At 44.6% G+C, this 72,089-nt stretch overlaps 1 protein-coding gene across 1 annotated transcript; it reads right to left on the reverse strand.

Moving 5' to 3' along the window:
* Positions 1-32,233: 32,233 nt before the first annotated feature.
* Positions 32,234-44,257, reverse strand: LOC139265208 (terminal nucleotidyltransferase 5C-like). The gene is made up of 2 exons (XM_070882132.1): positions 43,979-44,257; positions 32,234-33,499 (listed from the first exon to the last, which is right to left on the reverse strand). The coding sequence occupies exon 2, from the start codon at positions 33,474-33,476 to the stop codon at positions 32,301-32,303; it is 1,176 nt and encodes a 391-aa protein (XP_070738233.1). The 5' UTR covers positions 33,477-33,499; positions 43,979-44,257; the 3' UTR covers positions 32,234-32,300.
* Positions 44,258-72,089: the final 27,832 nt, after the last annotated feature.

Raw genomic sequence — 72,089 nt, forward strand, 5'->3', positions numbered from 1 at the left:
GCCATCCTCACCGGCCGTCCGGACACGCCATGGCGTACCATCTTGCCGTCCGGTGGAGGCGGGGGTCCCCGATGGAGGGCACTCTACGCAGGGGTCCTCCCACTATTCGTCGGGGACTTGGCCTGGAGGGTGGTGCACGGAGCAGTGCCGTGCAACAAATTTTTAAGCCGGTTCACGGACTCCCAGGCCGCCTGCAATTTCTGCGGTCTGGAGGAGTCCGTGTTCCATGTTTTTATTGAGTGCACGAGGTTGCAGCCCCTGTTCCATTATTTGAAGGGGCTGCTCCTGAAATTCTGGCTGCACTTCAGTCCCACTCTCCTGATCTTTGGGCACCCTGTGCGGAGGGGAGCGGGTAGGTCCGAAGGCCTCCTCGTAGGACTGCTCCTGGGCATGGCCAAGGGTGCCATCAGCCGGTCCAGGCAGCGGGCGGTCGAGGGGGTCGTTCAACCTGACTGCCTGCCTCTCTTCCGCTCTTACATCCGGTCCAGGGTGTCCTTGGAGATGGAGCACGCGGTGTCCACCGGCACGCTCGCGGCTTTCCGCGAGAGGTGGGCACCGGAGGGACTGGAGTGCATCATCACGCCCGGCAACCAAGTTTTAATTTGATTTCACGTTTTGAAGTTTAATTTGTTTTAATTGCCGGTGCTTTTAGTGGGCACTGGAAAATTGTGATTTTAGTGCCCAAAAAAAAAAACACAAAAAAAAAACCAAAAAAAGGAAAAAAAGGGCCTTGTAAATGTCTGGTGTGTCACCCAGGTCGGGTGGCACGGTTTAATGTTTTATGTTTTGTAGGTAGACTCTAAAAGAGTTTCATGCACAAGGACCCCCAGGTCCCTCAGCACTGCAGCATGTTGTAATTTCTCCCCATTCAAATAATATTCCCTTTTACTGTTTTTTTTTCCAAGGTCGGTGACCTCACATTTTCCGACATTGTATTCCATCTACCAAACCTTAGCCCATTCGTTTAACCTATCTAACTCTCATGCAGCCTCTCTGTGTCCTCTACACAACCCGCTTTCCTACTAATCTTTGTGCCATCTGCAAATTTTGTTACACTACACTCTGTCCCCTCTTCCAGGTCATCGATATATATTGTAAACTGTTGTGGTCCCAGCACCGATCCCTGTGGCACACCACTAACCATTGATTTCCAACCCGAGAAGGACCCATTTATCCCGACTCTCTGCTTTCTGTTAGCCAGCCAATTCTCGATCCATGCTAATACATTTCCTCTGACTCCGCGAACCTTTATTTTCTGCAGTAACCTTTTGTGTGGCACCTCATCGAATGCCTTTTGGAAATCTAAATACACCACATCCATCGGTACACCTCTATCCACCATGCTCATTATATCCTCAAAGAATTACAGTAAATTAGTTAAACATGATTTCCCCTTCATGAATCCATGTTGCGTCTGCTTGATTGTACTATTCCTATCTAGATGTCTCGTTATTTCTTCCTTAATGATAGCTTCAAGCATTTTCCCCACTACAGATGTTAAACTAACCGGCCTATAGTTACCTGCCTTTTGTCTGCCCCCTTTTTTAAACAGAGGCGTTACATTAGCTGCTTTCCAATCCGCTGGTACCTCCCCAGAGTCCAGAGAATTTTGGTAGATTATAACGAATGCATCTGCTATAACTTCCGCCATCTCTTTTAATACCCTGGGATTCATTTCATCAGGACCAGGGGACTTGTCTACCTTGAGTCCCATTAGCCTATCCAGCACTACCCTCCTCGTGATAGTGATTATCTCAAGGTTCTCCTTTCCCACATTCCCGTCACCAACAATTTTTGCCATGGTTTTTGTGTCTTCCACTATGAAGATCGAAGCAAAATAATTGTTTAAGGTCTCAGCCATTTCCACATTTCCCATTATGAAATCCCCCTTCTCATCTTCTAAGGGATCAACATTTACTTTAGTCACTCTTTTCCGTTTTATATATCGGTAAAAGCTTTTACTATTTGTTTTTATGTTTTGTGCAAGTTTACTTTTGTAATCTATCTTTCCTTTCTTTATTGCTTTCTTAGTCATTCTTTGCTGTCGTTTAACATTTTCCCAATCTTCTCATTTCCCACTAACCTTGGCCACCTTATATTCATTGGTTTTTAATTTGATACTCTCCTTTATTTCCTTGGTTATCCACAGCTAGTTATCCCTTCTCTTACCGCCCTTCTTTTTCACTGGAATATATTTTTGTTGAGCGCCATGAAATAGCTCCTTAAAAGTCCTCCACTGTTCCTCAATTGTGCCACCGTTTAGTCTGTGTTTCCAGTCTTCTTTAGCCAACTCTGCCCTCATCCCATTGTAGTCCCCTTTGTTAAAGCATAGTATGCTCGTTTGAGACACTACTTCCTCACCCTCAATCTGTATTACAAATTCAACTATACTGTGATCACTCATTCCGAGAGGATCTTTTACTAGGAGATCGTTTATTATTTCTGTCTCATTACACAGGACCAGATCTAAGATAGCTTGCTCCCTTGTAGGTTCTGTAACATACTGTTCTAAGAAACAATCCTGTATGCATTCTATGAATTCCTCCTCAAGGCTACCCCGTGCGATTTGATTTGACCAATCGATAAAATCCCCCATGATTACTGCCGTTCCTTTTTCACATTCCCTTGATTATTGTCCGCCCCACCCTGAAGTTATTATTTGGGGGCCTATAAACTACGCCCACCAGTGACTTTTTCCCCTTACTATCTCAAATCTCCACCCACAATGATTCAACATTTTGTTCATTAGAGCCAATATCGTCTCTCACAACTGCCCTGATATCATCCTTTATTAACAGAGCTACCCCACCTCCTTTACCTTCTTATCCATCTGCAGAATTGTCAGATACCCCTGTGTGTTTAATTCCCAGTCTTGGCCCCCCTGCAATCACGTTTCTGTAATGGCCACCAAATCATACCCATTTGTAATGATTTGTGCCGTCAACTCATTTACTTTATTTCGAATGTTGTGTGCATTTAGGTAGAGTGTTTTAATACTAGTTTTTAAACCATGATTTTTAGTTTTGACCCCTCCTGCAGCCCCTTTATATTCATACATATTGTCCCTTTCTATCAGCTTGTGGTTTACACTTACCCCAATGCTCCTCTGCTCTGTTGCCTCCTGCCTTTTGCATTCTTTCTTGGGGTCCTGTTCATCTGAGCTCTCACCCACTCTAACTAGCTCAGAGAACTCTCCTGGGTTCGGAATATTCCTTGCATTGAGGCACCGAGCTTTCATGCTTGCCTTTTTATTACACTTTGACCCTTTAGAATTTTGCTGGACAGTGGCCCTTTTTGTTTTTTGCCTTGGTTTCTCTGCCCTCCACTTTTACTCATCTCCTTTCTGTCTTTTGCTTTTGTCTCCATTTTGTTTCCCTCTGGCTCTGTGCATTGTTTCCCATCCCCCTGCCATATTAGTTTAACTCCTCCCCAACAGCACGAGCAAACACTCCCCCTAGGGCATTGGTTCCGGTCCTGCCCAGGTGTAGACCATCCGGTTTGTACTGGTCCCACCTCCCCCAGAACCGGTTCCAATGCCCCAGGAATTTGAATCCCTCCCTGCTGCACCACTGCTCAAGCCACGTATTCATCTGAGCTATCCTGCGATTCCTACTCTGACTAGCTCGTGGCACTGGTAGCAATCCCGAGATTACTACTTTTGAGGTACTACGTTTTAATTTAGCTCCTAGCTCCTTAAATTCGTCTCGTAGGACCTCATCCCTTTTTTTACCTATGTTGTTGGTACTAATGTGCACCACGACAACTGGCTGTTCTCCCTCCCTTTTCAGAATGTCCTGCACTTGCTTCGAGACATCCTTGACCCTTGCACCAGGGAGGCAACATACCATCCTGGAGTCTCGGTTGCGGCCGCAGAAACGCCTATCTATTCCCCTTACAATTGAATCCCCTATCACTATCGCTCTCCCACTCTTTTTCCTGCTCTCCTGTGCAACAGAGCCAGTCATGGTGCCATGAACTTGGCTGCTGCTGTCCTCCCCTGATGAGTCATCCCCCTCAAAGTACTCAAAGTACTCAAAGCGGTGTATCTGTTTTGCAGGGGGATGACCGCAGGCGACTCCTGCACTACCTTCCTTGCACTGCTCTTCCTGCTGGTCTTCCATTCCCTAGCTGGCTGTGGACTCTTCACCTGCGGTAACACTAACTTGCTACACGTGCTACTCACGTCATTCTCAGCATCGTTCATGCTCCAGATTAAATCCACCCTCAGCTCCGCAACGTGGACCGTCAGGAGCTGGAGGCGGATACACTTCCAGCACACATAGTCGTCAGGGACACCGGAAGTGTCCCTGAGTTCCCACATGATACAGGAGGAGCATATCACGTGACCGAACTCTCCTGCCATGACTTATCCCTTAGATACACTTAAATTGGCAACAACAATGCTAAAGTTTACTCACTGTTATAGAAGAGAAAAAAGAAAAACTACTCACCAATCATCAGCCAATCACTTACCCTCTTGGCTGTGACGTCACCTTTCTGTTTCTTTCTACTTCTTTTTTGCCTTCTCCCTGCAGCTGCACAAGCCTCTCGCCGACCCCGGATTCGCGCCTCAGCGACGCACCTCCCGACTGCTGATCTCGCGGCCTTTATAGGCCTCTCGCCGACCCCGAACATATACAAAGGAGATCATTCCAGTGCTGGGCAGCGCTACAGTAGTCGTGACCCACAAAGATTCGGAGAACAGATTGCCACTCTGGATTATCCCAGAGGACGGTCCCGCACTACTGGGGAGGAGTTGGCTTGCTGTCGTGAACTGGAAATGGGGCGATGTCAATGCAATTTATTCTGTGGAGCAAGTATCATGCTCACAGTTCCTGGACAAATTTGACTCATTATTTCAACCCGGCATTGGCACTTTCATGGGGACCAAGGTACTGATTCACATAAACCTGGACGCCAGGCCAGTACACCACAAGGCCAGAGCAGTGCCGTACGTGATGCGGGAAAAGATAGAAGGCGAATTGGACCGCCTGCTGAGGGAAGGCATCAGCTCGCCAGTCGAATTCAGTGACTGGGCGAGCCCGATTGTGCCGGTGCTCAAGACGGCTGGGTCGGTCAGGATATGTGGTGATTACAAGGCCACCATCAATCGGGTGTCACTCCAAGACCAGTACCCGCTACTGAGAGTGGAGGACCTCTTTGCGACGCTATCCGGTGGCAAACTTATTTCAAATTTGGACCTGAGCTCAGCTTACATGACCCAGGAGCTGGCGAGTGAGTCTAAGAAACTGACCACCATCACGACACACAAGGGGTTGTTTGAGTACAACAGATGTCCGTTCGGGATTCGCTCAGCCGCCGCGGTCTTTCAGCGAAATATGGAAAGGCTCCTCAAGTCGATTCCAGGGACGGTGCTTTTTCAAGACGACATCCTCATCACGGGTTGCGATACTGAAGAACACCTCCACAACCTGGAGGAGGTGCTCTGCAGACTGGACCGGGTAGAGCTGCGACTGAAAAAGGCGAAGTGCATCTTCCTAGCTCCAGAGGTAGAATTCCTGGGGAGGAGGGTAGCAGCAGACAGGATCAGACCTACTGCGTCCAAAACGGAAGCGATCCAGAGAGCACCCAGACCCCGTAACACGACGGAGCTGTGATCGTTCCTGGGGCTCCTGAACTATTTTGATAACTTTCTTCCCAAATTGAGCACGCTGTTAGAGCCGCTACACGTGCTCATACGCAAGGTTGCAGTTGGGTCTGGAGGGACAGCCAGGAAAGTGCTTTTGAAAGAGCACGCAATTTGTTATGCTGCAACAATCTGTTAGCGCTATATGACCCATGTAAGAAACTTGTTTTAACGTGTGATGCGTCGTCCTATGGTGTCGAGTTGTGTTGCAGCATGTTAATGCCAAGGGTCAGTTACAGCCGGTAGCTTATGCTTCCAGAAGTCTGTCCCAGGCAGAAAGGGGCTCCGGGATGGTAGAAAAGGTAGCGCTTGCATGTGTATATGCAGTAAAGAAAATGCACCAGTACCTGTTTGGCAAGAAATTTGAGCTGGAGACAGATCACAAACCCCTAACGTCACTTTTGGCTGACAACAAGGCCATAAATGCAAATGCATCGGCCCGCATGCAGAGGTGGGCACTCACGTTAGCTGCCTATGACTATACAATTTGGCACAGACCGGGCACTGAAAACTGCGCCGATGCACTCAGCAGGCTCTCACTAGCCAACACCGAGGGGGCAACCGAGCATGCTGCTGAGATGGTCATGGCTGTTGAAGCTTTCGAAAGCGAAGGCTCACCCGTGACAGCCTGTCAGATCAAAGTCTGGACAAATAGAGACCTGCTACTGTCTTTAGTCAAGAAATGTGTTCTGAATGGGGACTGGGCAGCCACGTGCGGGGCATGCCCTGAGGAATTTAAACCATTTCACAGACGCAAGGATGAACTCTCGATTCAGGCCGTTTGTCTACTATGTGGAAACCGAATAGTCATGCCCCACATGGGCAGAGAGGTGTTCATCCGAGAACTCCGCAATGAGCACCCGGGCATTGTCATGATGAAGGTAATTGCCAGGTCATATGTTTGGTGGCCAGGGGTAGATGCAGACCTGGAACTTTGTGTTCGCAGGTGCAACATGTGTGCCCAGCTGGGCAACGCACCCAGGGAAGCCCCCCTTAGTCTCTGGTCCTGGCCCGCCAAGCCATGGTCATGCATCCATGTGGACTACGCAGGTCCTTTCATGGGAAAAATTTTTTTGGTTGTAGTAGATGCCTATTCCAAATGGATCGAGTGTGACATTCTTAATTCAAGCACATCCTCTGCCACGGTAGCAAGTCTACGGGCAATGTTCGCCACCCATGGTCTACCTGACGTCTTGATCAGTGACAATGCCCCGTTCTTTATAAGCATTGAATTCCTGGACTTCATGGCAAGAAATGGCATCAACCAAGCCGGCCTCAAGCGGCCAGGTGGAACGAGGAGTGCAGATAATCAAGAGGGGATGCTCAGAATCCAAGGGGGTTCCCTATAAAGCAGCTTATCACGCCTCCTGTTGACCAATAGATACCGACCACACTCACTCACAGGGGTTCCACCCGCAGAGCTGCTAATGAAAAGGACGCTCAAAAACCAGGTAATCCCTTATACACCCCACCATGAAAGAAATTGTTGAGAGCAGGCGCCAGTGACAATGTGACTACCATGACGAGAATGCGAGGGCGCGATGTATTGATGTCAATGACCCTGTCTTTGTCCTCAACTACGCTGCAGGGCCCAAATGGCTCGCAGGCACTGTGATTGCCAAAGAGGGGAATAGGATTCTGCTAGTTAAAATTACCAATGGACAAATCTGCTGCAAACATGTGAATCAAATAAAAAGGAGGTTCAGCAACCCCATAGAAGAAGCAGAGGAAGAATACGATGTAGAGTTCACTCCACCACAGAACACCAGAACCAAGTGGAGGAGAGCCCAGTCACTGTGGGCAGTCCGGAGAGGACTGAGGCACCGCAAACATAGAAACATAGAAACATAGAAAATAGGTGCAGGAGCAGGCCATTCAGTCCTTCTAGCCTGCACCGCCATTCAATGAGTTCATGGCTGAACATGAAACTTTAGTACCCCCTTCCTGCTTTCTCGCCATACCCCTTGATCCCCCGAGTAGTAAGGACTTCATCTAACTCCCTTTTGAATATATTTAGTGAATTGGCCTCAACTACTTTCACAGGTTCACCACTCTCTGGGTGAAGAAGTTTCTCCTCATCTCGGTCCTAAATGGCTTACCCCTTATCCTTAGACTGTGACCCCTGGTTCTGGACTTCCCCAACATTGGGAACATTCTTCCTGCATCCAACCTGTCCAAACCCGTCAGAATTTTAAACGTTTCTATGAGGTCCCCTCTCACTCTTCTGAACTCCAGTGAATACAAGCCCAGTTGATCCAGTCTTTCTTGATAGGTCAGTCCCACCATCCCGGGAATCAGTCTGGTGAATCTTCGCTGCACTCCCTCAATAACAAGAATGTCTTTCCTCAAGTTAGGGGACCAAAACTGTACACAGTACTCCAGGTGTGGCCTCACCAAGGCCCTGTACAACTGCAGCAACACCTCCCTGCCCCTGTACTCAAATCCCCTCGTTATGAAGGCCAACATGCCATTTGCTTTCTTAACCGCCTGCTGTACCTGCATGCCAACCTTCAATGACTGATGTACCATGACACCCAGGTCTCTTTGCACCTGCCCTTTTCCTAATCTGTCACCATTCAGATAATAGTCTGTCTCTCTGTTTTTACCACCAAAGTGGATAACCTCACATTTATCCACATTATACTTCATCTGCCATGCATTTGCCCACTCACCTAACCTATCCAAGTCGCTCTGCAGCCTCATAGAATCCTCCTCGCAGCTCACACTGCCACCCAACTTAGTGTCATCCGCAAATTTGGAGATAGTACATTTAATCCCCTCGTCTAAATCATTAATGTACAGTGTAAACAGCTGGGGCCCCAGCACAGAATCTTGCGGTACCCCACTAGTCACTGCCTGCCATTCTGAAAAGTCCCCATTTACTCCTACTCTTTGCTTCCTGTCTGACAACCAGTTCTCAATCCACATCAGCACACTACCCCCAATCCCATGTGCTTAAACTTTGCACATTAATCTCTTGTGTGGGACCTTGTCGAAAGCCTTCTGAAAGTCCAAATACACCACATCAACTGGTTCTCCTTTGTCCACTTTCCTGGAAACATCCTCAAAAAATTCCAGAATAATTGTCAAGCATGATTTCCCTTTCACAAATCCATGCTGACTTGGACCTATCATGTCACCATTTTCCAAATGCGCTGCTATGACATCCTTAATAATTGATTCCATCATTTTACCCACTACTGAGGTCAGGCTGACCGGTCTATAATTCCCTGCTTTCTCTCTCCCTCCTTTTTTAAAAAGTGGGGTTACATTGGCTACCCTCCACTCCATAGGAACTGATCCAGAGTCAATGGAATGTTGGAAAATGACTGTCAATGCATCCGCTATTTCCAAGGCCACCTCCTTAAGTACTTTGGGAGGCAGTCCATCAGGCCCTGGGGATTTATCGGCCTTCAATCCCATCAATTTCCCCAACACAATTTCCCGACTAATAAAGATTTCCCTCAGTTCCTCCTCCTTACTGGACCCTCTGACCCCTTTTGTATCCGGAAGGTTGTTTGTGTCCTCCTTAGTGAATACTGAACCAAAGTACTTGTTCAATTGGTCTGCCATTTCTTTGTTCCCCGTTATAACTTCCCCTGATTCTGACTGCAGGGGACCTACGTTTGTCTTTACTAACCTTTTTCTCTTTACATACCTATAGAAACTTTTGCAATCCGCCTTAATGTTCCCTGCAAGCTTCTTCTCGTACTCCATTTTCCCTGCCCTAATCAAACCCTTTGTCCTCCTCTGCTGAGTTCTAAATTTCTCCCAGTCCCCAGGTTCGCTGCTATTTTTGGCCAATTTGTATGCCACTTCCTTGGCTTTAATACTATCCCTGATTTCCCTAGATAGCCACGGTTGAGCCACCTTCCCTTTTTTATTTTTACGCCAGACAGGAATGTACAATTGTTGTAATTCATCCATGCGGTCTCTAAATGTCTGCCATTGCCCATCAACAGTCAACCCCTTAAGTATCATTCGCCAATCTATCCTAGCCAATTCACGCCTCATACCTTCAAAGTTACCCTTCTTTAAGTTCTGGACCATGGCCTCTGAATTAACTGTTTCATTCTCCATCCTAATGCAGAATTCCACCATAATATGGTCACTCTTCCCCAAGGGGCCTCGCACAATGAGATTGCTAATTAATCCTCTCTCATTACACAACACCCAGTCTAAGATGGCCTCCCCCTAGTTGGTTCCTCGACATATTGGTCTCGAAAACCATCCCTTATGCACTCCAGGAAATCCTCCTCCACCGTATTGCTTCCAGTTTGGCTAGCCCAATCTATGTGCATATTAAAGTCACCCATTATAACTGCTGTACCTTTATTGCATGCACCCCTAATTTCCTGTTTGATGCCCTCCCCAACATCACTACTACTGTTTGGAGGTCTGTACACAACTCCCACTAACGTTTTTTGCCCTTTGGTGTTCTGCAGCTCTACCCATATAGATTCCACATCATCCAAGCTAATGTCTTCCCTAACTATTGCATTAATCTCCTCTTTAACCAGAAATGCTACCCCACCTCCTTTTCCTTTTATTCTAACCTTCCTGAATGTTGAATAACCCTGGATGTTGAGTTCCCAGCCCTGATCATCCTGGAGCCACGTCTCCGTAATCCCAATCACATCATATTTGTTAACATCTATTTGCACAGTTAATTCATCCACCTTATTGCGGATACTTCTTGCATTAAGACACAAAGCCTTCAGGCTTGTTTTTTTAACACCCTTTATCCTTTTAGAATTTTGCTGTACAGTGGCCCTTTTTGTTCTTTGCCTTGGGTTTCTCTGCCCTCCACTTTTCTTCATCTCCTTTCTGTCTTTTGCTTTTGCCTCCTTTTTGTCTCCCTCTGTCTCCCTGCATTGGTTCCCATCCCCCTGCCATATTAGTTTAACTCCTCCCCAACAGCACTAGCAAACACTCCCCCTAGGACATTGGTTCCGGTCCTGCCCAGGTGCAGACCGTCCGGTTTGTACTGGTCCCACCTCCCCCAGAACCGGTTCCAATGCCCCAGGAATTTGAATCCCTCCCTGCTGCATCACTGCTCAAGCCACGTATTCATCTGTGCTCTCCTGCGATTCCTACTCTGACTAGTACGTGGCACTGGTAGCAATCCCGAGATTACTACTTTTGAGGTCCTACTTTTTAATTTAGCTCCTAGCTCCTTAAATTCGTTTCGTAGGACCTCATCCCTTTTTTTACCTATGTCGTTGGTACCAATGTGCACCACGACAATTGGCTGTTCTCCCTCCAATTTCAGAATGTCCTGCACCCGCTCCGAGACATCCTTGACCCTTGCACCAGGGAGGCAACATACCATGGAGTCTCGGTTGCGGCCGCAGAAACGCCTATCTATTCCCCTCACCATTGAATCCCCTATCACTATCGCGCTCCCACTCTTTTTCCTGCCCTCCTGTGCAGCAGAGCCAGCCATGGTGCCATGAACTTGGCTGCTGCTGCCCTCCCCTGATGAGTCATCCCCCCCCAATAGTACTCAAAGCGGTGTATCTGTTTTGCAGGGGGATGACCACAGGGGACCCCTGCACTACCTTTCTTGCACTGCTCTTCCTGCTGGTCTTCCATTCCCTATCTGGCTGTGGACCCTTCTCCTGCGGTAAGACCAACTCACTACACGTGATACTCACGTCATTCTCAGCATCGTGGATGCTCCAGAGTGAATCCACCCTCAGCTCCAATTCTGCAACGTGGACCGTCAGGAGCTCGAGGCGGATACACTTCCCACACACGTAGTCCCCAGGGACACCGGAAGTGTCCCCGAGTTCCCAAATGGTACAGGAGGAGCATATCACTTGACCGACCTCTCCTGCCATGCCTTAACCCTTAGATACCCTTAAATTGGTAATAACAATGTTACAGTTTACTTACTGATATAAAAAATAAAAAGAAAAGCTACTCACCAATCACCAGCCAATCACTTACCCCATTGGCTGTGACGTCACTTTTTAATTCCTTTCTACTTCTATTTTGCTTTCTCTCCCGCTGTAGCTGCACAAGTACGCCTTTACAGGCCGCTCCGAAGCTGCTCCCACCTCTCGCCAACTGCCGCTGACCCTCGAGCTCCCGCTGGGCCTTTTAAAGGCCGCTCCGACGCTGCTCCCACCTCTCGCCAACTGCCGCTGGTACTCGAGCTCCCGCTGGGCCTTTTAAAGGCCGCTCCGACGCTGCTCCCACCTCTCGCCAACTGCCGCTGACTCTCGAGCTCCCGCTAGGCCTTTTATAGGCCGCTCCGACGCTGCTCCCACCTCTCGCCAACTGCCGCTGGTACTCGAGCTCCCGCTGGGCCTTTTAAAGGCCGCTCCGACGCTGCTCCCACCTCTCGCCAACTGCCGCTGGTACTCGAGCTCCCGCTGGGCCTTTTAAAGGCTGCTCCGACGCTGCTCCCACCTCTCGCCAACTGCCGCTGGTACTTGAGCTCCCGCTGGGCCTTTTAAAGGCCGCTCCGACGCTGCTCCCACATCTCGCCAACTGCCGCTGGTACTCGAACAGCAGACACTCAGGCCAGCGCCCAACAACCGGAGCCCCAACTCAGGTGCACTATAAGGGAGCGTAAACCACCAGAGAGACTTAACCTGTGATCCCAATAAGACTTTGGGGGGGACGTGATGTCATGTATTCAACTGTCATTGTAACTCATGTATAAACTGACCTAAGTTGTACACCGTGAGAACACTGACCGCTAGGTGGTGAACTTGTGGGAGACACTCCTAACCTGGACTTTCAGACACCTGCTTAATGTATCTGTCTTTCTCATTTGTGAACAATGCACAGCAATAACATTTCCTAGCTGCCACTGTAATGTTCTCGTGATGCTGACCTTTTAGTATTGTTTTCCAATTTCCTCTCTTTTACTTTTATTTTATGATTTCTAGTTTTCCCTTTTTGATTTTTACTGCTTACTGGTGTCCATGTTTACATTTGCTTCCTTCATGTGCTCTTTTTCAAAGTGTTCTTCCTTCTGGAATCCATTTTAATACTGGGCTGCCTTGATGGACCCTTTTATTCGTTGATACACACGCATGCTCTCTTATAGCTTAACTCCTCTCCCTTACCCCCTTATAACATTAAAAACATCAGGCATTGCATGTTTTTCCTGCCTGTGCTTTAGTTAAAAAAAAGATTTATCGACATTCCCTTGTGTTTATCATGATACTGAACTTAAACACTGTTCCCGAAGCTCTACAGAATGGAACTCTCTCACGGTGAGCAATTTCACCACTTTGGCATCAATTTCATTTTAATATCATTTCAATATAGATCGCCCACAATGACGACAATCAACCAACTTTCGGTTTATCGACCTTTGGCCCAACCTCCGTGTCTGGGAATCCATATGTCCTTAGATCTTTTTAAACCTAGTCGCTGTAGGAACACAAGGCGGCAAAGTGATTTTAGTCTTAATTTGGAGAAATGCCATTTCAATATTCACACAATTTAAATTTTATATTTAATTTAATGGGCTCTTTTTCCTTAAGAAACTTCACGCAGAAATCATGGCTTTGTCAAGAAAACAATCATTTATTATGTACTAGAAAAAAAATCGACATTAGAATTAAGCACCGCCTTTGGTTCATGCACGATTTAGAATTGCGTTAACAACAATAATAAAATAAACTACTGACTCCCCAAAATGTTTACCATTTTGGAAAACAAAGATCTATCTTGTCGAGGTCTTCTACATCTCTAGATTTTAGACCCTAATGTCTGGAATTCTCTCGCTACATCTCTCCTCCTTTAATGCGTTTCTTCAAATCTACCTCATCGACCAAGCTTTTGGTCATCTGTCCTCGGTGTGGCTTGGTGTCAGATTTTGTCCAGTAATACGCCTATGAATCGCCTTGGGACACTTTACGACATTAAAGGCGCTATATAAATCCAAGTTGTTGTTGTTGATGATGATGGACATGGCTTGTGATGTAGCACATGGGTTTCTCTGGTGGTCATGTCAGCCATTCCAGAAGCAATACGTAAGCCTGCATCCAGGTAGAAAGTGAGCCATGTGGAACAAAGCAATGAGGTCCAGGGTTTTTAAGAGTGCTTTATTTTTGAACCACATCTCAGGGCCGATTGCTTGCCAACAGTCAGCTTCTTCAAATACAACCCCAGGATTGATTGACAATCCATTTGTTTTAGTATCTTTAACGTCGCCAAGTTAAACAGGTCTTCAGCTGGTCTGGAGCCAGTTTCTGCAAGTTGCTATGGTGATCTGCCTATCTTTTGGTGTCGTTAACAAGGTGTAATTCAACAGTGGTACTTTTTGGTTCAGCCTGTCTGGAGCTGAATTTATTCTTTTCTATAAAACTTTTATCATATGCATTTTTACTACATGACAAAAACCTTTCAGGGGAACAGTCAAGCTGACCAACGGGAAGTTTTATTAGCATTTATGTTCTATTTCATTGCTTATTTTTTTGACCATTCCTTGTGATTGTTCTGGCCCATCATGCTCCATGTATGTGATAGTGTTCTGTGAGTCCTGGGTATTGGATTCCCCTGCAGTAAGGTGCAAGGATTAAAAATAAGTATATTTGACTTATACATTCTATGAAGATGTGAAAGCACTCGGTAAATCATAAAGTACTGCAGTGTTATATATCCTAGGAACTATGGGGTGGATCTTAACTGCAACAGTGTCGCCAGCCTGTTTTACATCACTCTCTCCCGATTTTTATTTCCACTGAGGTTTGCATTTGTACACCACGAAATGGATCTCAATCATCCGCAACTGAGATACAACATGATTGGTAGCAAAAATATAATTACTCAAAAGGTCAAAAATTATTTCCTGCTCCAATGGAACATCGAGTGATTTCTGACAAGTATACAAACAGAGTAATGCACTCAAATTGCATCTTCTTAAGTAATGTTTAGTGCTAAATGTTATGTATTCAACCAGCATTGTAACCCATGTATAATCTGACCTAAGTTGTACACTGTGAGAACAATGACCACTAGGTGGGAGACACTCCTAACCTGGACCTTCAGGTATAAAAGGGGAAGCTCCGCCCATCGTCATCACTTGAGTGCTAAGGAATAAAGGACAGGTCACAGACTGACCTTCTCTCAAGCATGGGCCTCGTGTGCATTTATACTGTATAGTAAGGACGTATCAATGGCGACGAGAAACTGGGATTTAAACCACGCGAGCATGGCCACTAGCAGAACAGACGAGAGGTACTGTGTTAAAGAATGGTTGGGACAGAGATTCAACATTGTTAAAGCAGCACACAGTTCTCCAGGCAGACAAGGGCAACCGGGCATGCCCCAACATGTAGTCGAACCCAGAGGGGGAGTTCGACAGAGACAATGGCAAGCTGAACGGCGATTCACACCATTGCAAGGGACAATGCGGCCAGTAATGGAGCCATCAACACCTGTTAATAGCGCATTCAAGGACAGTCACAGGGGCAGTCAGGGACGATCAACTGGCAAGGGACTTTTTGTTTCAAACAACAGCTCATGTTGGAGGTGTGGAGGAACACACTCAGCCGGAGTTTGCAGAGATGAGCAAAATACCTGCAGAAATTGCAGAAGTGAACGCTGGGGGAAATCGCTGGAAGCTGAAGTTCAGCGAGTTCATGTGGAGCACGTATACAGTTCATACACCAGGACGCCACCGATAATGATGAACGTGCTCCTCAATGGCATCCCAGTATCAATGGAGCTAGACACGAGGGCCAGCCAGTCCGTGATGGGTGTCAAACAGTTCGAAAAGTTGTGGGCGTCAAAGGCCAGGAGGCCAAGATTATCGCCGATTGACGCACAGCTACGAACTTATACAAAGCAGATCATTCCGGTGCTAGGCAGCGCCACGGTAGTCGTGACCCACAAAGATTCGGAGAACAGGTTGCCACTCTGGATTGTCCTAGAGGACAGTCCCGCACTACAGGGGAGGAGTTGGCTTGCTGTTATGAACTGGAAATGGGGCGATGTCAATGCAATTTCCTCTGTGGAGCGAGTATCATGCTCACAGATCCTGGACAAATTTGACTCATTATTTCAACCCGGCATCGGCACTTTCATGGGGACCAAGGTACTGATTCACATAAACCCGGACACCAGGCCAGTACACCACAAGGCCAGAGCGGTGCCGTACGTGATGCGGGAAAAGATAGAAGGCGAATTGCTAGGGAAGGCATCATCTCGCCAGTCGAATTCAGTGACTGGGCGAGCCCGATTGTGCTGGTGCTCAAGGCGGATGGGTCGATCAGGATATGTGGTGATTACAAGGCCACCATCAATCGGGTGTCACTCCAAGACCAGTATCCATTACCGAGAGCGGAGGACCTCTTTGCGACGCTATCCGGTGGCAAACTTTTTTCAAAATTGGACCTGACCTCAGCTTACATGACCCAGGAGCTGGCGAGTGAGTCAAAGAAGCTGACCACCATCATGACACACAAGGAGTTGTTTGAGTACAACAGATGTCCGTTCGGGATTCGCTCGGCCGCCACGATCTTCCAACGAAATATGGAAAGCCTCCTCAAGTCGATTCCAGGGACGGTGGTTTTTCAGGACGACATCCTCATCACGGGTACCAATCCTGAAGAACACCTCCACAGTCTGGACCGGGTAGGGCTGCGACTGAGAAAGGCAAAGTGCGTCTTCCTAGCTCCAGAGGTAGAATTCCTGGGGATGAGGGTAGCAGCAGACGGGATCAGCCCTACTGCATCCAAGACGGAAGCGATCCAGAGAGCACCCAGACCCCGCAACACGACGGAGCTGCATTCGTTCTTGGGGCTCCTGAACTATTTTGGTAACTTTCTTCCCAAATTGAGCACGCTGCTAGAGCCGCTACACATGCTCCTACGCAAAGGTCGAGAATGGGTCTGGGGGGACAGCCAGGAAAGGGCTTATAATAGAGCACGCAATTTGTTATGTTCCAACACTCTGTTAACACGATACAACCCATGTAAGAAACTTGTGTTAACGTGCGATATGTCATCCTATGATGTCGGGTGTGTGTTGCAGCATGTCAATGTCAAGGGTCAGTTACAGCCGGTAGCTTATGCCTCCAGGAGTCTGTCCCAGGCAGAAAGGGGTTACAGGATGGTAGAAAAAGAGGTGCTCGCATGTGTATATGCTGTAAAGAAAATGCACCAGTACCTGTTTGACAGGAAATTTGAGCTGGAGATAGATCACAAACCCCTAACGTCCCTTTTGGCCGACAACAAGGCCACAATTGCAAACGCATCGGCTCGCATACAGAGGCGGGCACTCACGTTAGCTGCCTATGACTATACAATTCGGCACAGACCGGGCTTCGAAAACTGCACCAATGCACTCAGCAGACTCCCACTAGCCACTATTGAGGGGGCTACCGAGCATGCTGCTGAGATGATCATGGCTGTTGAAGCTTTCGGAAGCGAAGGCTCACCCGTGACAGCCCGTCAGATTAAAGTCTGGACAAATAGAGACCTGTTATTGTCTCTAGTCAAGAAATGTGTCCTGAATGGGGACTGGGCAGCCACGTATAGGGCATGCCCTGAGGAATTTAAACCAGTTCACAGGCGCAGGGATGAACTCTCGATTCAGGCCGATTGCCTACTGTGGGGAAACCGCGTAGTCATGCCCCAGATGGGCAGAGAGGTGTTCATCAGAGAACTCCACAATGAGCACCCGGGCATTGTCATGATGAAGGCAATTGCCAGGTCACACGTTTGGTGGCCAGGGATAGACGCAGATCTGGAACTTTGTGTTCGCAGGTATAACACGTGTGCCCAGCTGGACAATGTGCCCCGGGAAGCCCCCTTAGCCCCTGGCCATGGCTCGCCAAGCCTTGGTCATGCATCCATGTGGACTACGCAGGTCCTTTCATGGGAAAAATGTTTTTGGTTGTAGTAGACACTTACTCCAAATGGATCGAGTGTGTCATTTTAAATTCAAGCACAGCCTCTGCCACGGTAGAAAGTCTACGGGCAATGTTCGCCGCCCACAGTCTTCCGGACGTCTTGGTCAGCAACAATGGCCCGTGCTTCACAAGCACTGAATTCCAGGACTTCATGGCAGGCAATGGAATTAACCATGTTGGAACGGCACCGTTCAAGCCAGCCTCAAACGGCCAGGCAGAACAAGCAGTGCAGATAATCAAACAGGGGATGCTCAGAATCCAAGGGGGTTTCCTACAAACCCGCCTATCACGCCTCCTATTGGCCTATAGATCCCGACCACAGTCGCTCACAGGGGTTCCACCCGCAGAGCTGCTAATGAAAAGGACGCTCAAAACTCGGCTATCCCTTATACACCCCACCATGAAAGAAATAGTCGAGAGCAGGCGCCAGCCACAATATGACTACCAAGACAGGAATGCGAGTTCGCGCTGTATTGATGTAAATGATCCTGTTTTTGTCCTCAACTACGCTGCAGGGCCCAAATGGCTCGCAGGCACTGTGATTGCCAAAGAGGGAAATAGGATTCTGGTAGTTAAACTTACCAATGGACAAATCTGCCGCAAACACGTGGATCAAACAAAAAGGAGGTTCAGCAACCCCATAGAAGAAGCAGAGGAAGAACACAATGTAGAGTTCACTCCACCACAGGTGACCGAACACCAGAACCAAAGGGAGGAGAGCCCAGTCACTGTGGGCAGTCTGGATAGGCCTGAGGCACCACAAACAGCAGACACTCAGGCCAGCACCCAACAACCGGAGCCCCAACTCAGGCGCTCTACAAGAGAGCGTAAACCACCAGAAAGACTCAACCTGTGATCCCCATAAGACTTTGGGGGGGAGGTGATGTCATGTATTCAACCAGCATGTAACCCATGTATAAACTGACCTAAGTTGTACACTGTGAGAACAATGACCACTAGGTGGGAGACACTTCTAACCTGGACCTTCAGGTATAAAAGGTGAAGCTCCACCCACCTTCATCACTTGAGTGCTAAGGAATAAAGGACAGGTCACAGACTGACCTTTTCTCAAGCATGGGCCTCGTGTGCATTTATACTGTATAGTAAGGACGTATCACTAAATGTTGGCACTTTGTTTTTCTGCTTCTGAACTCTGAACTTCTCATTACGTTTGTGCCACTTATTCATGGGAAATAAGGTTGGTTTTCATGTTCATTTATAGATTCAATTTGCACATTAAGCTCCAATGCACTATATCGATATAAACAGCGCAGTAATGGACTCGATCTTTCTCATTTGAAAGCTTATCTGATTAAAGGAAATACAAAGTAATTGCTTTCACAAGACTACAAAATGTGCTCTTTTGCACTTCTCTCCTTTGGAAAGCAAGCCGTATAAATTGATGGACATGAAATATCATCATTTCTATCCTGTGAAAGTTGTCTCAAATTCTCATTTGAGATAGAAAGTTGTCAGTTGAAATGTTACTCCTCCCTCCTTCTCCAACCCAGGGAGCTAGTGGTTCCTTGGGCAGAAGCAGCCTACCACTACTTCACACAAGTGGTCATTCTTCATGTGTGAGCCTCGGCAGTAAGTTACAGGAACTCTTCAATAATGGGAAACATTGTAGTCCAGCCTGAGTTTTGTCCTCATCTGGAAGGGACGATATCCTCTGTTGTAGTGAAATTGTACCCTCGTTTATAAGAAACATGTCTATGGTTTTGCTACACTTCGTGCACAGAGGAAATCCTCCTCCTCGGTATCGGTATGCAGACGTTCAACAAAGATCACACGGTAGCATTCATGAATGGGAATCCAAACTGTTTTTTTCAAACAGACACCAGCAGGATGGGAGATCTCTTCGATGTTTTTGACACTTCATCAAAAGAGGAAGACCATCACCATCCACGGCAGTGACGACGTGCTGTGCTCTGGGATCAGCAGATGCACAGGGGCACATGGGGAGGGTTACAGCGGGAGGTGCACAGGGGGGAGGGGCATGGGGGAAGGGGCACAGGGGGAGGGACACAGGGAGGGGCACGGGGGAGGGACACGGGGAGGGGCACAGGAGGGAGGGGCACAAGGGGGAAGGGCACGGGCGGAGGGGCACAGGGGGAGGGGCATGGGGAGGTGGCACAGGGGAAGCACAGGTGGAGGGGCACAGGGGGAGGGGCACATGAAGGGGGCACAGTGGTAGGGACACAGGGGGAGGGGCACAGGGGGGAGGGGCACAGAGGGGAGGGACAGGTGGGAGAGCACGGGGGGGGGCACAGAGGGGAGGGGCACGGGGGAGAGGGGCACGGGGGAGGGGCACCGGAGGAGGTGCACTGGAGGAGGTGCACAGGAGGAGGGGGACAGAGGGGAGGGGCACGGGAGGAGGTACACGGAAGAGGTGACAGGAGGCATTACCAACATGATAGGATATAGAGACAGAGGCTCAGCTTCCTTGACCTCTTGGAAGAGCAGTGCCTCCGCAGGCTGAGGTTGTCACGTCAGGTGATTGCTGATATCTGCAGCCTCCTTTAGGAAGACCTGCTCCCTGCTGGACCCGGCGGCCATGCATTATCAGTGGCTGAGGAAGTCACCACCACCCTCAATTTGTTTGCCTCTGTTTCTTTCCAAGGGCACTACTGGAGACATCTCGAGAGTCTCACAGTTTGCTGCACATAAGGCAGGTGATGATGGATTGTTTGTCAGGGCTGGGAGTTATGTAAACCTCCTCTGTGATTGCAATAGCCAGAATGAGCGGGCACTCAGATTTGCCTCTCTGGCTTTCCACAAGGTGCCATCGACTGCACACACATGGCAATCCGAGCACCTCAGCTAGCAGGAGGTTTAATAAACTGCAAGGGATTTTTAACCATCAATGCGCAGCTGGTGTGTAACCACAAGAAGAGGTTCCTGTAGGTCTGCACCAGATTCCCTGGGAGCTGTCACGATGCCTTCATAATGCATCAGTCTATCATTCCAGACCTACTTTTTCCAGGAAGCAGTCTTAAGGGTTGGCTCGTAGGAGTCATGGGGTACCCCCTTTAAACATGTCTCATGACACCTGTGAGGAACCCCACCAATGAGGCGCAGGAGCACTGCACCCAGGTGTGTCACCAAGCAAGCCATCGGAACATTGAAGATGAGCTTCAGGTGCCTCAATACGTCTGGAGGTGCCCTTCAGTACTCACCAGCGGGGTTCTCCAGAATAACACTGGTGTGCTGTGTCCTGCATGACATTGCACAGCAGAGAGATTTGGAGTTGGAGGAGGATGAAAGGGCTCATCACTCATCTTCGGATGAGGAGAACATTGAAGAGGAGAAGGAGGAGGAATGTGAAGCTGGGGTACCCATCACCAGACTAGCCATGTACATTGCTGCCCAGGTTGCCAGGGATGCCCTAATAGCTCGAAGGTTCAGCTAGTGGTGACTCACACAAGAAAACATCACAAGTGTGATCCGCTCCTACTACCAGCACCATCCCCACTTCCTTTACATTAAACAGCCTTTCAACCACACATCCACCCATTGCACATCCGCCATTGCATATCCACCATTGCATATCCACCCAATGGGTTCCATCGTGTTTTGCCATTCATCATAAAACAAACGAAAGGGAAAGTTGACACCCAGGACATAATAATGGGCAAGATGTGGAATTGGTTCTAAGCAATAAATGCTATGTGTTGTTGTAAGAAAAAGAAACGTACATAATAGTTTGTCAAACACCCATGTGCACACCCTTGGTAAATTACAATCTTACACTTCCTACCGCTTCTATGTGGTGCATCTTGTGTGGCTTCAGCAGAGGTAGAGGCAGGCTGCTCAGATCCCTACCCTGACTGCTCAGATGATTTTGGCCTACACCCTCTGGGTTTTGAAGGCCCTGAGGGCACTGCTAAAGACTGCTCCAACTTGGCCATCAGGAGATGAGATAACATGTAGGGTACTGGCTGAGGGGGAGGGGCGGACAACGGGTGAGAAGTGGGAGCGCTTTGAGTGGAGTTCCCCCTTCCATGTTCCCTTTCACCATCATCTGTCTCCTGGCCCAGTGTCACATCATTCCTACCACCCTGCTACAGACCAGCTTGGTGAAGATCAGTGACGTGTAGCAATGCCACAGATAAGGCATTTATCATCCTGATTGAGGCGGCAGACATGATGACATCCAACGTCTGCATGGCTGTGGTCATGGCCTGCATGGACTCATTTGAGGGCCTTGCTTGCAGGTCCATGAAGTCAGACTTTCTCCATGGTAGACATTCTCGCAGTTCCCTGCACCACCAATCTACTAGTGATTGAGTTGGACTCCTCCATCCTCTCAGCTATTGTGGAGAGTGTGTGTGACACGTCTGTCAATACCTGGCTAAGTTACTGATGCACCTTTAGCATTCTCCTTCTCAATGATATCCCCCAGGGTTCAGTTTCTGTGTTCAGCTGAGCAGAGCTTGGAGAGGATTGCGCCCCCCCCCCCACCGACACAGACTCTCCACCGCTGTCCCTGCCTCCAGAGTATGCTCATGCTCACCTGTGAGGTGTGAGTCACCAGATGAAAACCCAAGTAACTGTCTAAATGGACCGACCGAAGAACAAGTATTTGCACTGGTGCATGGCTGTACACCCTCAGAAGGGATGAGGTTCTCAGAGGAATCAGCCTCATGGATGTCCTGCGACTCTTGTTGTATGTGTGAACACCCTGGAAGACAAAAAAGGGATATAATTTGGTCGTGGCAAAGTAACAATCTTGGCAATCACCATACTCAGTCTTCTCATAGTTCAGTTGTTGATGAAATAAAGTCAGCATATGTGTGTCAGCGATATTTTTAATTCTGTCAGCAGCTATCTGCAAGCTCCCTGTCTCTCCATCTCCAACTGAGAGGGATGCAGATGTGCCATTTATCTCCAGGGTGTCCTCCTCTGCATCTGTGAGCTCGACTATTTGTGGCAGCCCACCTCTAGTCCTGGCCCTCTCCCTTGCATTTTGTGCTCTCTTCGCCTACAAGGGGCGATAACTAAACTTGTGAGGTCTGGTATTCACCGGATGGATGCAGTGTATTCAGTGAGGTGAGACAAATGCATCACTTTGCATAAGGATTACAGTGAGTGTAAACGGTGGATGGACAAATGGGGAGGTGATGAAGTGCTTAGCAAGTCAAATTAAAAGGTGGGGGCGGGCTTAATGCACAGGATATAGTTGAATCACCAAATGTATTCCCTTTTCTTGATAGGTCAATAAACTGCTTCCTACACTGCATCCAAGACTGCATCAAGCTCAACGCTCCTGCTGCTCGCCTCCTCAGCTACCTCCAACTATACCTTCTGGTAAGAGCCTTAGGTTTGTTCCCCCCATTGCTGGGAAAAATATGTCCCTCCTGCTCCTGACTGCATGCAGCAGTAATTCCAGCATTATTTAAACCTGGGTGCTGCCCTTGCTCCCTGTGCATCCATCGTAATTGGCTCCTCCAATTTCCATTTCTACATTATACAGGTACTTTTAAATAGAGTTGAGATTGTATCTTGTGGGTGCGCAGCACACCCACTGCACAGCTTGGCGATGCAAAACCCTGAAGTCAAAATTAATTGGCTCAGTCAAGCTGAATCCGATGCGCTGTCTTGACTGCCGGGTGTCGCCCATGCAATTCACCCCCTCTCGGAAGCCACTTGCACTTTAATATCAAGGCCTTGATCTTTTCCTTTCCCCATCATTAACCACTGCCTGGCTTGCTGCCATTAGGATGCTCCATTCCTTTTGCTGAGGTGATGATACATACTGAGCCAATGTCAATGCAGCTCCATTATTGGCCAACATTTATGTTTCCCCACTCCTTTCCTTTAGCTGTGAATGGGTATAGTTCAGGCCATTGCCTTCCTCACCACTATCTTCTTCTTAGGCGGTCCCTTGTATCACGGATGACTTGCTTCCCGACCAAAAAAGGATGAGTTCACAGGTGCTTCAATGAGGGACCTAATATTCCAGGTCCCGATCTACATGTTGAAGGGGTGGAAGATGCCTGTGCGTGGATTTTTTTAATGTGTGGTGACCGTTGCACACCAGCCACCACACGGGCTTGACAGAGCTAGGTCTTGGTCCACAAGCGACTGGAGATTAGCTTTGCTGCACAGACCTAGTGCGCACACATATTGCAGTGTGGGCCACCTCTATATTCATCACTACAAAGCTCGGATTAAACCACATCTGTCGTACTATGTTCAGTTCGAGGCACCACATCTCAGAATGGATATATTGGCCTTGGAGAGATTGCAGTGCAGATTCACCAAAATGATACCAGGGCTCTAAGGGTTAAATTATGAGGACATGTTGCAAGGCAAGGTTTGTATTCCTCTGAGTATAGAAGACTAAGGGCTGATCTAGTTGAGATGTATAAGATGGTTAAAGGATTTGAGAGACATAGAGAGAAACTATTTCCTCTGGTGCGGGAGGCCAGATCAAGTCCGGATCAATCTTAAAATTAGAACTACGTCGTTCAGAGGTGCTGTTAGGAAGCACATCTTCACACAACGGGTATTGGAAATCTGGAACTCTCTCCCCCAAAAAGCTGTTGAGTCTAGATCAATTGAAAATGTCAAAACTGGGATTGATAAGATTTTTGTTCGGCAAAGGTGTTAGGAAGCATTTCTTCACACAATGGATGTGTGAAGGTATTAGGGGAAATGGAACCAAGGCAGGTAAATGGAGTTGAGGTACAGATCAGCCATGATCTAACTGAATCATGGAACAGGTCCAAAGGCAGAATGGCCTCCTCCTATTCCTATAATCAATGCTACTTCATGGCCATCTTATGGTAGAAGTGGCCTGATCAATGTTTCGCACCTCAGCCTGATTAATGATAGAGTATTCAGCAACAGTGAAGCCATCCGAACAGCAGCTCAGTTGAGAACCAGTGAAAGTCGCCCAGTGAGGTCAGGCAAGGAGCCTATCCATTGAGACTGACATTTCAACTCCAAACCTATCGATTCAACGCCAAACCTATCGTTGAGACCACCACGTTACAGAGTTTATTATCAACAAGGTAGTTTGAAATGAAGTCTGAGGATCCGACACAAAATAGCCTGTAGAATGAGATAGACTATTTTGCAATATTTAATCATGTTCCAGAACAAGAATGTTGGAGTGATTGCAAACATTTATTTGAAACCTCATTTGAAATTTCCACTATTTACTGAACACTGTAAACAAGTACATAATCACCAAAAACAGAACAAAGCAAAACGGATTTGTACAGTGAGTGCAGACATAAAACAATAAAGGCAGAATGCAACAGCAACAACCAGATAGAACAATCTTCCATTCACATCTTACATCATATGTCCTTTGAAGTTATCTTTTAATTAATGAAGGTCCAGATTTAATTATTTCCAAGGTACACAGAAGCTTTAGGTGGATCTTCTAGTTTATTTGTTTTTGTTTTAAAGCCTATCTTTAGGCCTGCTTTATACATGGATCCATTGTATTACAGTTACAGTTAAACAAAGAATATTTGTTGAACAGACCCTACAAGTGACTAGTGCACTGAATATTTCCATTGATACTTGAGGATTGCGTGGGTGTGCCATGAGGTTCTTACAACTCTGACGCATTGCTACAGGTGAATGGAAAAGAACTGCACAAACTTGGGTTTATTTATTCTTCCCTCCAGTATGATCTCCCTAAAACAAATTATTTGCCTTGACTCTCTATCTCAATGTGCTGGCAACTGCATGTTAGGAATATATAAAATTACCAGGGATAACGCACTGGACAATTTTAAAATACTCTGTGGTATAAGTAGAAAAATATTGGCACAGTATCTCAGCTGGTGATGTAATTTTATTCAATTCACAGTTTGCAAAACCATTCTTTTTTGCAATGCAGACACATGTAGTGCATTCAGTTTCCATTACACTGAAATTTACAGTATTCAATAGATTTCAAGTCATCAGACACAAATCAAGGTGCACACACTAGTTTGTAAATTCTGATCAGATTACAACAAAGTGGAGAATACAACACGTACAACAGCTTCAATAACAGCAATGAAGAAAGCTGGAATCAGTGGCACAGGACTGTTAAAAGACAGAGGTCCTGACCGGATAGAAATTATGCTCAGTTTTGTTTATGTACTCGTGGAGAATCAGGGTTAAATGTAGTCTCTTAAAACTACTTCAGGCAAAATATATAGCTTTATATTTGTATTTGACTATGTACATATGTATTTTGTGATTTATACAATATAGGAACACCAAAAACAAGAGGCCTTTGAAATTACACTTTATAAATATTAGTGTATGAGCGTTTAATGCGTTTGAGTGAAATTCCTTTTGCTCACTCTTTTAAATGAGGTGTTAGCACATATGTTAATATTTACACAGTGTAATTTATAGGTCCATACTTTTAAATACACTAAAAATAGTCTATAGAAAACATAGTTTTGCTGCCGTATCTCTTAGTATAGTGCATCCAGTCTCTTGTTTGCATTGAAAGAAAGAACTTGCATTTAATAGCGCCTTTCACAACCTCAGGATGTCCCGAAGCGCCTTACAGCCAGTGAAGTACTTTTGAAGCGTGGTCACTGCAGTAATGTAGGAAAAGCGGCAGTCAATTTGTGCACAGCAAGGGCCCTCAAACATCAATGAGATAATGACCAGATAATCTGTTTTAGTGATGTTGGTTGAGGGATAAATATTGGCCTCGACACCAGGAGACTCCATTGCTCTTCTTCGAATAGTGTCATGGGATCTTTTAGATCCACCTGAGAGGGGAGCCGGGCTACGGTTTAACGTTTCATACGAAGGACAGCACCTCTGACAGTGCAGCACTCCCTCAGTACTGCACTGGAGTGTCAGCCTAGATTATGTGACTAATTCTCGAGAGTGGGACTTGAATCCATGGCCTTCTGTCTTAGAGGCGAGAGTGCTACCATTGAGTAAAGGCTGAAACCATGACACTGGAATATCTTGTGACTATTTTTGCATGGTTAGTGGTATTTCACAAGGTTCATTTGTTTTGAACTAATTTTGCTATACAAATTTTCAATTTTAGAAAGCAAAAATTGAAAATGAGATTGAGAACTAACCAGAATGTTTGTTTTTCTTAATTTACCCATTGAGCTACTATTGATTGTAAAAATATCCTCTCCAGTCCTGAGAAAACAGAAAATCATGTGCCAGGTAATTTGATAAAGATGATTTGTTTAATAAAATCATTGCAATTAGATGGTATTATTGATTCCTGGGTTGTGTATTAAACCCGTTTTTACTGTGTTTCTGACACTGATTGAAGATTTGCTAGATTTAGCATGCTGAACAACTTCTTAAAACAAAAGTGTTCTAGGTTTCATATACATTTTTTGGAAAGTGAGGCCTCTCTTCCTCTGAACAAAATGACTACTTTATGACTGAAATAGCAGCTCATCACCTGACAAAGAGGTGTTAATGTTTTCTAATATCTATGGCCTTGAAATTACATAGAATTACATAGAATATACAACACAGAAACAGGCCATTCGGCCCAACCAGTCCATGTCGGAGTTTATGCTCCACTCCAACCTCCTCCCACCTTTCCTCATCTAACTCTGTCAGCATTACCCGATATTCCTTTCTTCCTCATATGCTTATCTAGCCTCCTCTTAAATGCATCTATGCTACTCACTTCAACCACTCCCTGCGGTAGCGAGTTCCACACTCTCACCACTCTCTGGGTAAAGAAGTTCCTTCTGAATCACCTATTTGATTTTTTAAATTCCCTATTTGATATCTTGTTCCTCTTGGGAAAGGCCTGGACTGTAAGCTAGAACCCAATCTGCTGAGATTCCACTTTGTTTAGCCCAGTTGGAGGCAGATCTTCCTACATGAAGGGAATGTATGGCAGGGGAGTTATTGGTATTCCGAGGAAATTCTGCCTTTACGCCTAAAAGGACTTTAGTAGAAGCCATGTCAGTTAACACATGGCATCTTTGAAGTCTTCTGAAGGTCCCAATCCTTTGCTAGCCTAAGGTAATCAATCCTAGAGGGGATTAAGTCACTACGCAGTCGTTGAGTATATTCAAGGCTGAGATAGATAGGTTTTTGTACTCTCGGGAATCAAGGGATATGGGGATCGGGCGAGAAAGTGGAGTTGAGGTCGAAGATCAGCCATGATCTTAGTGAATGGCGGAGCAGGCTCGAAGGGCCGTATGTCTGACTCCTGCTCCTAATTCTTATGTAATTACCTTCTTTAATCAGAATGGCTTCAGTGGAAGCCAAAGGATGAAAATAAGTGGTTTACTTTAGTCCATTAGGGCCTCAAGGGGACTCCGCTCTATCTTACAATGGTGGAATTTTTTTGAACTGAGGTGGCCGCCATTGATGCACCTTTGCAGGCACACCCGGCTATGTAAATAACTCCGTCCCCAAGGACAGGGTTTCCAGCCTTGGATGAGGATTGTCAAAGCCAGGTCCCAGGAATTTCCAAGCTTCCATGCTATATAAGTATAACAAAAGAATATCTCCTCTTTTTTATAATCAGTACGCTTACCTGCATCGCTATCAGGTACTTTCCTTGGACTAGATTTGGCTGTTAGAAAGACAGGATTCAGTTGTAATACACTGTGGCAATGCACTGCTCAATGGTAATTTCTCAAGTTGAGTATCAAAGCTGGAGCTGACATCTCTAGAAGTATTGCCATCATTTGACCACTTGCTTTATATTTTTCCAACTTCAGATGCAGTATCCGAAATCTGACAGATTCTTTCTGAATGTTATATTTGATAGAACGTTACGTTTGATTTCCTCGGTAAGAGGCACTAATAAATTGAGATTCCTCGCAGAAGGCGCTTTGCTCTCTTAAAAAAAGATACCCTACAAAAGACTCTCTTTACAACATTTTTTGCATGACTCCCAAGACAGTCTCATAAAGAGAGTCTACTGTACTAGTTGAAAAATTGGTTTGACCAGCATGAGATATTTCAGTTGATTTGGATGGAATAGTGTGCATATGTCTTAAAAAATAAATACTATGTTTTGCCAAGAACACTGCTTTCTTATTTTGGAATACTGCAAAATACACACTCTCTCCAATCAATGGTAGAAAATGACTGAAGATCACTAATAATTTCTAGGCTAGAAACAACACAGATACCCAACCATAGTTAAGGACCATTAATTACCCTAACCAACAGGACCATTAACAAGCAGAAACTCCTTGTTCCCAAAATGATTTGATTTCCAAATATCAAGACCAAACATATTCTTGAAAAGGAAAAAGTTGTAGGGCAATGGGGAAAGATCAGGGAGTGGGACTAATTGGACAGTTGTTTCAAAGAGCCAACACAGGCACGATGAGCCGAATGGCCTCCTTCTGTGCTATTTGATTCCATGATTTGCTAATGGAATTTTTTACTGAACTAATAGATTAGTTTGCAAAGCCAATGCAATGTTAGTGCTCTTGTTAATTTATTTCTGCATTGCTTCCCTGAACACAGCAACCAATTTTATGATAGGATACTTGACAAGATAAGGATATGATAATAGACTTGATATATCCGGTCCCTTTATTAATTATCAAGACTTTATGACATGTAAAGTGGAAAAATGCAGGTTACAGCAATGTATAAAAAGCAGCATCAAAAAACTAAAATGTGTAACCAAAACAAAGGAAACTGAAAACTTTTCAGGGTTGTGGGGGAGTGGGAATAATTGGAAAGCTCTTTCAAAGAGCCAGCACAGGCACGATGGGAAAAATGGCCACTTTCTGTGCTTTAAGATTTGATGTTTGATTCTAAGCCAAGTGAAGAATAATTTATTTTCTCAACTCTTTTTTATTATCTTACATTTTTTATATTGCTGCTTTCTTTTCTACACAGTATGTTGCTATGGCAATTAATAGAACCATAACTGAAGCTTTGCTAACAAAAAACTGAACTGTTTTCAAAGTTTGGTTAAAGTGCCATCCAAAACAGGAAGAAAACATTGTTGAATGAGCCCCTGATTGAAAGTTTCTCAAACATGAATAGACTATTCTGATTTGTTACCCCGACTGAAATACTCCTTACGTCATCATCATAGGCAGTCCCTTGGAATCCACTGTTAAAATGAGTCCTTAGGTGACTGAAAAGTCCAATACGAGAGCCACAGTCCCTGTCACAGGTGGGACAGACAGTCATTGCGGGTAAGGGAGGGTGGGACTGGTTTGCCGCATGCTCTTTCCGCTGCCTGCGCTTGATTTCTGCATGCTCTTGGCGATGAGACTCGAGGTGCTCAGCGCTCTCCCGGATGCACTTCCTCCACTTAGGGCGGTTGAAGACCAGGCCCTCAAATCTGCCACCAAGCTCATGGTCTACAGGGCTGTAGTAATACTCGTCCTCCTGTATGGCTCAGAGACATGGACCATGTACAGTAGACACTTCAAGTCACTGGAGAAATACCACCAACGATGTCTCCTACAAATCCCCTGGGAGGATTGATGCACCAACACTCCTTACAAGGGGCCCAAATTTGGCCAGGAGTTGCTCTGTTTTTTTTGGAGCAACTTGATTTTTCTGGAGTATCTTAAAAATCCGAATTCTGCACATTTAATTTGCGCCAGTGTAAGTGAGTTAGTTAGGATTTTTTTTAGTTTTGCTTTTTTTCAAAAGGGGGCATTACCACCCACCTATGGCCTGTTTTGGCCATTCAAGCCAGTTTGGACAGCTAATACTTGCTCCAAACTAACTTAGGCCAGCATATTTGGCCACTTGTGGCCCGCACTGAAAACCCTTGCGGAGAGTTAAGAAATCAGCGCAGATAAGTACATTCTAAAGCACCAAGCACTAAACAAAGCACAAAAATAAGCATTCAATAACAAATAAAAAATACAAGGAAGCTGAGAGGACCTGGACCTAGCACCAAGGGTTACAAAGCACTAAACAAAGCACAAAAAGTAATAAGCAATGAATTAACAAATAATAAATAGAAGGAACCCTGTACCTAAAGCACCAAGACCAAAGTAATAAGCAATCAATCAATAACAAATAAAAAATAGAAGAAACATATAAAAATAAAATTTAAAAACACATTTTTAGTTTAAAAACTAAGGTAAGTTTATTTTAAACCAAAATTACAACACTTAAAAAACAATTTTTTTTTTCTAAAATATTTCATTAACTTTAATTTCAATTAATGTTAAATATGTGAGGTGTTTTTTTTATTTTTTATGTTGTGTTTGGGGGGTTTCTCATTGATACTAATAGGACCTCGGAGTTATGGAGCTCCTATTACTATGAATGAGAATACTTTACCTTGATTGGGTGTGCAGGCCAACGTGAGTCCAGCTCTGGCTTCAGTTACGTACCTACAAAATGTAAAGAGGTCTAAACCCGGAATCGCTGATGGGCACCCGAGCAAAAGGTAGGTGCGCATCTTTTTTCTTCTTTTCAGGCGACCGCCCGTGGGAAGCCCAGAACCGGGATTTCAGGCCCATGTTTCAAAAAACAAAGGCAAATAAAAATGCAATATGTTAATGAATAAAGTTTAGCATTTTTTCGCAGAATAAGAGTTATACAATTTTATAAGATTGAAATGTTTTCTTTATCCATAATTAAAAATATTAGAATGCCCATTGTACGATTACTATGATCATACTGCGATATTAGGGAAGAATGTTGTTTGCATTTAGAGTGATCTATATTTTTGACACTTAGAATTTCCAAATATATGCAAGTGAATGGCACCAGTTCCTTAGAGATGAATGCACATGTTCTTTCTTATTTGCAGTTTTACTGGGACTGTGTGTTGTCGAGTATAACACAGTGGTGATGTGTGTGTCATTCCTTGGGAAAGTTTCAATCGGTAACTTCTCTTGCAGTTGGCTGACCAAATCCATTTCCCTGGAGTTGACAAATAGGTTTCTGAGGGATAGAGCAGGAATATCAAAGACTGTGGCTGTGAATGATGTAAGGCAATCCAGTCTTAAAAGTATAATGTAGCCTGTCGAAATTATATTGTGCCCCATGTTACTGACACAGGCCTGATGTGTTAAATGGCCTCTTTCTGTGCTGTAGGATTTTAGGATTCTTTGATATGGGCCATTACTTAACTGAATGCACTATTTTCAATCCCAGTCCAAGTGATAACTAAATGGCACATCCTGGAATAATTATTTCAAAGCGGAAAGCTTTAATGACCTATCTACATAGCTTAGGCACTTGTGTGATGCATTATTTACAAACAATCTTTGGTCAATAAATGTTTTCTTGGTCACATAATCATTTCAAGTTCAGGAAATGTTTTCTATGTGCACTTTGAGTTGCAAATTACTGTTACGTAACCAAAACAATTCAAGTACACAGTGGTTATTTTCTATGCAATCAGTATTCCTGATAGCACATTAACTTTGCCATCTACGCTTTCATTAAGAAAGGTGCTTTTACTCCTAACTGCAATCGCCAAAGCATGGATATGCAGGACTGTCATTCACATGATCTAACGTCACCTAGTAATATATCTTTCTACATCTGCATTGGTTCAACAGTTTACTTTTAGAGCAAATCCCTACCATTACACTCCAGATAGATGTGTCTGTGCTTATTCAGTTGTGAGATCAGTCTTCACTGAATAAGCACATATGTTTATTATGTGACGCACCTACCGTTTGGTCATCTATTTGCAGGTCAGTTTAAACATGGGTTACCCGACAATTGGTATAAATCTGACCTCACAGGCAACCAGCAGCACACTCAATGGGTTACAACATGCCCCTTTCATTAGATCTCTGGGGACCTGAAATCTCGGGTCTTGTTTAAAGTCTGGCATTTGCATTCAGCGAAACACTAAACCAGACCAGTCTGCATATTGATGTGTAGTGGATAGTGCTGATACACAAGCTGTGGCTGTCCATGTGCTATGTAGTAATTGCTAAAGCTCCGGTCACTGACATAAGGGGCAGGTTGATAGTAGCAGGTGACATTGGCAGCGTTTGGAATGATATTCTGTTCGCCAAGTACTCTCAGAGCAAGAAGGGTGATCATGTTCAATGTCTGCCTTCTCTCGTGTCCCATCAAACAGACTGTGCTTTCATTCACAACTCGACGCAGAGTCATCAAGTAATCATACTTGCTCTTCTCTTCCCCAATGAAATGGTTCCGTAGGTAGGATTCAATCTTCCTCTGCTGTTCAGACACATCTGGGAAGTCAATGAAAAACCTTGAGCACATGTAGCGCTCTAAGTTTTTGATCTCTGCATCAGATGTTGGTTTAAATTCTCGAACCAAGAGATTGCTATATTTGAGCAATCCACCACCGCGAATTTCTTCAGGGTTCCTTGTGGCAATCAGTTTGTACCTCAGATGATCCATTGCTTCTTCAAAATCTCCATACATGCTCTCTGCTATAACAGTCGGATGGGATTCCTTTGTCATTGCGTCCTCTGGACAACTGAAAAGAGGTAACAGTGAGTCCAGAATTATTTGGAAAGAGTCTACACTAAATTCAAACTGTCGCCGTAGTGAATTAACAAACTTTAGCTCAACATTTTTCCCACTGTTGTTAGACAAGGAGATGAGACTCCACCGATCGTGATCATTGGAAACTTTAACCATTTTCTGAACGTAAGCCTCTTTCAAAGTAAGTCCTGTGATCTTTTCTTTATTCACACCTTGTGGTAGAAAGTCCAGAAGACAATCCAAAACCACTCTCTTTATCACCTGAAACTCTTCCTCTCCAGGCAACTCTACTCTAAAGATTATGTCAAGATCTTTGTAGCTTGTTCCATTTTGCTTCACAAGGATGTGACTTGCTGTTGAGCCATTGAGACGAACGTCGTGGACTGTAATCCCATTCTCTTCCAGGCGATCCTTCACAACATAAATTATGTCTTTTGGCTTTATTTCCAGGGTGGGGAAGTTGCCTCTTCCATGAATAGGTATCACTTCTGTTAAGACTTGATCCAAGCTCTGAACCTGTTCCCAATTAAGGTTGTTGAATCTGCAGTCAAGACTTTCATCCATGATACGGCTTGGCAAGTCTTTATCTGCAAACACAAATTGAAAATAATAAAATTGCAGTTACAAGTGAAAAATTAAACAAGGTAACATTTCATGTGAGTTTTTGTCCATTCTAACCTTACTATGGATACACACAGAATGTGAATGTGATCATTTTTGCCTATTCATTTCAGTATCAAAAACTCTTAAGCTGAAGTTAAAATGAATCTATCTCTTCATGACTTTCAACAACAATTTGCATCCTAGGATTAACTGATTGCAGGAACCTTCGAATATGTCCAAGCATGTTTTCACAGTAGTGTGTCCAAATCCTTGTTTTAATTGGATTTACTCCTGGAAGTCTTTGAAACCCCATACATGACACTCATTTACATAGCATGATTTTAGTCTTACACTGGCATGGATGCAAATATCCAAAAGTGGAAAGAAAAGGCTACTAGGCCATTGGTTTTAAAACTTCTCTGTGTGGGAGAAGATCCTGCAAATTTGCACCCACTGCTGAGGACCCCTGTCCTAACTACTGAAAAACAGCAGCCTAGTTGAAAGCAGTGCTATCATTGCAGGAATTGTATTTTATTCGCACAACAGCAACCAAGATAAAATGCTAATAGATTAACAAAAACAAAAATCTGCTGACTTTATGAACCCTCTGGCATCCTCTCAAACATCTTCTAAGATCCAGTGAGCCTAATTTGAAAACTTCTAACCAACAAATTAAGGTACATTATGTGATTCTGCAAAGAGCAAAATTCACAAGAGACCCCCTCTCCACCTGTGTTTGGGCTCATTCGAAAAGAAATTTAATTTGGGATTATCTATTGAAAAGTTTGGAACTCTAAAGTGCTTATGGAAGAAACTATGAACTTTAATAGAATTATGAACTTTTACAAGACAAATTCAAGCCTGTGGGCGGACCTAGGGAACAAAAGAAGCCCACTTGATTATTGGAACTGTCTGGATGTGAGGACTGAGGTAACCTGTCTGGAAGAATGAGTATTTGGAAATCTTCCTCCACAAGAGACATTACCATCACAGTATCACCCAGAGATAGCTCCCCATCAACATGGGTCTGGACAAACCATTTTCAGCATATACACCACAAAGAGGCCCAATCCAGCCTGTATGCGAAAGACTAAGCACAAAAGGACATTGCAATTACCAAACTAATATTTCCATCAGGAAACAGTTTTTCAAAGATCAACCCACCCAAGAGATATCAACTTTAACGAGCCCGACAAAATATTACAAAGAAGAACCAAGCCCGCCAAAATTATACAAAGGATTGTGAACAGATTGGGCGGCAAGATTAGAACACTGAAATCGTATAACTGCCCTTGTTTTTAACAGAGGTTAGTGGGGGAGAGAGGTCGTCGCTACTACCTCATCAAGACAAGAAGAGAAACCAACACGACAGTTGTAAAACTAACTTTTCCAGCCTCAAAGTCTTGAAGTCCTGAAGGAGGGAAGAACATCACCATTTACCATTAACTATCAAAAGGATTGGTAAGCATACGTCCCTGCCGCCCTGGAGTCTAACCTAGCTAGAATTAGGTATTGGGAGGTGGGAGATATAATTTTACTGCAACCCCCTTTGAATGTGTAGTGTATGGTATTTTATTAGAGTGATTATAAATTTGACCTTGAACCTTTCCTTGTACTGTTCTTTATTAGAGTGATTTTAAGTTTGACCTTGTACCTTTTCTTGTATTGTTCTTTATTAGTGTGATTTTAAGTTTGACCTTGTATTTTTCCTTCTATTGTTCTTTATTAGAGTGATTGTAAGTTTGGCCGTGTATTTTCTTATTAGAGTAATAAGCCTGTATTACCCTGACTGTAATAAAACCAAAGTTCTTTGCATCAAACCTGTGTCCTCTGCACTTTTTTCACATCCCCCAAATAAATCCAGAGTACAGAACCCAAGGGACGAGGAGCGATTCGAAACCGTTCAAGTTGGTCAGAAGGAAACCTGACCCCTCATAGAGACCACAACACACCACACACAACCCCCCCATTCCTTACAATTATTTTTTTCTGGAAATATACTGTGTCACGTAATAGATTAGAAATCACTGTGAGTGGTATTATTGAACAAATGTTTAACTTGTATGTATTAAATTCATCCCTCTGCTACTTTAATGGAAGTGTTAGTCCATTCAATACATAGAAATATATAGCATTACAACACAGAAACAGACGATTTAGCTCAACCAGTCTTGGTCGATGTTTACCGTCCAAATAATTCTAATTATTATTATTAGAAAGTGGTAGCACTCTCTCCTCTGAGTCAGAAGGTTGTGGATTCAAGTTGAACTCCAGAGACGGGAGGATAAAATCTAGCCTGACACTTCTGGATGAGACATTAATCTGCCCTCTTAGGTGGGCACAATAGATCCCATGGCAGTATTTTGTAGACGAGTACGGGAGTTCTCCCTGGTGTCCTGGCCAACACTTATCCCTCAACCAACATCACTAAAGCAGATTATCTGATAATTAGATCATTGCTGTTTGTGGGACATTACTATGCACAAATTGGCTGCCACGTTTCCCTAATTTGCAACAGTGACTACTCTTCATAATTACTTAATTGGCTGTAAAGCACTTTGGGATGGCCTGAGGTTACAAAAGGCGCTATATAAATGCATTATATTTTCTTTAAATACAATTACCCACCTTGTTCCTATATCTCTTCAATCCCTTTTCCTTCCTCCATCAATCCAATTGTGAATGTTCACATAGTTTCTGCTCAACCACTGACCCTGGAACTCAATTCCACATCCTCACAAATCTCAGTTTAAAGAGATTTCTCCTGCCCTCTGTTCTAAATCTCTTATTTTTGATCTTGTATTTACAATCCCTCAGTTTTGAGCCCACAAATACTGGAAAAAGACTTTTAAAACAAATAGCTTAATATCTCCATTAAAATACTAGAAGGAGAGACATTTGATATGAACATTCTCTTACCATAACAGTAATTTCAGGGTTTTCAGAAGTTCTTAAAAAACATGATTTAGTATTGTGACATTTAAAACAAATCCACTCTGTGAACATAACACTGATGGCTAAATAGGAAGATAGAAAGTAGGAATAGCTAGATGAAAAAAGATCATGGTCCATCTAGTTCACCTTCTACCATCCTGCTAGTCACATAATAAAATGATAATGTCATTGTTGTCTAATCATTGCAATCAACCTCTATCGCTTCATCTACAATAGACCCAGACATGATGTGAGGAAACCCTCTGTGATCGAACACTTAGGGAACCATAGGTGCAAACTCACCTGTCCCTCCCAAGCATGCTACACTTACAGAATTCATGCCTCAAATTATCACCGGTACGCTTTTATCGACACCAACACCTTGGCTGCCCGTGCTTGCAAACATCGCACCACCACACCTTCACCGCAAATATGCAATCTCCAGAGAATACAACCACTACATGAGCGAAGACATGCCGATCCAGGCCAACTTGGACAACCTACCACCAACCCATCTCAAATCTAGAAGGCTATTTTGGAAGAATTACAACATACGGAATAGATTCCTTATAGAGGACCCCAGAGTACAACCTGAAGGATCAAATCTTCGTTGTAAACAGTGGACAGCCATCACCCGCCTCAGAATTGATCACAGTAGATGCTGCCACCTGCTCTATAAAAGCATCCCCATCATGTGACTGTGGAGCTCGTAATCAGGCCCTGGAGCACATCATTGAGCATTGCCCTTAGAGGAAATTTACAGGCAGCCTACAAGATACCCACGCTGTTACACCGGAAGCTTTGACTTGGATATCCAACTTCGATATTGACATTTGATTTGCTTTGCTACTACCGTACGAAAAATGAACTCATATTCCGTATCCCAAAATATTATTTTCTGAAAGAAATGTATCTAATTTGTATTTGAATGAATCAACACTTTCTACTTCCAACATCCCCCAAGGAGCTTGCTCCATAGATTTACCACTCGCTCATGAAAATAATGATTTCCAAAAATGTGCTTTAAATTTATCCACCCCCGCACCCCCCTCCCCTCTCAAGCACAGGGTGTGTCCTTTGTTATGTTTCTCTTTTCAAAAGCTATTTCCTTTAAAAAAATGGTCCAGTTCACATCTGGGCTGTGCATTTCTTGCAGAAATGGACCAAACTGCTACTTTCAAGATTTACACATACTGAAATCATGAACATGTGCAGTCAACTCATTATAAATTGCCTTATAGTAACCTAGTTGGCACAAAGACCAGGTGCAGGATACATAGGAATTTTAAAACTTATCACCGGGTAATGAAATACGTTCTCATTTTGGGCACAAGATATCAACATTAATAATTTCCAGGTTAGATATAGTAGAGTTGGATGCAGATTAAAGTTTCCTCTACTCTTCCCAATGATATACCACCAACCGAACCTCAGAAAAGGATTACCTTACTCCCTGTATGGCATCTATTCTTTGAGTAAGGTGACAGTTTTATACTGTGAGGTTTGCTCATTAGGAAGTGGGTAGGGACTGCCAAACTCATTTCATATCGGACAGTAACAGCTGAGGAGTCTTTCATGCATAAGTCCCAGAGAGGAAAAGCCAGTGTGCTAACCATCCAGTACCTCATTGGTTAGAAGGCCCTTTGTGTACTTTTAAAAATACAAATACATATGAGTGTCTTTCTTTGAAAAAAGAATCACTATATTTATCCCAGGCTTACATAAGCTTCAACATTCCCTAAATAAATGGCCCATTTCTAGCTCTGACCAGATTAATGATACTTTTGGACCAAAATACATCTTTTGTCCATCTGGTGATGACTGAAACTATCAATTTTACTGTTATATTTGTCATTGATTGAATTTCTACTTTAATTTATTTTTCAGATTAGTACATATTTATTTTGACATCCTTGTGACTCGGCCCCTGTTTTTCACACAATGGCATTAATTCACATCATTGTTTGGCCACCAGTGAAAAGCTGAGGATGGAGCCTCAGTGAGAGGACAGCAGACATTTCATATGGAAAGGCCTTACAGACTGCAACAGTCAAACACACCCAGTGTAAAGGATAAACATGTTCCCAGGACATTTAACCCTGAAAATATCCACAACCCTACCTATAGTCCATTCCAGTTACTGATCACTATTTGTGTGAAGAAGTGCTTCCTGACATTGGTCAGGAACTTGCCTTCTACCAGTTTGCTTGATTATCATGGTTTAACTTGAAATAGTGGTGGTTGGGTTGCTGTAATCACGGCACCATTTTGTGAATGAATGCAGAAAGTTTGCTTTTAAATGAACATGACCTAAAATATCTTCTGAAACTTAAGATACAATGGATGACTTCAGAAAGTCTTATAATAAACACAACCCCAAATGTCATGATTGAAATTCATTTTACAAGATCAATTGCCACTTAAGTGTTTAAGAGAAATGTTGCTATTTTGTTACCATCGGTGTCCCGTTGTTGTAATCTAAAAAATATATAGGGAGAAATGAAAGATGTCTAACTATTAAAACATTGTCAGTTGTCATCCACTCTATCTTAAGTTTCGACAAATGTGGTTGATATACTTGCACTGCCTGCCTGTGTTCTCTGCTCTTTATTTCCATCTATTGAAAGAGCCCGACCCACAGATAGGGGTCAGCAGCTGCGTTTGGTGGTGGCTCAGGTGGAAAAATGTTTTTTTTTGACAGTGGCTCGGGACCCCACTGTCAAACCTCCATCACGCGCCTTTCCCAAATGTCGGGTCTGTCAGCACAGTGGTGGGGGAGGAAATTGAGCCAGTTATTGGCTTGTTTAGAAGCCCTTATCAATGATATTTTACTACTTTTTAACTTTCCCAGGTCACCCACAGATTTCACAGTGCTCCTGAATCCCGTCTGTTCATCTGAGGCGGAGGATGAGTGGTCATTGAAGCAGATAATTGGAGACAGCGTTAAAACTTGTATAAACCTCACAATTTACTCCTGCACATTTTCCAAACCCAGCGATGCTTTGGTTTCTCCCCTTGGAAGACAGATTGTGCTTTATACAGGCTGCATGTAGCAAACTCTCCAGCCAGGCTCACCTCATTGCAGCAACCTCTCTCACCTTTGACAGAGTGCTGCTGAAATCTCACCTTCAACTGGTATCCACTCCATCAGGATAGGAACCATTTACACTTTGTCACCTTGGCCCTCAGAATCCCACCACGATCAGCCCCAACACCAGCGTCACCAGGCACACCAGCAGCACCAATAACAACCCCAAACTTCTCCACAATCACTTGATGCTGCACAGGACACAGGACATCAGCACCCAACCACATTGCTGCCAGGGATTCCAGGGATGGCCACATCATGGCCAAATTTACTTCACTTGACGCAGTACAGCGATGCTGCCACATGATGTGCCAGGTTGGCACCACCCCACACCAATATCATAAAGCATCCCTACAATGCCCAAGCCATTCCTTTTACACTCATCACCATGATGGTGGGGGTGGGAGGGGGTATCATTATGTCTCACTGTTCACTGCAACTCACTAAACCACTTCCAAAGGTGCACACAGATCTGTCCAAGAATGCAAAATGTTGAAAATAAAGGTTTCAATGTTGGACAGCACATTAACAGAAACTTCACATGAACATGGCATAAAACATCCAAGTGCCTACCCTTGTGTATTGTTAGTTGGTATGATTGGACTAGGATGAGGGTGAGTGTGAGGGGTGGCTCATGAAATGGGGAAGTGACAATGTAGATAGAGAGGGATGGATGGAGGTGCAAGGTAAGTTGGTGTAAGGATATGCAGGAGTAGGGTAGGGAAGGCAGAGTGATGGAGATGTGACGAGTGGCACAGCAGGATGAAGTTAAGTTTGGCTTTGCAGTAACGTTTCGTGATCTACTGAGATCATTGAAAGGTTTGTGCCACTGCAGCTTGGTCCTCCTGATGAAATCCCTGATTGTGCCCTCCTGTGCAATGTCTTCTGCCCTTCTGCCCATTGGAAGGGAAGAGGACCTCTCTGCATGCTATGACCCCCTCCGTAAGCATCTGGAGGGCATCATGGGAAATCCTGGGTGCAGGTTTCAGTCAGTTAACCCCTCCCATTTATTCCCCTGTCACTCAACACATACACCAAGTTATGAAATGGAAATAAAAGCAGGTCATGGCAGGTATTATAGAATCATAGAAGGAGATCATTCAGCTCATTGTGTTTGTGTCAACTCTTTGAACGAGCTATCCAATTAGTCTCACTCTCGTGCTCTTTCCCCATAGTCTTTCATATTTTTCCTTTGCAAGTTTCTATTACATTCCAGATCATAAGACCTTGTTGCATATTGACTGGGATTAGCGGCTTCTGGGCTAAGAAGCTGTTGGAAAATCCTCCGCTTGTTAACAATGCCTCTCTAAAGGAATCATTGAATATATGAAAATAAACAGTGAGAGAAAATGAAAATTGAAAATTGGATTTTGCAAGTCTAAGATTGACGGCTGAACTGATCGAGATGTTTAAAGGGTAGATATGGAGAAACTATTTCCTCTGGTGGGGGCATCAAGAACAAGGGGACATAATCATAAAATTAGAGAAATTTAGGGGCGAAATCAAGAAGCACTTTTCCACACAAAGGGTTGTACAAATTGGAACTCTTACCGCCCCCCCACCACCCCAAATGCAATGGATGTTAGGACAATTTGAAGCTTTCAAGACTGAGATAATTTTTGTTATGCAAGGATATGGAGTGAAATGGAATAACAGTGGGTTAATGGAGTGCAGGTGCAGATCAGCCACGATCAATTGAATGTTGGGATAGGCTCGAGGGGCTGAATGGCTAACTACAGTTCCTAATGATCAAAAACATTATGGGGACGAAATTGCCCCTCTCCTTAAGGCCTGTTACCATCGCAAATCGACGGCCACACTGCGGAGTGGAGTGGCCGCTGACTTTTCGTGGAATAGCCGCTGCTAGCCCCATTGCCTTCCTGAGGTTTTCCGGCGGTGCCCCGATCCCTCCCCCCTACCGCTCTGCTGCTGCCGATCCGTGGTAAGTGCGTCATCACCGTGCACACCGCCGATCTAGCCCGCCCTCCGACGGCGACATTCCCCTCTGAAAATTTTCGGCCTGCCTGCCGGTGCCAAAACCTGATGGTCCAGTGAGGCTGTGGCCTTCTGCAAATGCGCTGTGGCTTTCCTTAAAGGGGATGATTTACTGCCGCTATGTTTATTTTTTGGCGGCCGACTGCCATGTTGGCCCGAGAATTATGCCCCCGGATTCGGCCGGGCCGCCAACAGGTAGCCCCCTCTTGGGTGCCAGGCCGCTGGCCGGGCGAAACCTACCCTGCTGGCCCAGTGGACCGAAGTTTTAAAATCACAGAGGCTCTCCACTTTAAGTGAAGAACCGTGGTGACGGTCACTCTGCACCGCCCCCAACTTCCACCCCTCAAGTGTTGCCACCGCCTCCATTAAGAGTGACTTCTGGACCCAAGTAAAAAAAACAAAGAGCGGAATTTTGCTCAAGAAGCGATCTGAACCGCAGCTGCTGTAAAAACCATTGAAACGGGACACGTGCGCCCTGTTTCGGGCTGGGGGCTAATTAAAAACAGCACTGTTGGCAGAAGTGTATTCCATTCCTAACACAAACCCATCCACTGACTTGGCCTGTGGGTCATGCTCTTCCTTTGTGGGTGGAGTCTGCATGTCAGACCGCACACCCAGGGTGTTGAACCGTGTATAACGTATAGTCAATAGGATTGCGACAGCCATTAATCCTGATTCCATGTTGTGCACAGGACTGTGGTTTAAAAAGTGTCGCAACTCCAAGACACGTCCTGCTTGTTGTTGGTGATGGTGAATTTTGGAAATGGCGAGGATGAAAGACTAAAGAGATTATTGATCTCTCCCTGCCGGACTCAATTAATCACAAGGTCGCCACTAATAAAACCTGCGTCACCCAGACAAGAGCACGCACAGCGAGCTGGCCGTCTTTACACCACCCGGACCACCGCTCACACAAACAACTGGAGCTGGGCTGTCTATTCCCGTCACTTACTGGGCCAGGATTCAATCGGCTATCCCGGAACCTTCAAAGGGCTTCGCGCCACAGTAATTATTTCCGCTTGTTATAAATCCCCCCCACCCCACACACACATCTACAGCATGAACCCCTCCCCCATCTACAGCATGAACACCTCCTCCATCTGCAGCAGAACCCCTCCCCCATCTGCAGCATGAACCCCTCCCCCATCTACAGCATTAACCCCTCCCCCCATCTACAGCATTAACTCCTTCCCCCCCTACACACACACACACACACATCTACAGCATTAACCCCCCTCCATCTACAACATAAACCTCCCCATCTATACCATTAACTCTCCCCCCCCCCCACCCCAGCCGTACACATGGTAGAATGTTTGGGTTTTGTTGATCAATACTCCACGATAGTTCAAGCGATGCTGACTGTAGTAAACCGCCCGAGTGGCAGCATGCCGCAGGCTAACTGCTTCGTTCATTGATAATATTAGTTGGCAGTCCCAGTGCCCAAGGCAAACATTGCTCATTGTGAACGAGCTCCAGCGGCTCAACAGGCAAGTGGAAGAAAAAAGAAAGTACGACTTGCATTTATATAGCGCCTTTCACAACCATCCTACGTCTCAAAGCGCTTTACAGCCAATGAAGTACTTTTTGACGAGTAGTCACTGTTGTAATATAAGAAGTAGCTGTGGGGGGATATCGGCAGATTGTCTGCCTTTAAATATAAGTTCTCATAACACAGAAGCAGTGCCCAGACTATATAAGTGCAGATATAAATACTCGCGCACATATCCATACAACGTTTCATATATAGTATATAATTACACATTTTACTCGTTTATCTCTGTGCACGCAAGCCGCTTTGTATAATTGTTCAACGCGGACATGTCATACCATGTAATGCCTGTCTGTCCAATAGCACAAGAATACGGTAGAACTGTATACCGTCATATACAAAATATTGACTTCCAGTGCTGCACAATCTACGTCGTTCGCTTTTTTCAATCCAGCCCCTACCTGAAGCATTACAATCATTGCCCAGATTCTGTTCTCTCGGAACGATTTGGCTCAATATTAATATTGACTGTTCCCTCACTACACTAAAGGTGTCCCGTCCAACTTGTTTCTGATAATAATTAAGATTGACTTAATGAAATGAGTAACACAACACGGTACATATTGATGGAGAAAGGGGAGATGGAGCCGATCCCAGGCATGCAAGACTTGTATGTATGCTCCTGTTTGAACTTGTGACTTCCCCACCATGCAGTTACATTACTGACTCCTGGCACTGTAGATTTTGGCAGAGCTTTGTCACACTGAGATTTAGCCTCCTCTACTGTTCATAATGAAGATTCAACTTGGAACAACAAGAGGTTGTATCACAAATGGCGATTTTATTATCTCAGTGTCTATGCCTCTGTTTATTAAAGACTGAGACCGCGGGGATTATACCGTGGCGAACTGAAAGCTCGCCAGCCAGGGTACACACCGCAGTAGAGATACTCACCAATAGTGGAATTTCGGGTGCCGACAATGTGCTGATGTTGGGAAGTTCAGGGACGAGTGACTGGCTGGAGGTTGAAACTAGTGTTCGTGGGTCGGACACTCGCTTTCCGTACAGATGTTGGATCCGGAGCTGGGACTCAGTCTGTGGCTGCAGGTGTTGATCCGGAACTGGGATTCAGTCTGTGGCTGCAGGTGTTGATCCGGATCTGGGACTCAGTCACTGGCTGCAGATGTTGATCCGGATCTGGGACTCAGTCTCTGGCTGCAGATGTTGATCCGGATCTGGGACTCAGTATCTGGCTGCAGGTACTGGATCCGGATGTGGGTCTGGCTCCAGCTGTGGACCTGAGGCAGTGATTCGCTCTGTGAGCGGCAGGGATCTGTCCAGGAAAACGGTGGTACTGAAAGAAACCACCCCGTCAGTGTGTTTTCTAGCCCGTCCTTGGAGCGTAAAGCTGTTGTCTTGGAGATGCTTTCGTCAGACATTTAAGGTGGTCCGGGACAAAAGCAAATCAAGGGCACTTAAAGTGACAGGAGAGTGGCAGGCAGGTCCCCAAGGTGGCAAACACTCGAGTCGTGTCGGTGAACTATTTCTGAGTGGGGTTAATATGAATTATCAGAGTTATATTGGGAGGCTGGTACTGAGTGTTGGCGAGCTTGTTTTGACATAGATTTGCGTCATTATCTTTATAAATGTGAAGCGTATTATTCTCAGCGAGACCTGGACACCCAGTCACAGCAGTAACTGCCCCTGGGCCTGATCTACCGTCTCATTGCTAGTCACTTCGGTGATATTTACATCTCTCTTTACATCTTCATACCAGTATAACTCCCATCCTGCGCACAGTTCGTTGCATTTTCCACGCCGGTTTAAGTCAGTTTGCCCATAGTAGATACTGCAAATGTCAACTGATCTGATCAATAATGTTCAACAAAAGAAAAAGACACAGCCATTCCAACCATGACATGAGACACCGAGATAAGGAAGGTCCGGCGGGCAGGAACCGCGAGTGAGCCAAGCCACAGTCCACGAGACATGTGCCCAAACCTGGAGAATTAAAAAGCCAGTGTCTAAACACAAGGCATTAATTAAATGCAGGAGTTTTATAAAACAAAAGTTGGACGGATGCACGCTTTAGAAATGGCCTGAAATGTCTGGGAGCATTCCCCCTTTCTGGAGAATGTTTAAATCGAACTTTCACAAACATGAGAGTCTCTTTTTAATGCAGTTTGCAGGCGGGGTTAGAATTCATTCTGCGTTTTTTGAAGATCCATTTCTCGAGCAGCATGCAGTGTGGAGTCCGGTGTCGCGGGGCTGTTGTTGCTGGTTGTACCGTGTCCCTGTCCCTATACTCAGGTAGCCCGGCTGCTGCACTTCCCCGCAGTGCTGGGAGAGGGAAGTTCAGCACAGGTTTGTGTCGTTCATTGTGCGCTGCTGGATCGCACGCTCCTGCGTACAATCTCCCGTAATACTCGGAAGAAAACAGAGTTTCCTTGTTAACCAAAGTTGCTAATGAAAGCGCAGCGTATGGTCGCGTTATGGGACCCGTGTTGTTTACAGTTCTGTTTAATGTGTTTCTTGCCAGAAAGAGTTGTTTTAATTAAATTGCATTTGCTTACACCAGGAATTACATTGGCAAAAAAAAAATCCAGGAGGGAAATGAGGAGAATTGTTCTTACACGGCGAGTTGTTATGATCTGGAATACACTGCCTGAAGGGGTGGAGGGAGCAGATTCAATAATAACTTTACATAGGGAATTTAATCTATACTTGGAAAAGGAAACCGTTGCAGGGCTATGGGGAAAGCGCAGGGGAGTTGGGAGCCAGCAAAGGCACAACGTGCCGAGTGGCCTTTTTATATCGGCAGTCAGGACCGTATAAAACTGACAAAAGGCAACCTTGGTGACACTCCAAATACTCTGCAGTTATATCGCGCGTTATCAGAACCGGCTCAAAGGGAAATGCACACAAGAATCACTTTGAAACGAATTGCATGTCGGTAACAGGGTTGCGAGAACCCATAAATGGCATTTAATTAAATGTTAGGACAACAGGAATATCAACGGTGCCGGGTTTCCGGAGATGGAGCAATGTGACAGAAGTTGTTTTTGCCTGGATTGTATAACCTTTGGTTTTAATGTCCAGCTCGGACATGGCGTGAAGGCAGAGTTTTCTGCAGCCATAGCCGACTTGTTCTTGTTCAACAGCCCCCCCCCCCCCCACCCAATGCTGAGCTTGGGATCATCTTGGGTCACACATTACCCATATTCATAGAGTGGCTTTACCCTGAGACCCGGAGCTGTAGATCACAATGCCCTCCTTCAAGTCCCACTCCAGGGACTTGAGCACCAAAAATCTAGGTTGACACTCCAGTGCAGTGTTGGCGGAGACGCCGTCTTTCGGATGAGACGTTAAACCGAGGCCACATCTGCTCTCTCAAGTGGACGTAAAGTATCCCATGGCATTATTTCGAAGAGCAGGGGAATTATCGGTCTACTGGCCAATATTTATCCCTCAATCAACATACCGAAAAAAAACAGATTATCTGGTCATTATCACATTGCTGTTTTGTGGGAGCATGTTGTGCTCAAATTGGCTGCGCGTTTCCAACATTACAACAATGACTACACTCCAAAGCTACTTCACTGGCTGTAAAGCGCTTTGAGACGTCCGGTGGTCGCAATAGGGGCTAGACAAATCCAAGTCTTCTGTCCTGCCTGCGGGAGAGCTCTATGTAATCCTGTCTGCAAGGCTTGTCACAGCCAGTGCCCCCAACAATTAAATATATAAGTTGTTAGACAAGGGGGGGGGCAGCCCATTCTGCCTAAAACCCTTGAGGTCCAGACGGGTTTAGTAAGTGCCCAAGCAATCCAAGTGAGAAGGTTTGCAAAGCAGGTTTGACACTACATCAGCCCAAACGGTGCCGTGCTACTGCTTCAGGGAGTCTCACTGGGGAGGTAAGTGCAGCTCCGGACTCGGGGTTTAGAGTTAGTGTGGAGCCCGCAATGCTTTGCTGTGTAAATGCTAAGCGTGCAGAGGAAATGCCTCCATCGACCCTGTCAGGTATTGCTTCCACTGCACCATTCAATGGTAAATACAAGTGCCATCAGACAGTGACCCACAGCCTTTTTGTCTTCTCTCTCCCCTAGAGCTGAAATATAATTTCACACACAAATAGATATTATTTTATGAGTGACAAGGCGCTGGAAGTACATTAACTGAGAGCTCCGATGATGTTTGCAAACCTTGCTCAGTGCTGATCCTCATTCTCTTTCTGGCCCTTGTTCCGTGCCCAGCGCCCTCTACAGGATGAACTCGTTGACTTGTTCGGGTCCACATCTAAACAACATATGGCTCACACCATTTATGACCCATATTGTACCTCCATTATAACACATGATCAGTATCAAATTTCATCCGAATCATAGGTCGAGGTAAACGAGTGGGCTGGGACATGTCACAGTTTGCAGCCACAAAATGGATAAATGCCATTTACATTGCACACTTTTCCTCTTTATCTAGTGTTTTATACAATTGTTATCTGTGAAACTGGCACACAAAACATTCATGTTAGCGGTTCATTGACTTGTTTACATTGCACTATGCACGGATGTTCAACAGAATTAAAATGTTAAATATCTGCGTGTGGGTAGGGATAAATAATATCAAAGATGATCAAAAAACTACACTTTCACTGGATACATTCTTTAATCTGTTTCAAATTTTGCAAAATTAGTTGCACAGTCCTCAATTGGTTTATTAATATTTAATCAATAATAATAGGAAATATATTTTATTTAATTAAATTTGCCATGCAGTATTTAATGGTCTCTTATTATTAATAATATCACTTCACCTGTGCCAGTAATCTAATTTTTTCAGATTCTCAGTTTTGCTATCAAATTCCTTTGAGGCCTTGATCCACCCTCCTGTGGTAACTTTCCCAGTCACATATGCCCTCAAAGCCTCAATTTTAAAATTCTCAACTTTGTTTTCAAATCTCTCCATGACCTCGCTCCTCTCTATCTCCGTAAGTTCCTCCAGCCCACAACCCTCCAAGATATCTTCGTTCCTCTAATTCTGGCCTCTTGAGCATCCCCGATTTCAATTGCTCCACTAGTGGTGGCTGTGCCTTCTGTTGCCTGGATCCTAAGCTGTGGAATTCCCTCCCTAAACCTCTCCATCTCTCCACCTCTCTTTCCTCCTTTAAGACGCTCCTGAAAACCTACCTCTTTGACCAAGCCCTGCCCTAATATCGCCTTATGTGGCTAGATGTCAAATTTAGTTTGATAATGCTCCTTATAGCGCCTAGGGGTGTTTAACTATGTTAAAGGCATTATATAAATACAAGTTGTTGTTGTTATGCTGGAGTGCTCTTTGCTCCTTGCTCCCAGCACTCTACCATTAGTGGCGATTCTTTCAGTCACCATACTCTTCCTGCTGGAATTCTCTTCCTAGATCCCAATGCCTTGTCACCTTCTTTCCTATTTAAAAATAAACCCCCCTTAAAACGGTTTCTGATTATCCACTTGGTTCCAATCTGTTTTCCCTTTTCATCTCCATTGGTTAATTTTTCCTCTCTCGTTATGAAGTGCTTTGAGATATCTCCCTGGCATGTAAGGAGTGTTATAGAATCATAGAAAAATTACAACACAGAATGAGGCCATTCGGCCCATCGTGTTCGCGCCGGTCGAAAAAGAGCTACCCAGCCTAATGCCACTTTCCAGCATCTAGGTCCATAGGTTACGGGTCTTCAAGTGCACATCTAAGTACTTTTTAAATGTCATGAGGGTTTCTGCCACTACCATCCTCTCAGGCAGTGAGTTCCAGACTCCCACCACCCACTGGGTGAAGAAATGTTTCCTCATCTCCCCTCTAATCCTTCTCCCAATTACTTTAAATCTATGCCCCCTAGTTATTCATAGAATCATAGAAAATTAAAGCATGGAAGGAGGTCATTTCGGCCCATCGTGTCCGCGCCGGCCGACCAAGAGCTATCCAGCCTAATCACACTTTCCATAGCCCTGTAGGTTACGGCACTTTAAGTGCACATCCAAGTACTTTTTAAATGTGTTGAGGGTTTTTACCCCTACCACTCCTTCAGGCATTGAGTTTCAGACACCCACCACCCTCTGAGTGAAGAAATTTCCCCTCATATCTCCTCTAAACCTCCCCCGAACTACTTTAATTCTATGTCCCCTGATTGTTGACCACTCTGCCAAGAGAAACAGGTCCTTCCTATCCATTTTATCCAGGCCCCTCATAATTTTATACACCTCAATCAGGTCTCCCCTCAGCCTCCTCTGTTACAAAGAAAATAGATCCAGCATCTCCAATCTTTCCTCATAGCCAAAATTCTCCAGTCCAGGTAACATTCTTGTAAATCTCCTCTGCACCCTTTCTAGTGCAATCACATTTTTCCTATAATGTGGTGACCAGAACTGTACAGTACTCCAGCTGCGGCCTAACCAGTGTTTTATACAGTTCAAGCATAACCTCCTTGCTCTTGTATTCCATGCCTCAACTAATAAAGGCAAGTATTCCATATGCCTTCTTAACCACCTTATTATCCTGGCCTGCTACCTTTAGGGATCTGTGGACCTGCACTCCAAGTCCCTTTGTTCCTCTACACTTTTCAGTGTCATACCATTTAATGTGTTTCGTACCATTTAATGTGTATTGACTCCTCTGCTAAGGGAAATAGGTCCTTCCTATCCACTCTATCTAGGCCACTCAAAATTCTATACACCTCAATTAAATCTCCCCTCAGCCTCATCTGTTCCAAGGAAAACAACCCCAGCCGATCCAATCTTTCCTCATAGCTAAAGTTTTCCAGTCCTGGCAACATCCTCGTAAATCTCCTCTGCACTCTTTCAAGTGCAATCACATCCTTCCTGTAATGTGGTGACCAGAACTGCACGCAGTACTCAAGTTGTGGCCCAACTTGTGTTGTATACAGTTCTAGCATAACTTCCCTGCTCTTGTATTCTATGCCTCGGCTAATAATGGAAAGCATTCTGTATGCCTTTTTAACTACTTTATTGACCTGTCCTTCTACCTTTAAGGATCTGTGGACATATACTCCAAGGTCCCTTTGTACCTCTCAGTATACTCCCATTTAACGTGTATTCCCTTGCCTTGTTGCCCCTCCCAAATGCATTACCTCACACTTTTCCAGATTGAATTCCCTTTGTCACTTTTCTCCTCACTGTCAACCACACGGCCAATTTTTGTATCATTCTCAAATTTCTTTATCATGCCCCCTACATTTAAGTCTAAATCATTAATATATACTACAAAAAGTAAGGGACTGAGTACTGAGCCCTGTGGAACCCCACTGGAAATAGCCTTCCAGTCACAAAAACTCCACTCAATCATTACCCATTGCTTCCTGCCACTGAGCCAATTTTGGATCCAATTTGCCACTCTCCCTTGGATCCCATGGGCATTTACTTTTTTGATCAGCCTACCATGTGGGGCCTTGTTGAAAGCCTTGCTAAAATCCATGCAAACTACATCAAACACACTGCCCTCATCGACCCTCTTTGTTACCTCCTCAAAGAACTCAATCAAGTTAGTCAGACACAACCTTCCCTTAACAAATCCATGCTGACTGTCCTTGATTAATCTATATCTTTCTAAATTAAGGTTTATATTATCCCTCACAATTGATTCCAGTAATTTGCCCACCACTGAGGCTAAACTAACTGGCTGTAATTGCTCAATTTATCCCTTCCTCCTTTTTGAACAATGGTACAATGTTAGAAGTATTCCAATCCTCTGGCACAACTCCTATAGCCAAGGAGGATTGAAAAATGATGGTCAAAGCCTCTGCAATTTCCTCCCTTGCTTCTTTTAATAGCCTCGGATATATTTCATCCAGTCCTGGCAATTTATCTACTTTTAAGGATGTTACAACCCTTAATACTCCCTCTCTTACTGTGTTTATCCCGTCCAATATTTCACTATCCTCCTCTGAACTTTAACATTGTTCCCCTCTTTTCTGAAGACAGCCGCAAAGTATTCATTTAGTACCTCACCCACAATCTCCGCCTCCACACATAGAGCACCATTTTGGCCCCTAATAGGCCCTACTCTTTCCTTAGTTATCCTCTTGCTCTTTTTGTAATTGTAAAACATTTTTGGGTTTTCTTTGATTTTACTTGCTAGTACTTTTTCATGCCCTCTTTTTGCTTTCTTAATTTCCTTCTTAATTTTACCCCTGCACTTTCTATATTCTTCTAGGCTTTCTGCAGTATTGAGCTCATGATATCAGATATAGGCTTCCCTTTTTTGCCTTATTTTACCCTATATGCACTTGGTCATCCAGGAGGCTCTAAATTTGGCAGTTCTACCCTTTTTCTTTGTGGGAACATGTTTCTATGTACCTCGCTCTTGAATGCCTCCCACTGCTCTGGCACTGATTTACCTGCAAGTAACTGTTTCAGTCCAATTTTTCTAAACCACTTCTCAGCCTAGTAAAATTGGCCTTCCCCCAATTTAGAACCCTTACTCCTGCTTTTTCTTTGTCCTTATCCATTAATATGCTAAAGCTAACTGAATTATGATCACTACCACAAAAATGCTCTCCCACTGATACTCCTTCCACCTGACTAGCGTCATTCCCTAACACTAAAATCAGAACTGCACCCCCCCCAATCTTGTTGGGCTTGCTACGTATTGGCTAAAAAAGTTCTCCAGAATGCAATTTAGGAATTCTGTACTTTCTGTACCTTTTACATTAATAGTATCCCAGTTAATATTAGAGTAATTGAAATCCCCTACTATTACTGCCCTATTGTTTATGCACTTGTCAGAAATTTGCCTACAAATTTGCTCTTCTATCTCCCTGTGACTGTTTGGGGCATATAGTACACTCCCAGCAGTGTGATTGCCCCTTTTATGTTTTTTATTTTAACCTATATGGCCTCATTTGATGATCCTTCTAACATATCATCCCTCCTCACAGCTGTAATTGTTTATTTAATCAATACTGTGAACCCTCTCTTTTTTATCCCCCTTTCTATATCTCGCCTGAAAACCCTGTAACCAGGAATGTTGAGCTGCCATTCCTGACCTTCTATCAGCCATGTCTCAGTAATAGCTATAATATCATAATCCCATGTGTCTATCTGTGCCTTTAGCTCATCTGCCTTATTTCCTAGACTCCTTGCATTAAGCACTGCCAAACTGCTTTGTTGTCTATTTTCTAGCTTTTGTTTCCTCTGCCTTCCAAACTCGCTAATTTTCTGCCCTCTATTTTCAGCTTGGCTTCTCTCCCTTCTGATAATGCACTCAGGTTCCCATCCCCCTGCCAAGCTAGATTAAACCCTCCCCAACAGCACTAGCAAACCTCCCCCTCCCCCCCGCCCCCCAACCACCACCCACACACACACACACAAGGTCCCAGCTCTGTTGAGGTGTAAGTTGTTGAGAGAATCAATATTTCCTTCCTCATTGATAAAAATATGCTTAACTCTTGATATGAGGGTGTGACAGTTCAGATATCATATATATATATAAAACTGGCTTTTATTAGAAGATAAAGGAACCTATTTTTTTCATTCAATACTACTTCTGGTCCATTAGAAAATTGACTTCCTGTTAAGATTATTAAATCTAATTAAAAATTTTAGATTTTTTTAAATTCTCAAAAGGGCCTTGTATATTTGCCCAGAGTTATTCAGATATTTGCTTGTTGATGCATAGAATTACATAGAAATTACTGCGCAGAAACAGGTAATTCGGTACAGTCAGTTCATGTTAGTGTCTATTCTTCATATCAACAGTTGTCCTAATGTCATGTGCCCGCCCTGTTCCCGTATCTTTTTTTCCCTTTTCCTTCAATCACCTATCTAACCTATTGTTAAACGTTAACATGGTCTCTGCTTCAATCACTAACTCTGGTCATGCATTCCACAGTCTCACAAGCCTCTGTGTAAAAATGTTTCTCCCTCTCTCTGCTCTAAATCTCTTACATTTAATCTTAAATCATTGTCCACTCATTGGTAACATTCTGTTTCTACTGACTCTGTCCCATCCATTCATAATTTTAAACACAGAGCTGCTTTCACTACCATCAATGTGGCAGTTGCTGGTGGGCATCTCGTATCACCTGCTTCACACCAGGCACAAATAACCTTAGCACTGTGTGAATCTGAGGATTTCACAAACTCTCTGGTATTGTGCTGGCTCTTTGTAACTTCATATTCATTCTCATTAACCTTAGTAGAATGTGGATGCTGCCATATGACTCTCTCTCTCTGAACATTAAGAAGTAGGAGCCGAGGATGCACAGCTCTGTGCCTGTGTTCAGGCAGCTTCCTTCCAGCAGGCAGAATGCATTCACAACCCTCAGTATACCTCAGGTTTTTACCTAATGCACTTCACACTCTACAGCTATAAGCCTGCAGTATAAATGCCACCTTTAGCTCATATTCTCTATGATGTTGCAGCGATTGAAAAAAATAAGATTCTTCCATATTTCTAGCTTCAACTGTACAACACTAATCTCATTCAAGACCTTGAAAATGAGGATAATACTGTTGAATATAAGTTCAGACAGCGCCATCTTATGGTCGTTTACTTACACTACTGTGAATCACATTGAGTTGTGTTGTAGCTACATAGTGTAAGTATTTAAAGAGAGAGAATAGAAATAAATATTTTTAGCAGGGAAAAATATTATAGCAGGGCAAATATACTGGAAAGAATTCATACCTCAAGTGTCAGCCATGGCTCAGTGGTAACACTCTCACCCCTGAGTCAGCACGTTGTGAGTTCAGGTCCCACGCCCTGGGAATTAAGTACAAAATCTAGGCTGATACTTCAATGCTGTACTGAGGGAGTGCTGCACTGTCAGAGGCGGTATATTTCAGATGAGATGGTAAACCGAGACCCCGTCTGCCCTCTCAGGTGGACGCAAGAGATCCCGTGACACTATTTTGAAGAGTAGGGGAGTTATCCCTGGTGACCTGGCCAATATTTATCCCTCAACCAACATCACTAAAAACAGTTTATCTGGTCATTATCACACTGCTGTTTGTGGGACCTTGCTGTGCACAAATTGCCTGCTGTGTTTCCTGCATTTCAACAGTGATTACTTTTCAAAAGTACTAATTGGCTGTAAAGCGCTTTGGGACATCCTGGGGTTGTGGAGGGTGCTATATAAATGCAAGTTGTTTCTTTCTTCTTTGTACAACCTTTTTCTGACCTTCTGCAAAGTTCTACATTGGTGGGCCTAACTGCCAATGGGCTTTGTGGCTGGTTTTGTGGTATATACATGGGGCTTGGGGATAGGATGTATGTCTGAATCAACTCTTGCTGTCCTCCGCACCTCTTCGATAATGATGGGCACCTCAGGGGAAAGGCGTACACGTTCTTTCTTTCTTTGTATTGGAATTTCAGGCTGGCTAAAGTTGAAGACCATCCTCATCCAAAAGCACAGTTCCAAGTTTGTCATGTTGGGTAAATTCAGTCAGTATATCCATGGACTTCAAACATTGTGTGTGTGTGTGGGGTAGCCCCTGTAGATATTGATACGCTCCCAGCTATGCTCTATTTTCACTTGCAAACGAGAGTGTCAGCTTCCCACAGGAAATTTATTTTTATTCATATACAGCAACAGAAATAACAAGGTAGTAAGTTAGCAAATGCAGAAGAATGCAGAAATCTGATGACTCATATGACTCCATAGAATAGTTTGAAAAAGCAAGAAGTTATACCTACTGCTGTTCTGAGCAACGAGATCACAAACAGTGTGTCTTGACTCCCGTGCATTCTAGGCCTGCTTGCTTGAGACAGGATGGTTCACATGGTATGCAGATGCGTATCAGCTTTTGCTGTTTGCAGCATGAAATGTGCATCTCCACATTGTGCAAAGCACAAGCACTTGTACAGCAGGCATTTGGGAATATACCAACCTGAACAGATGATCTACAGCTTCTGGATCACCTGTGATCTCTCAAGGATCGCTGCTGGCCCACAATTGGCAACTCCTCCCATTGGCCTCCCCCCAGGGCCTACCTTAGGGCCGCTGGCGGTGAGAAAAACGGCTGGAAATACGGCCAGAAATGGGCGTGCTTCATCCGTAAGCACGACAGGCACTGACAGCTCATCAAATTATTGAAATGAGGGCCGAGGTCCAATTATGGGTGAGCCGTGGGATTCCTGGTTTGGATGTGCATGCTCCAAATGGACCATAAACAATTTCAACCCCTTTGTAATTATGTAACATCACATTATATCGAATTAATTACTTTTCAAAGCCTAATCGCTATTGTTATGTCAGCAAATTCAGCAGCCAATTTGCAAGCTCCCACAAACAGTAAATGTGATAACTGCCCATGAAAAAAGCACTAGATTCTGGAGGCGACAGAAAGCTCATATTTCTCAGATAATTAAGGATTCCCTTGAATCTGAATTACTGTGACTATTCATCAGTGATTGCTTTAGTTATTGGTTATTTCCATAACGTACAAGAGTAATGAAAATGTCTGAGCTGGAACCTCTAGCTGCACAACATGTGGCTTGTAAAATGTCAGTGGTTGTGCTCCAAATGGGAAATATCAAAAAGAAAAGATGCAGTGTGAAATTGATAGAGGTGTTCAAAATCATGACTGGTTTTGATGGAGTAAATAAGGAGAAACTTTTTCCAGTGACGGAAGGGTCAGTAACCAGAGAACACAGATTTAAAGTAATTGGCAGAAAAACCAGAGGCTAAAATGAGGAAATATTTTTTTACACAGCGAGTTGTTGTGATCTGGAATGCACTGCCTGAAAGGATGGTGGAAGCAGATTCAATAGTAACTTTCAAAAGAGAATTGGATAAATACTTGGAAGGGGAAATATATTGCAAGGCTATGGGGAAAGAGCAGGGTGGTGGGATTAGTTGGATAACTCTGCCAAAGAACCGGCACAGGCATGATGGGCTGAACGGTCTCCTTCTGTGCTGCACCATTCTATGATTCTATGGCCCCAAGTTTCCGGCCGCGCCGAAAAAGATGCACCTCCGAGCTGCACACCTGTTCTTCGCGCCTAAAAATGCGCAAGAAAAAAACTGCCATATTCTCCGGCTCCTCGGAGCTCGATCTGTGCTTGGCGCAGCGCGCTCTTCACAGCGGGGGGCGGAGCCAAACACTCGCGCCAATTCTGTAAGTAGTGGGGGGCAGGTCCAATTTAAATGAGCCAATGTGGTGCCGGCAACCCTGCACATGCGCGTTGGAGCATGCGCGCACGCGCAGTGTCAAACAACCATTGGCACGCGGCCATTTTTAAAAGGACTGGAGAAAAAGTGAAGATTTGTCTCTTGGACCCCTGGAAAGGCTTGTCATTTAATTTTTGTGATATTTTTGTGTGTGAGGGAGTGCTTTTAGCAGCACTGTTGAATAAATCACCTGCTGAAATCAGTGAGTTCAGCTTTTCACTGCTAAACTTGCAGAACCGGTGCTGCATTGGTGTTTGCAAATTAAGGACTGTGTGTTTTGAGAAATAAGAGTGCCAATTCAACTTTGCAATGGATCAACGTCCACCAAGAACAAAGAATTTCTTGCATGAGGAAGTAGAGATATTAGTCAATGTAATTGAGCAGAGATGGCAGGAGCTAGATACCAGCACCAGAGGTCGCATAAAAGTGCCACCAAAAGAAATGAAGAAACGCTGGAACCAAGTTGCAAAAGATTACTGCGCAGTGGTGCATACCATGAGATCTGGAAGCCAGTATAAAAAGAAATGGCATGACCTTGGTCAAGTAGTTAGTGTAAGTAATATTTCCCATTTTTAATTTAATCGTAATTGTAATCTGGCTATCTGTATGTCCCACCTTGCAGACTGACACACTCTGTAAAAAGTTATATTTTACTCTTTGCAGAAGAAATTGGCCCACAACAAAAGGGAGGCAACTCGGACAGGAGGAGGTGTGCCCAATCTGCATCCACTGACACCCTTGGAACAAAGGGTAGCTGCTATGATGAGTCGTACATGGAGAAAAGCAATCAGAACAGCACAAGCTGGGCCCGCACACGAGGAAGAGGGTAAGTCCTGAAAATGCATCGTGGCCCTTTAAATCAACCTGCTGCCTAACCTGCTATGTGTGAGAGTTCTCATGCACCCACCCGGCCCCCTCCCTTGCTGTTAAGCATTTGACGGTTCTGATGTATTTTGCAGAACATGATGATGATGATGATGATGATGCTGCTGCTGCCAACCCTGAGGATCCTGAGGGTACAGAACAAGAACCAGTACAACCAGCTGCAGACGAACCAGACTGGATGATGGCAGCGATGACTGAAATGTCTGCAGGGGAGAGCTTCCAATTTAATGTTTATGAGCCCCCATCAAGGGGCATCAGAGTTTCAACCCCTAGCATAGGTCTTGGTTCCACCTTCCATGGTTTCGCTTCCGATGTTGTGGGTCCCAGTGGTGCTGCTGGTATAATGCAGAATTCTACAGTCAGTGCACTACCGTCCAAGCCTGCATCTCCCTCTCGCATAGGTTCTGGTTCCATCTACTATGGTTTTGATTGCGACGCTTTGGGTCCCAGTGTTGCTGCTGATATCATGGAGCAGTTTACACCCATTCGTCCAACATCCCAGCCCACGGTTCGCACTCGAGTGCTGTCGTCTGGAACACCGAGCGCCCCACCATCCCAGCCCGAGCCTCCCTCTCTAGTACTGCCGCCTGCAACACAGAGCGTCCTACCGTTCCAGCCCGAGCCTCTCCCTCTAGTTCTGCCGTCTGCAACACAGAGCATCCCACCATTCCAGCCCGAGCCTCTCCCTCCAGTTCAGCCGTCTGCAACACAGAGCGTCCCACAGTCCCAGCCCTCGCCTCCCTGTGTAGTGGTGCCGCTTGCAACACCGAGCGTCCCACCGTCCGTGCCCGTGCCTCCCAGTGTAGTGGTGCCACAAGGCAGATCCAGGCAGAGGAGAAGGAGATTGGAGACACGCTCTCCTGAGATGCAGCGTGCAACAGATGCGACTCAGGTTGTGCATTGAGTATGGAGACCAATGAGCTTACCCGATCACTCATCGGTAGCGTCAGTGCAGTAGGTGAAGAGTTGACGGGCCTGATGGGAGAAATAGCAGTAATGACACGGGAACTTAGGGAGGGAATGTCCGAGGGAGTGGAATCGACGCACAGGCTGTCAGGGAGGGCATGCAAGTGTCGGCACAGGCCGTCAGGGAGGGCCTGGTTGAGGTAGCTGCTGCAATAAGGGCACACAGCCCAGCCAATCAAATGACACCCCCATGAGGAAGTGAACATTCACTGAGATATGGATGAGACATGGTTGCAGCCTTTCTTTGCTGCTTTTATTCTTGTTCTTGATGTAGCTGTAGTAGCGTTTTTCAAATTGAAATTGTTTTGTAAGTTTTGTAACTTTACAACTTATAAGGGATCTTATGGTTTTTAAGTGATCTTATAGTGTAAATGCTCTCAAATATTTTTGTATCTTATTTAATTTTGCACCTAAAAAGTGATCCTGAAGTTTAAGTGTTCTTCAGAGTGTAAGAATTTTCACAATGAAACTGTTTTGTAAGTTTTGTAACTTTACAACATATAAGTGATCTCAGGGTTTTCAAGTGATCTTATAATGTAAATGCTCTCACATTCTGTAAATTATTTAATTTTGCATCTAAAAAGTGATCTTGAAGTGTAAGTGATCTTAGAGTGTAAAATTTTTCACATAGAAAGTGTTTTGTAACTTTTGTAACTTTACAAGTTTATAAGTGATCTTTAAGTTTTTAAGTGATCTTCAATAGTCATATTAAAAAGTATAGTTTGATACAACAAATATTTATTAGAGTGACGTTAACTTTTCAATAAAATATTTTTTCATTAAAACTGTTTCATGTTCCATTAACACAACACAACGTTGGAACAACTGCAAAGAATAAACATGTCCATACGCAAAAGTGGTCGCAGAGCCCTCAGGCATCAGTAGTTGAAGCGTTCACGGATGAGCTGCTGGCGCAAGGCTCGAGCAATCGTTAAAGGGGCAAGATGGATGGCCTTCCTCCGACCTCGTGCTTCGGCATCAGGCATTTGCATGCTTTCCTGATCGTCGTTATCATCCACATCCTGGTCTTCCGTAATACTATCATCATGCACTGGACCCTCACGTAGGTCTTCTGGTTCCACTACCAGCTCCTGCTACCTCATGATGGCTAAGTTATGAAGCATGCAGCACACAACAGTGAAGTGACTGACAATCTGAGGAGAGTATAGCAACTGTCCTCCGGAATGGTCCAGGCATCGGAATCGCTGTTTCAATATGCCAATGGTCCTCTCAATGATGCTGCGCGTCGCAATGTGCGCCATATTGTATTGACGGTCAGTTTCTGTCCGTGTCACACGTAGTGGCGTCATGAGCCGGGTGGTCAGGCCGTACCCTTTGTCTCCCAGCAGCCAGCTCTGCCCTTCTGGCTGCTGCTCAAACATGTCAATATAACGCTGTCGCGTAGGATGAATGCATCGTGGGTGCTGCCAGGGTATCTCGCATCGACTGACATGATGCGCTGCTTGTCGTCACACACGAGCTGCACATTGATAGAGTGGAAACCTTTCCTATTTCGGTACTGCTCAGAATCCTCCACAGGTGCTCACAAGGCTATGTGGGTACAATCAATGCAGCTCTGTACCTTTGGGAAGCCGGCAATCCTGAAGAAGCCCACAGCCCTCTCATGGATTACTTGTGCGGTCATTGGGAAATTGATGAAGTCATTCTTTTGCGCATACAGTGCAGCCGTGACCTGGTAAATGTACGCATGTATTGCACGTTGAGAGATGGCACACACATCTCCAGTTGTAGCCTGAAACGATCCCGAGGCATAGAAAGAAAGTGCAGCTGTTACCTTCACTGCAACAGACAGGGCAGTTGACATTTTGCTTCTGGGCTGCAAATCTGCTCTCACCATATCACAGATCTCAGCAACAACTTCTCTGCAAAAACGCAGCCTTTTCACACAATCAGCCTCGCTCATGTCCAGGTTCGAGCGCCTGGCTCGATATTGTCGATGTGGGTAAGGTCTCCTGCCCATCAACCTACAGGTTACGACGTTCTGGTGCAGTGAGCTCTAATCAATTCTCTCCTATGCAGTGAACTGATGGCGAACCATTGCATAATACATGGTGTTGACAATGCAGCACCCATTCTGCAAATTTAAGTATAAAACTGTCGATGTGACTGCCTCTCCCTGTCCAAATGGCCTCAGTCCCCCTCACAGCTCGAAGGCTGCTGCTGTATCTTCGGCTGCCGTCAAGCCACTGACGCCGCTTCTAAAGCATGGCTGAATGGCCTCAAGCACCATAAAGAGCTGCATGTGTCAGGTGTTGATTCTTCGGCTGCCGTCAAGCCACTGAGGCCGCCCCTAAACCGTGGCCAAATGGCCTCAAGCAACTTAAAGAGCTGCGTGTGTCCGGTGTTGATTCTTCAGCTGCCGGCCAGCCACTGACGCCGCTGATATCCCATGGCCGAATGGCCTCACGTCGGTCCGGTGTTGATTCTTCGCGGCCAGCCACGAAGAGAATGAAGGCCTGCCTGAAGCACCGCAGCTCAGCTCGAAGGCTGCTTGCTGCCACTGTTGGGGCTGCCGTTGAGACACTGACGCCACACCCCTGCCTGTCTCCAATATGAAAGGCCTGCCTGAAGCATAGCAGCTCGAAGACTGCTGCTGTTTCACACAGGTAGGAACAGGGTTTATTTAATCTTTTCTTTGATATAAATTTTTATTCAGGTTGGATTTATTTATATAATATTTGTATAAGTATAACTAAGGATTGATTGTAGAATTTAATGACTTCCCTTCCCCCACCCCCCCTCTCCCCCATCTCGTTCCCTACGCCTAATTTGTAACCTACGCCTGATTTTTTAAAGTGTAGACAAGGTTTTTCCGAGCGTACAAAAATCTTCACTTACTCCATTCTAAGTTAGTTTGGAGTAAGTTTTCACTGCCTAAACTTTGAAAACAGGCGTAAGTGGCCGGACACGCCCCCTTTTGAAAAAAAAATTCTGTTCCAAAGTGAAACTGTTCTAACTGACTCGAACTGGAGCAAACTAAATGCCGAGAATTCAAATTTCTAAGATACTCCATTCTAAACCAGTTGCTCCAAAAAAACAGGACCAACTCAGGCCGAAACCTGGCCCCCATGTTACAAACCATGATAAACATAGGAGTGTTCGCTGAAGCTATAAAGAATCAGACTACTCAGAGCTTGACTGAAGTGATCAGAAATCATGGATAAATGATAGCTTAAATAATTCTTGTTTCTGTTATATAGTGCGTTACTAATAATTTCCTGGTTTTATACAAAGTCAAATTCACTACAAGAACAAAAGAGTTTAACTAATCTGACATGCATTGTTGAATTAAGTTAAATCTCTCAAAAATGCTAAAGTATGCATTGTTTTAAACCATTGGCATTGGAATATCATAAGAATATAAGAACATAAGAAATAGGAGCAGGACTAGGCCATACGGCCCCTCGAGCCTGCTCTGCCATTCAATAAGATCATGGCTGATCTGATCATGGACTCAGCTCCACTTCCCCACCCTCTTCCTATAACCCCTCATTCCCTTATCATTTAAGAAACAGTCTATTTCTGCCTTAAATTTATTCAATATCCCTGCTTCCACAGCTCTCTGAGGCAACAAATTTCACAGAGTTACAACCCTCTGAGAAAAGAAATTTCTCCTCATCTCTGTTTTAAATGGGCGAACCCTTATTCTAAGATCATGCCCTCTAGTTCTAGTCTCCCCCACCAGTGGAAACATTCTCTCTGCATCCACCATGTCAAGCCCTCTCATAATCTTATACGTTTCGATAAGATCACCTCTCATTCTTCTGAATTCCAATGAGTAGAGGCCCAGCCTACTCAACCTTTCCTCATAAGTCAACCCCCTCATCCCCGGAATCAACCTAGTGAACCTTCTCTGAACTGCCTCCAAAGCAAGTATGTCCTTTCGTAAATATGGAAATCAAAACTGCACGCAGTATTCCTGGTGTGGCCTCACCAATACCTTGTATAGCTGCAACAAGACTTCCCTGCTTTTATACTGCATTCCCTTTCCAATAAAGGCCAAGATTCCATTGGCCTTTCTGATCACTTGCTGTACCTGCATACTATCCTTTTGTGTTTCATGCGGAAGTACCCCCAGGTCCCACTGTACTGCGGCAACCGAATGACAACATTTTAAATATTTAAAAGCCTGATAATTCATGAATCATTAGAATTTGTTGATGTGCTATTGTTGGCTTTTATTTCCTTTGGCTGAGGGATGCTGAAGTACCTTGGAGTAAGATTTTCTCTGGACCTTGGAACATGTCTTGGGGTACAGCGATGAGCTTACATTTCCGTCACAGACTGCTTTTACGCCATGAAATGCTATGCTTTAGGGAGTAATTGAGAAGAGCAGTTGGACATTTGAAACAGAGGAAGATACAGGGCTATAGGAAGACAGCACGGCAATGGGATTAGCTGCAGACTGCTCTAGCAAAGATCCAGCACAGACATTGTGGGATGAATGGCCTTCTTCTGTACTGCAGGTTTCTATGGTTCTACATGCCACCCATTAATCTGTCACTGTGAGTGATCGTTGCTGCATATCAACGACACAGATAATGAACACATTTATCAAAATGGAATAATTTGCCTTTCCTGAAACATTCACATATTGGTCTGGAAATCCCGGCCTCCCGGGTCCATACTGAATGTGTACGGATCGGTGAAGGCATCGCAAAAGCCGGTTTTCAGTGGACAATGCGCATGTGCTGAAAACCGGCTTTTCCGATCTGTCAAGCTAGAGCTTGACAGATATCGGGAGCGAGGACATTTGCAAAGGCAAGATTGCGGGATTTACCCATATCTTGCCCAGCAAATGTCCTCAAAATTCTTGCGCCAGATAAACATAAGAACATAAGAAATAGGAACAGGAGTAGGCCATATGGCCTCTCGAGTCTGCTCCGCCATTCCATAAGATCATGGCTGATCTGATCATAGACTCAACTCCACTTCCACAGCCGTTCCCCATTACCCCTTATCCCCTTATCATTTAAGAAACTGTCTATTTCTATCTTAAATTTATTCAATGTCCCAGCTTCCACAACTCTCTGAGGCAGCGAATTCCACAGATTTACAACCCTCTGAGAGAAGAAATTTCTCCTCATCTCTGTTTTAAATGGGCGACCCCTTATTCTGAGATCATGCCCTCTAGTTCTAGTCTCCCCTATCAGTGGAAACATCCTCTCTGTATACACCTTGTCAAGCCCTCTCATAATCTTATACGTTTCGATAAGATCACCTCTCATTCTTCTGAATTCCAATGAGTAGAGGCCCGGCCTACTCAACCTTGCCACATAAGTCAACCCCCTCACCCCCGGAATCAATCTAATGAACCTTCTCCGAACTGCCTCCAAAGCAAGTGTATCCTTTCGTAAATATGGAAACCAAAACTGCACACAGTATTCCAGGTGTGGCACCTTATATAGCTGTCGCAAGACTTTCCTGCTTTTATACTCCATCCCCTTTGCAATAAAGGCCAAGATACCATTGGCCTTTCTGATCACTTGCTGTACCTGCACACTAACCTTTTGTGTTTCATGCACAAGTACCCCCAGGTCCCGCTGTACTGCAGCACTTTGCAATCTTTCTCTATTTAAATAATAACTTGCTTTGATTTTTTTCTGCCAAAGTGCACGACCTCACACTTTCCAACATTATACTCCATCTGCCAAATTTTTGCCCACTCACTTAGCCTGTCTATGTCCTTTTGCAGATTTTTTGTGTCCTCCTCACACATTGCTTTTCCTCCTTTCTTTATATCGTCAGCTAAAAAGCAGGCATATAGTCTACTTTTACAGGCGTAAGAGTTTAAAAACATAAAAAATATAATTAAATTCAATTAAAAAACACATTATTTTTTAAAACCCTGCCCACTGCATTACATTTATTTTAAAATATAATTTAAAAAACATTTAAAAAATTCAGAAATGTTTTTGATCTCTAAGATATTTATTAACTTTAATTTCAATTAATTTTAATTATCTGAAGTGTTTTTTATTTTTATTATATATGTTTAGTGTGTTTGTATTTTTTTCTCATTAATAGCAATGAGAACTTGTAGATACGGAGTTCCCATTGCTATTAATGAGAAAGCTGTGAAATACTGTACCTGATTGGCTGAGCAGTCACACGTGCATGGGAACCAGGAGGACGGGAGCGCACTTCGCAGCGTGGGAAGAGAAGGCCTCCCCAAAGAAATCCCATGCTCCTCCGGGACCACCAGGTACTTTCGTAGAAATGTCTCAGGTCGGAGGCAATTGTGCGCGGAAAGCCTCCGACCGCAATTTCAGCCCTAACATAGAAATAACAGAAGGCCACGAGTGAGTTTGAAGGTGCAGATAAATCATGCTTTGATTTTCATGCTGACTTTATGCCCATGCCAACATAAATCAGTACAAAAATCGGTGAAGAAGTACCAGAAATCAGTCCAGTTGAACGCTACAATTTCCACTGAGGCTCACGCAAAGTCTATTGCAGCGGCTTCAATCTGACTGCTAGAGTTTGCACAGGCCTCAAGATTAATGATGCTGTTATTGCTCCATTATGGATGTGCATCAAAACTACCTTATGTCTATCTAATGGCATAAGTCGGCCCCCCCTTGGACAGCAGACTCCCAGCAGTAAATAGATGCAATGTGAACGCCCAGTTTATATTCACAACACAGAATGGGCATTCACATTTCCTCCATACGCCACATTTCATTGGAGACCAGAGTGGCCACTGCATGTGTCAGTGTACACAGGCTGGCATGAGGGGAGCAGCATTATGCTCTTGACTCTTGCTAGCTGTAGCAGTATAGCAGCAACATAAAGGGGGAATGGAGTGCACATTTGAAGCAGAGGGCTACAGGAAGACAGCATAGCAATAGAATTAGCTACAGACTGCTCAAGCAAAGAATTGGCACAGACATTGTGGGATGATTGGCCTCCTCCTGTACTGCAGGCAGAACATAAAAAGAACCGTTTAACTAGGTGCATCCTGCACATGTCCATAAATTGGCTAGTGGGCTGCATGCAATAGAGCTTTCGAAGACATTTGGGGTAATTTTGACTTTGCATGATAGTGTAAGACAGGCGATAGCGACTCAGCCTGTTATACACCTCTCATGATTTTGATTTCAATGGAAATTAAAATGGGGAAAGATGTATATTGGCTGATCCAATATCGCTTATATTACACTCTTGCCAAAAATCCAAATGACTCACTTGGTATGTTGCAAGGAACGTGGCTAGATTATAATGTGCATTGCACTTTCAGGCTGTTTTAATTTTATGTAATAAAAATATTTTTAGAGATTCAATTTAGCACACAAACAATTAATGTGTACATATTGAAATTCCTTTGACTGCTACTTTGAACAGATTCTTGCCTTCTTAAAATAGAAACAAAAGAATTTCATACAAATGTTTTAAGCATTTGTACTCAAATATTGAAGCAGTATAATTTCAAGCTGTACAGAATTTTCCCTTCAGGGTTTAGATAACCTAATTTATCTAATTGGTAATTAATTTATCACTCGGGACTTGGAGTGAAATACATATTTATCTTCATCAGCAACATAGTTTACCTCAATTATATATCCTTCAGCCATCTGGTACCCGGTTACGTACTTATTGATACAGCCACTTGTTCATTTGTTCAGCTGTGGCTCAGTGGGTAGCATGCTCACTTCTGTGTCAGAAGGTTGTGGGTTCAAATCCCACTCCAATGACTTGAAGTGCATAAATCTAGGCTGACACTCCAGTGGAGTGCTGCGCTGTCAGACGTGCTGTCTTTCAGATAAGATGTTAAACTGAGGCCTCATATGGATATAAAAGATCCCATTGCACTATTTTGAAGAAGAGCAGGGGAGTTATCCCTAGTGTCCTGGCCAATAGTTATCCCTCAATCAACAGAACAAAAACAGGACAACTCCATTAGAACTCATATTAGTGTGGAAGCAAGTCATCTTCGACTCCGGGGGTCTGCCTAAGAGAGAGAGAGGAGACATTCTCGGATTCCAAGCCCAACTGCTTACAATGTCCTGTCAAGTTAATGATAGCATGCTTCTTGAAATATCACCTCCCGCAGGATGCTGTGTTGCCCATTAGCACTCATACTGTGTGGGCAGTCAAAGCAGAGGAAATAACCAGTGTGCTTCCTGAAGTCAAAGAGAAGCTAGCAGGAATCCAGTCTGCAATTGGTGCGTCGAAAAAAATGGCAAACAAGGTCACAGTTTCCAAAAACAGAGCAACCAACCTCTAACAGAAATGAACAGTGGTACAGCAGAGAAGTGTGCGCTTTTCTGTATCGCACTGGAACGTCGGTGAGAATTACTATTAAAAGTAGAATATCAGTAGAAGAAAATCATTTAAAATGATTTTACTTGATCCCCTTTTGTTCCCCATCCCTTTCAATATTGCTCTAATTGAAGCAAAACGAAAGGAGAGTAATTTTTCAGAGTTTTTGTTTTTCCCTTATTGGCCGTGGGTTTTTCTCTATGATGTACATAGGACCCCGATCTGGATATTGAGATGGGCCTACCACCTGAAACAGGCAGGCCCCTTTAAAAGTGACAGTCAGGCGTCCGTCAGCACTGGCTCGACAGTAAGGGTAAGGACCCTACTTTGGGGCCATTGCAGTCCTGTTAGCTTTCACTGCTGTTACACTTGTCGGTGTGCAAGAGAACTGAGCAACTATTATATTTTAAAAACACTTTTGGCCACAGTAGCTCTGATGCTCAAGAGAAAAAAAACAAGGATGACTTTAAAAAACAAAGTGGCCATTTGTCCAGCAATTTTATGGGGCATTGGGAGAAGGGGCAAAAAGAGTAATTCACCAGGAGAAATAGGGATTCAACAGCTAGAGGATGTACTAGCCAGGCCACACAGCATCACCACTGGAAGTAGAACAGGGTGACTACAGCGTGACAAGTTTACATAGGGAAAGCCCATTATAAATTAGGACATAGTAATTTATAATGGGAAAAAGCTGACACAAAAGGTGTGACAACAATATGACAACAGGAAGTCAAGATGTGAGACAGGAAGTGTTGTGTAGGCATGTCTGTTCACTGTGTGATGTCTGTAACACTGTCATGCAACACTGAATGTACCCTTGTACTGTACACACACACTAGAGGGTGCTGTTGCTGGAGACCCAAGGGATGCCTGCACATGGCAGGTAACCTAGTATGAAAAGGAACACACAGTCTGTTGTCTGCACTCAGGAGCTGCTGATAAAGGACTGCAGGTCTGCACAGTTTAAGTACCATACACTGCCTCGTGGAGTCATTAATAAAGATGCATACATACACTACAACTGGCGACGGGAATGAGGGATCACGAACTACACGCTCAACATGTCTAACCTCAGCAACTTTCAGCATTTTACAGAGGGGGAAGATTGGGACGCTTTTGTGGAAAGATTGAAACACTTCTTTACAGCCAACGACCTGGATGGGGACACACCGGCCACACTACCGAACAAACGCAGGGCCATCCTGCTTAGCAGTTCTGGGCCCACCATCTACGGTCTCGTCAGGGACTTACTAGCCCCGGAAAAGACAACCACTAAGAGCTATGTGGAACTTGTAACAATCATACAAGAGCAACTAAAACCAAAAGAAAGCATTTTCACAGCCAGGCACAGGTTCTACACTTTCCGGCGACCTGAGGGCCAAGAAATTGCCAACTATGCTGCACACTTAAGAAGACTAGCTGCATCGTGTGAGTTTGGCGACCACCTTAATGAAGGGACATATTTGTCATCGGAATCGGCCACGAAGGCCTCCTACACAAATTGCTCTCGGCTGACATCATGGTCACCCTACAGAAAGCAATTCAAGTGAGCCAGGCCTACATGGTTTCGGCCAGCGACTCCAGGTGAATACTGACCCAGAACTCTAAACCGGCGAGCGCAGTGCAGCGCATGGATACTTCTAAAGGCAGAAATGCTGCCCCGAGTCCCGCAACCCTGAGTCTGCCATATGGGGCAAACCGGATGGCCCCGTGCTGGTGCTGTGGAGGAAATGACAGGGCCCACCAGTGCCACTACAAAGACTATATATGCAAAGGCTGCGAGGAAAAAGGGCACCTTCAGAGAATGTGCAGAAAAGGCTGTACTCACTGTGTCTCTGATAAGTTGGCTCATCACCGGGGCTCCGACACAGATGAAGATGAAGCTGCTCTAACCTACGGAGAAGAGTATGGAATCTTTACCTGCTCCATCAGAAGTTCTCCGTGCATGATGGAAGTGGACATTGACGTGGTCCCAGTCTCCATGGAGATCGACACAGGGGCAAGCCAGTCTGTGATGAGCCAAAAGACCTTTGAAAAAATTTGGAGGAATCCTGCCACTCGACCAAAACTGTCTCCTGTCCAGGCAAAGCTGCTCACCTATACCAAGGGTAAAATCCAAATAGTTGCCAGTGTAGATGTCCAGGTCTCCCAGGGCGGTGTGTTGCACAAACTCCCTCTGTGGATTGTAGCCGCCGACGGTCCCATGCTGCTGGGCAGGAATTGGATGAACTGGGTCCACATCAGGCGAAGTGGTGCTGTGGAAGAAAAGAGCACCACAGCCTGCTGACACCCTGGGCTGTCCCCCCTTTGCGATCGTTACTCCTCCCCGGACTTACTTTACTGCCGGCTGGGCAGCCACTGGGCCCAACTGCTATTGCGCCAGCTTAAATCTGGCAAGCTGCATTGGAACATCCATTTGACACCCTCAGCTCACCGGCAATGATCCCTTCCATTTTCTTCTTGGGTGCACGGCCCCTTTAAGGCCCATTCACAGTTTCATGTAAGCGCGAACTTTAACATTGGAACAGCGCGCAGCTTACAGGGAACGTTGCTCACCAGTTGTACTGAAATGAGGCCCAGGCCTCCAAATTGGTCTTCGCTGCTGGAGTAGGTGAGCTGCTGGCTCACTCCCGCCCGTAGGCTGCCCAAAGGTTAAAATCGACCCCCTCTCCTTCTCAATCACTCACACGCAACCTCTCTGTTTAAAAAAAAAGCTTTACCTGAACAAAGGTTTTGTCATTTGTCCCCTAGTTTCTCATCAAATTATTTGAGAGAAAAAAACCCAACCAAACAAACACTGTTAAAGCCTGAAGAGAATTTTGTTTTCCAGTTAATGCATCCCATGAAATTTTAGACAGGGCACATGCAGGATCTGCCTTCTGCTCACAGAGTACAAGCTTTGACCTTTTGAGAGAGGCAGAGGCCTTCAGTTAGAAACATCAATTAATGTACACAAAGACATAAAAGTCACCATTACAGTCAAGTTTTAGGTAGAAAAATAACATTATAGTTAGGTTTAATCATATCATTGTGAAATATCTCATTTTTTGAATATCATTTTTATTTTCGACATTAGAAACTATAGTTACTGAGGAAAAAAACATTTTCATTGATTTTATTGGTTGCTCTTCCTTCATTCATTGGTAAGATCTCCTGACGGGTCATTCAAGGTTCGTTGTTTTCATTAATGTTCAGTAGTTTCTCGTTGACAGTTGTCCTGCTGCTTTCCTCTCTTTGATGTTCTCTGTCTCTTCGTTTCTGGTTTGCTGCTGTTTTACCTTAACCAATCAACTAAATGTGACGGGGAAGTGTGATGAGGATGGTTAGTTAAGCACATCTCCTGCTGTTTCATAGAAAAAAAACAGCATTCTCTGGAGCTTTCTTGATTGTGTTTTGGAGCAGAATTGACTGCAGTTTTTTAACTCTGTTTTTTGCATCTCAGGAATTAGCGTGCCTAGTGATTAGGAAGGGTGGTACACGGGATTTCACTACCTAAAGGAAAAGTGAGCATTGATGGGTCAGTTGGTCTTTTTGTATGTCTAAACATTCAAAGGAAATAAGCTAACTTACTGACTGGTGCAAAATCTCGCACAAAACCTACCTTGTGTCAGCTTAGCAGCACTGTCACCTTTGGGTCAGAAGGTTGAAGATCCAAGGTCCATTCCAAATTCACCAAAAAACAGATCATCCGGTGGTTCAGCTCATGTGGGAACTTGCTGGATGCAAATTGGCTGCTGCATTCGCCTAAATAACAACAGTGACTGTACTTCAAAAATTAATTGATTAGATGTGAAGTACTTTGAGATAAAAGAAAGAACTTTGATGTATATAGCACCTTTCACAATCTCAGGGCATCCCAAAGTGCTTTACAGCCAATGAAGTACTTTTTTAAGGTATAGTCACTGTTATAATGTAGGATATGTGGCAGCCAATTTGCACATAGTATAGTCCCAGAAACAATAGTGAAATAACTGACCAGATGTTGGTCTGGAAATTCGGTTCCTGGTTTGTAGCGTTATTCATGGTGGGGCGGTAAGTATAGCGCCCTCTAAAAGTTTCTGCCTCCTGGATGGTGCTCCTCCTGCTGTGGCTGTCCATTTGGAGCCTCGCCAGGCTCCTGTTCCTCATTCTCCTCCCGTTGTGAAGCTGCAGGTCTGCCTGTGGAAGATGGCATATCTCAGCATTTCCTCTCGGAAGTGCAACCTTCGCACATACTGCTCCTCAGAGAGGTGGCGGTATGAGCATTTCTTCCTGCAACCCGTGGGGGGCGAGGCCTCCTGTCCAGATGTCTAAGGCCTCTCCTCAATCATGGCCCGAAATGGCCAACAGATCTTCTATCTTCATGCCGCCTAACCACAGTGTGGAGTAGGCGATGCTGGCGAACTAGTCATGCACCCATTAAATGATTTCACTCAAGCTGTAAGGACCCTGTAATGGCAAATCATTCTTCAGATTTAAAATCAGGGGTTGACGCAAGGTCCTGAGCGAAAACGTGCCACTCAATGTGCCCTCCGATTTATGATCCTCCTCCCTCCCTTTCAGTACGCTGCACATAGCGCCAATCAACCGTGGAACCACCTAGTTTTTCAGGCGTGACTTGGAGGGATGTTAAATGTGAACTGAACTTAGTGACCGGGATGCTAGCAAGATGTTGCACAATGACTGACGTCATGATCTGAATGAAACTACAGAGTGAGGCGGTAGCATTTTGCGCCACTGCAAAAGCGGCACCAAATTTCCCGGCGGGGTGCTGGAAGCTGGCCGCCCGGGCGGTAAACATTTCGAGACACATTACCGTTCCCTTGGGGCACTAACAGAGGCGCAATGCAACCGAATTGCCTGTCCTATAGTGTTTTAATGATGTTGATTGAGTGATAAATAATGGCCAGAACACCGGGGAGAACTCCCCTGCTCTTCTTCCAGTTGTGCCATGGGATGTTTTACATCCACCTGAGAAGGCAGAAGGGATCTTGGTTTAACAGCTCATCCAAATGGTGGCACCTGAAGTACCAGCCTCCAGGTGAAGATGGGACAGCAGCAGGCCAAAAGGCATGGTCAAGCACTTACCACCCTAATATCTGGCCTTCTGCAAAGTGTCATCTTAGATTATGCGCTCATGTCTCTGGAGTGGGACTTGAACCCACAACCTTCTGACTCAGCCGCGAGAGTGTGACACACTGAGTCAAGGTTAGCACTCAAAGTGATAAGACGCTAGATAAATGGAAGTAATCTATTTATTTCTTATCTTCTGAAGTTGATGCTTGAGATTCTTGCATTTGTCCCCAAGCTCTGGCTGGTAACTCATGTTGTCGGGAACAGAGCTGGAATGTCAGCTTCCCATCAGTTGTCGGAGAAATTGAGATGAAGTTAAGTGTCAAAAAAGGATAACACGGAACTTTAAAAGTTTGCATGAGCTGTTTTTTAATCCCCCTTGTCTTACAGCTCTTCCAAGCCGCTATTTAATTAAGTTTGCCCTTCTTTGTCTCAGAGCAGATCTGTGTTAATCAATGTATTAATTAGTGCGCAAGACAGGGTTAAGCACTAGCCTTTCTATGAAGACCACGATATCTCTGATTGTGCTCCCAAGTGCCCCAGAGACACGTGGAGGATAAGGTCGAAGCGAGCTGTAAGTGTTGAATTATGAGACTTCTGGTGTATGGGAATGCTATATCACTTAATCTTGTGTCTGCCTGTCATTATCCAAATGATACTCCCTTTAATACTATTAAAGGGCAATAGAGTCTGCCACATTTCAATACAATCTCTAACTGT

This window comes from Pristiophorus japonicus, chromosome 6 (genome assembly GCF_044704955.1).
Source record: "Pristiophorus japonicus isolate sPriJap1 chromosome 6, sPriJap1.hap1, whole genome shotgun sequence".
NCBI classification, from domain to species: Eukaryota; Metazoa; Chordata; class Chondrichthyes; family Pristiophoridae; genus Pristiophorus; species Pristiophorus japonicus.

Coding starts and splice junctions, on each gene's coding strand:
- LOC139265208 (XM_070882132.1), bottom strand. CDS start 33,476: ATGGATGAAAGTCTTGACTGCAGATTCAACAACCTTAATTGGGAACAG.